This window comes from Lepidochelys kempii, chromosome 9, assembly GCF_965140285.1.
Source record: "Lepidochelys kempii isolate rLepKem1 chromosome 9, rLepKem1.hap1, whole genome shotgun sequence".
NCBI classification, from domain to species: domain Eukaryota; kingdom Metazoa; phylum Chordata; order Testudines; family Cheloniidae; genus Lepidochelys; species Lepidochelys kempii.
This window is the reverse complement of record NC_136388.1, coordinates 13,176,390-13,248,478: the sequence shown is the minus strand read 5'-3', so window position 1 is coordinate 13,248,478 and position 72,089 is coordinate 13,176,390. Positions and strand designations below refer to the sequence as shown.

Genomic DNA, 72,089 nt, shown 5'->3' with positions numbered 1-72,089 from the left:
TGACCAGGACCATCCCCCCCCCCCGATTTTAGTTTGGTGAACATTTTCAAGATTGACTTTTTGTTCCAACTCCAGATAGGATGATTTTTCAAAATTTCAAAAATTTTCACAGGATGGGAGAACCAGTTTCTGACTAGCTCTAATTATGATCCCATATTACAGAGGAGGAAACTTAGGCACAGATAGATCAAGTGACTTGCCCAGGCCCTGTATGGAAAATCTGCGGCAGAGTAGAAAATAGAATTTAGGTCTTCTAGTACCCAGCCCTGTCCCCGAAGGCCATTCTCCACAAGAAGAAAGAGGGAAAATGGAGGTGTAGAAAAAGAGGATCTAAATGTCTATAGTCATGCACTTTATGCATTTATGTACACCAGTGTAAAGTGCTACCACTGATTTTAGCATGTGGAAAATTCAGATATGGCAGCATTTTACACCCACTTTGCGCAAGTGTAAATGACTGAACAGGGTACAAGGAAGCGGAGAATCAGGCTCAGACTGAACATGGGAGGAAACAGTCTGGGGCCAAGTTTTACCTTTATAAGAATGCATGCAGTTCTGCAAGCAGACAGTGGGATTTTCATAAGTGTGCCGTCCTGGCCAAACTCTGGCCCCCTGATGTCAGAGGGTGCTTTACCTTTGACTTCAATGGGAGCAATAAGACCGATGCAGGGTGCTTTTGAAAATGCCAGCAAAAATGTCTACCTGAATCATTATGCATTATATGTATTGCTTGTGGAAACATGGTATTGAAGGATTCATTTACTATGGTCCCAAACCATTACATCATTTAATCTTAAACACCGTAGTAGTTCCCCTGGAGTCAGTGGGACTATACAGATGCTTAAAGTTAAACACATGTTGAAGTGCTGGACCAGAGCCTATGCATCTAAATCAATACAAAAATTCTCCATTAGGTTCCTGACCACATTAGGCTAAGATTATTTTGTGGGTTTTATGCTGCAAAGAAGACAAGCAGAATTTTACCTAAATTCTGTTCTACTTAATTTGCTAACATTTAGAAAGTATCCACACCTATAAGAGTAGCCTGAAAGTGAAGAATACAAAAAAGGAATTCAACAGGTGGTCAGGTTAGATCAGTGTATTGTTAAAATATCCTGCTGCCGTTTGAAAAGAACTGTTATTGCTTGCTGGCTTATCACGGCTGTAGATCCCATTGAAATCAGATCATGCTAAAGGGAGTTTCTTTTCTAGTATGAGGTCACAGACAATACTAAAATAATGCTTTCTTAATAAATACCAAATGGGGAAGGAACACCAAATATTAATGAAAAATATCATTTTCATCAAAATTTTCTATAGAAGTTTCTTTTTTTTGGCGAAAATCTTGGAAACCAAAAATTTCACTTCAGAAATGCTGTTGTGGGATTTCCTCAGGGGAAATGCTCATGGGAGTTGTAATTCAAATGCCTTATGCTCCTATTTTCCTCAATGGACTGGTCTTCCTAGCTGGACTACATCTCCCATGAGGCACCCCTCTTGCTGAGCCACGGCAGTGCATCATAGGAATCCCAATCTATATTAAAAAGAAAAGGAGGACTTGTGGCACCTTAGAGAGTAACACCCATTGTTTCATGTTCTCTGTGTATATAAATCTCCCCACTGTATTTTCCATCCGATGAGGTGAGCTGTAGCTCACGAAAGCTTATGCTCAAATAAATTTGTTAGTCTCGAAGGTGCCACAAGTCCTCCTTTTCTTTTTGCGGATCCAGACTAACACGGCTGCCACTCTGAAACCAATCTATATTGTGGGAGATACAGTCCCACTGGGGAATCTGGTCCATAGAGAAGAATTGAGGCATGAGGCACCCATACTACATGTCTCATGAGGTGTTGCAGCCAGCATTTCAAAATAAATTTTGTTTGTTTCAGTGTCCAAAACTTTTTTGGTTTTAGGGAGTTTGATTTTTAAGTAAACATTGGATTTCTCCCCTGGAAGTAGATAACTTTAATGAAAAATCTGTTTACTCAAAAGCCCAATTGTTCATCAATACACAATATCAACAGAATATTCTCAACCAAGCCTAATTTTTACTTTACAGACTCACCAGTGTTCCTCCAACCTGACTGGGATGGAAACCCCTCTATAGATAAGAGATAATTTATCCAGCCTCTAGATTTCTATGGGCTTGGGATCCATTCACCAAGAGGTGAAAAAGTCTGTATCCTATTATCTATCCAGGTCCACCATTCTCCCTATCTTTGTTTATGCTAAAGTAATTTCAAAGATACATCTATTTTAAGACCAAAAAATATTATAATGTTTTAGGTTGCTAATTAAAGTATGTTGATCATTTTGGTAGAGCAGTAGACAAAAAAGAACCAGCAACCACCCTTCCAGCTGCAGTAAGGGGGCAGTTTAAAAAGATACACTGCCAAACTGCCACTTCTGCATAGTACCTGGAAGAGAAACATCAGCAGAAGTGGCAAGTACATCACTGATTTTATCCCTTTCATTTCAGCCTCTTATTGTTTTCAGAAGAGTATTAAATTACTGTAGTGTAATGTATCACATCAGGACATAGTTTCATGCATTCTTAATTGAAAGCTAATATCCATTTCAGTATCTGCATTTAAGCCAATGCACTAGCCATAATATCAGCCTTTGAAAACTCATAATCGCTCTTTTACTGATGCCATCTGTCAGTTTATTCTCCCCCTCCCAGAATTCAAGGAAGGGGGTCCCCTAAGGGAAAGAGGCAGAAAGAAATAGTGCTGTCATGAAGGTTCAGTAAATTGAGATAAGGATGTTGAGTTGAAATTTCAGCTTGATTAGAGAAGACATATTACTTATTAATTATTTAAGTCAAAGGGAAATAGTTGAGAATTATTATTATTAGGCTACTGCCATTCCCTTAGAGTATTCATTCTGCAAGATTTACTGACACACGAGGGAGAAGGAAAGTAAAAATATGTATTAAGCAGACAGGCACAATGAGCACCTTTTTGAAGTTAGGCTAATTATTTCACTAACAAAGTAAGACCATATACCCTCCAATTTACAGTGAAGAACAACAGAACAAGTCACAACAGCGGATGGACTGGGGCTTGATTCGCCTTTCCCTTATGGTAGTTTCACACCGTTGTAACTTCATTGATTTCTGTGAAATCTTACTCCTTATTTACACCAGCATAGGTGAGAAGAGACTCAGCTTCCCCATTTAATCCAATTTAGTTACACTATTAAAAAGCTATCAGTTAATGCAAACAGAACATGCCATAATTTACTCTCACCTCATGGCTGAAAAGAGCATTTTACCTAAAAACAACATGGAGTTGCCCACTTTTCTTCAAACATATAGATGGGCTTTTATTGCCTCAGTATGGTCCAGAACCTTGTACTGATTTCCAATTTTCCATCTGGGACTGATGAACTTCTCATAAAGTTTTCCTTAAGTGATATTGCAGATAATGTCAGGATCAGAGTCTACTTCTATAACCTAAACCCTTGCATAGTGACTGACATTTCTCTTTGGAATGTATGTTTTAATCTCCCATACCCTGTTTTTTATCTGCCTCCAGCTGTCCATGTTATGTGAAGAATCCGGTCCAATATTTTTTCTTCCTTGGAACAATCTGCCATTCCTCTAATACCTTATATTTTCAGATTCTTAGAAAAACTCATACAATAAAAATCTTCAAAGAACCTGTAAGGCAGACAAATAATCTGAAAGGAGGAAGAAGAAGAAAAAGAAAAAGGCAGCCTGTAAGGTGTGTTTTGTGCTGAAGTCAGAGAAAATGCCAAAAGAGAGCATACTTGTCTTTGACTATTTAAAATTCCTGCAAGGCTGAAGTGCCTGCATTCCAATTTCTATCTTAACAAAAAAGAGAGAGTCTGAACTTCAGAAAATTACCACATACTACCAAATTCTTTAATACGCTCCATTTTCTACATCACCCTAAAGAAATTGAAAAGCGATTGTTCTCTCGGAATGCTGCTATTGCTCTAGTTTCAAGATTATATAAAAGTGCATCCAATTGTTAATATTATTAGTACTACAGTCGTGCTTAGAGGTTTCAGCTGAGATTGTACAGTGGGGCCACAAACACATAGTAGAAAACAAACCCTGCCCCAAAGAGGCAAGAGAGAAAAGACAGACAAATAAAAGGAAAAGAAAGGAATAGAAAGTCACACAGCTGGTCAGCGGCAGAGTGGGAAATAGACTTGCCAAGGAATAGTCAGGCCTCCTGACTCCTAGTCCAATGACCTGTCAGCTACTTCACGCTGCCTCTCTACTGTAAATATAGACAAAATTATGCATTAAAACATATAAAATCATGTAACCCCCGAAAAGCATATTCATTATCAACTCAGACGTTTTTAGATAATATTTTATCTCCAATTTGACCCACAGCTGACCTCCAGCTTGATATAATTTCATTTGGAAGCATGTTATATTTGTTTATTAGAGTGAATATAGCCTTTTAAAAATGTATACATAATTCACCAGTTGACTATAAGCAATAACTATAAGTTACTTGATTCATCATTTTTGAGGTGTTTGTTAAATTGTTTAAAAAACAAACAAACACCACCTTATTTTCAAAAAAGACAGACATATTTAAGACAGCAAGGTCATGAGGGGATGTGAAAGGAAATGCCATACCGTTTCTGGGGAGACACAAGCCATCCCTCATAGAGATATATGCAGGTCACTGTCGGTATGTCAACACTGCAATATAAAACCCATGGCACCAAGTCTCAGAATCTGATTTGGGTTTGTGGGGCTCAGGCACTGGGGATAAAAATAGCAATCTAGATGTTCAGGCTTAGGCAGATTTGGGCTCGTGGGGTCTCAGATCCCAGGCTCCAGCCTGAGCCCAAACATCTACACTATAATTTTATAGCCCCTTAACCTGAAACCTGTGAGCCCAAATTAGCTGACCCTGTTTCTGAGACTTGGTGCTGTGGGTTTTTTAAGGGCAGTTTAGATGTACCTTGTAGGTGTATAGACAGGAGCCTCAAGCAGCCTTCATTGGCTGGGTTTCCTTTACAGCTGCTAACTTGGCAGCAGATAAGTCTAGAAAAAGGTACATCGGAGCCCAGGTCTCTCTGTGTACATAGATCAGCATGAAACAACCCTATGCTTATTCTCTCAACTGCCTAAAGTTAAAATGTGCTTAAGTGTTTTGCAGAATAAGGATGGGCTGTTGAATTGGGGGCCTATGTAACTATATGCTATTGCATTGTGTGGACCTTTTTGTCAGCAGGGAGCTGCACTGAACTCAGTGGGGTGCTACACAGACCCAAAATCTGTTTCCACAGAGCCACTTACAGGATTAGGGCCTATAACATAGTTTTACACCAATATATTGCAAGTCCTTTCTTCTTCGTATGTTATTTAAACTCTTCCCCCCTCCCGCTTTTCTGTTTTAATTTCCTGATTTTACTTCTCTCATGTATGATCAGGAGAATTGTGTTTCTGACTGTAAATGAGCTTTGCTCATGCAAGTGGTCCAGTTGAGCTTGTATGAGTAACGGCTCCCAGACTTGGGGCCTCAGGTTTCTGTTTTATTAGTTATGTGGGACTAGAAAAAATGGCTGAATTTCTGTTGCTGGGCTTTGAAAGATACTAAGAAATTGGCAAGTACTCTTATCTGTAGTCTTACTTTCTCCTTTCCGCATCTATTCAATCATAAAGTGCTTTCCTGATTAAGAAAAAAATATACTGCTCCACATCTTCCCTAATAAGTAGTTTTGGAGCTCAACTAGTTTCCCCAAGTTCTGTTTCTTAAAATATGGCACAGCCTGAAGTACACACAGAGACAAAACTTCTTGTTAACTTGTCACTGCTAAATGAATTACTTTCTACACAAAGAATACAAAATATTGTTCAATCAATGTCATCCTCCTCCCCCTCCTTTTTGGTTAGCCCATTACATATTGTCTGAATGAGGAATTAAACTCCTGCACCACATTACAGTCAAGAGTCATTCTGATGGGAAAGAAATTCCATAATTTATCCTCCAAAGGTGAAATTCAGCCCTGTATACATTCCATGTCAGCCTACTGAAGGCTTAAATTATGCATAGGCTTTATGCTGGTCCTTTGCACAAGAGTGAATTTCACTCCAAGACTTCACATCACCACCTTTCCAGGAAAGTTAATTGTGTTTATACCAAAAGCCAAAGTAATTTCACTATCAGTTTGCAAATCAAAGTTGGGTCAATGAGGACCATCATACCACTTCATTGTAGTAAAATCCCTTATAAGCTTAGGAATAATTTCCCCATCCTAATAAGATATTGTTCTGGGGAAATGAAAAGTTATTAGAGAAGGGCAGCTCCATGTATTTCAATGCAATCCCCATGTCAGCCACACACACAAGCATTGGTGCTGGATCCCTATGGCTTCTTCTGCTTCCAAAATTCTGGCACGAAAATAGTACCCTTATTTTTGTGTGGCATTGACATTTCTACCAGGAAGACCTTCTAACCTGAACTTTAAGGATACAGGAAATCATTTAGCACTTACTTATTGAAACATGCATAAACCTTAAAAACATCAGACAGTTTCAGCATAAACATCTGTCACTTCAACAGATATCACCACGTTAAAATGCCCCTGAGCAGAATCTCTGCTTCTAGTTCAAAGCAGCAGCAAACCTATGATAGTTAGACAGCAAGTACTTTTGGAAAGATGACAGCTGGATTGTCAGATATTAATGCTGAATTAGACTATGTTTGTATGTTACAGCAATAATGTAAAAGCAATTACTCCTTTGTAACTGTACATAGGGCCACAGAATTACAGTCTGAAGATAGCAGAGGAAATAAAATGGTTCTGTGCCACTTCCATTCATGCTACTATGTTTTCATTGAATGTTAATTTGATGTGGTCTCTATTTGTGCTCTTATCATGCAAAGTATCAGTGCAAACATCTGTTACTGGAGGACATATCACCCAGAAATATTCCCTGGGCAGAATTATCCCCAGCAAGTAAAAAGCAGGAGAGGTAGTTACAGTAAGTGTTGCTGATGAGATGTTAGCTTGACTATAAGAAGATTTACCAGCTGAAGTAAAATTGCATTTACTTAATTTCCACTATTGGTATCCTTCATCAACAAACCTGGATATTCTACTCAGATTTCATTTTCATACAATGCTTGACCAAAAAAAAACACTAGTCACCAAAGCAAGCCACAAGTGTCTGTCCAGGTGTATTTAGACTTTTTCTCTCATATTGTCAGTGCATCACAAGTTTTTTTTTTAAAAAATACAGGGCCAGAACCTGGTTTAAATTGGCATGGAACTATTGGATTCAACTGAGGTATGCCAATTTGTCCTGGCCGAGGATCTGACCCAATAAATTTCAACAAATAGATTAAATTTATCTTTAAAAAAATCCTTCAGGAAACCTTCCCACCACTCTAGCATATCATCCATTACAATCTCCATCCAGAATATTTTCTTGGTCTCCTCTCAATCATCATTCAATCCCACCTCAGTCCTATCCATATAACAGCTGAGGCTAGTACAGAGGTAGGCAAACTACAGCCCATGGGCCACGTCCAGCCCGTGGGACCATACTGCCTGGCCCCTGAGCTCCTGGCCCAGGGGGCTAGCCCCTAGCCCCTCCCCTGCTGTCCCCCCACCGCCGCAGCCACGCCGCCACGTGGGCAGCACTTTGGGCAGCATGGCAGGCTCCGGCCGTGCGGCCCGGTGGCCAGACATGCTGCTCTGAGCGGAATGGTAAGGGGGATGGGACCGGGGGGTTGGATAATGGGCAGCGGGTCCTGGGGGGCAGTCAGGGGACAGGAGGCAGTTGGATGGGGCAGAGGTTTGGGTGGGGGGGCAGTCAGGGGACAGGGAGGTTAGATGGGGTGTGGGGTCTGGGGAGGGAGCAGTCAGGGGACAAGGAGCGGGGGGGTGGGGTTGGATGGGTTGGGGGTTTTGAGGGGGGCAGGTAGGGGGCAGGAAGTGGGAGGGAGCTGATGGAGGCAGGGGCCAGACTGTTTGGGGAGGCACAGCCTTCCCTACCCAGCCCTCCATACAGTTTTGCATCCCGATGTGGCCCTTGGGACAAAAAGTTTGCCCACCCCTGGCTAGTAGGAACAGGTCATCAGACAAGGTTCTGGTTAACCAAGGCAGGAAGTGAGTTTCGTAGCCAAGGACCCATTACCAAAACCACACTGCCGATAGCCCCCTTTCATTTATAGTTCTAGCACCTTGAATATCTATTAGGATATCACAGGAAGAGATTAGGCAGTCACTCAGGTAGACAGGATGAAAAAAAATGGACAGATTTGTAGGTTTAAAAAAAAATGTATCTAGAGCAGTGTTTCTCAATGACCAGTCCGTGGACTGGTGCTGGTCCCTGAGATCTCCCTGACATAGTTTAGGAAGGCAGCAAACCAGTCCCTGGTTTCAAAAAGGTTGAGATACACTGATGGAAAGTATCTGCAAAGCAAGTTGGTAAGTTTACTTCTCACTTCTTCAAACCCATTCTCAAACTTACTGCTCATCAACATAAATGTTCATACAGTCACAATTTAAGTTGCCGTCAAAAGTCCACAGAAGTCAATGGGAGTCTGAAAGAACAAGGCTTTGAGTCTCATCTACAATAAAGGACACAACTCAAGAGGGGGCTTTAAAGCCACCTTTGTGCTCCCTAATCATGAGCCATATTTGCCATAGTTGCACTCACCTGGATTAAATTAGAATAACCTGATGGGAACTCTAAATTACCCTAAAAAGAACCAGTATAGCAGTGAGGCATCGATAGGGTGCACTAATCCTCTGACCGTGCCTCTTTTTCACAGCCACACCTCACAAGCTATCAGCGGGAAGGAAGGTGGTACAGGAGCAGTTACACTAGTTGTGTGCCTCTGGCGGATCCACCTACATGGAGATTTCATTTTTTTCATAGATTCCTAGATTACAAGGCCATAAGGGTCCACTGTGATCGTATACAGTCTGACCTGATGTACAAGACTGGCCATAAAACTTCCCCAAAGTAATTCCTAGAGCATAATTTTTAGGAAAACATCCGATCTTGATTTTAAAATTGTCAGTGAGGCAGAATCTACCACGACCTTTGGTAAATTGTTCCAGTGGTTAATTCTCTCACTGTTAAAACATTTATGCCTTATTTCCAGTATGAATTTGTCTCATATCAACTTCAAGTCATCACATCGTGTTATTCCTTTCTTTGCAAGACTTAAGAGCTCATTATCAAATATTTGCGCCCCATCTAGGTACTTACAGACTATAATTAAATCACCCCTTAATCTTCTCTTTGTTAAGATAAATAGCTTGAGATCCTTGAGTCTATCACTGTAAAACATGTTTTCTTATCCTATAATCATTCTTGTGGCTCTTCTCTGTACCGTCTCTAATTCATCAACTTCCTTCTTGAATTGTGGACACCAGAACTGGACACAACCTTCCAGATGATCCTCCCATGGCTGGCTATGTGGGCACTTTACTTCAGAGAAGGTAGTATAAATGTGCCCCAATGCAGCCAAGAACCAGAGTCTAAAATCAACTTTCAATAATCCATATACTTTGATGCTCACCATTTGCATGTACATAAATCCCCATTTATGACTATAGCATTGGTAACCACATGCAAATGCCCATTTACAAGCACAAATGTAGATTCCTTTGCGTGCAAAGGAAGTGCATGGAAACACAGTACCGTGTGTCTAATGTACAAGGTTTCTGGTGACAATTGGCTACTGAAAATTTGCTCTTGGAGCATTAGAATAATTCCTCTGATAGCAGTTAATAGAAAATTCATGCCTTGACAAACATGTGGAGAAAATGTCTTACTCTGATGGCACAAAATGTAACATTAAGAGTTTATGGGTCAAACTCACCTTTGGTGTAACTCCAGTGAAGGCAGTCACCTTTTTTAAAAAAAAATCAGCATCTGCAAATGTTGTCTTTGGCAACAGACAAATAAAAATTTATAAAGACAAATTAATCCCTAATGTAAGCCAGAAAAGCAATTAAAAAAGTTGTGTATGAGATTGTGGCAGGATTGGAGGTCCCCGGTCATATTTTATGAATACTGCATGTTGACTTGGCTTTTGGAAAGTTTACTGTATGATTATATGTTTTAATTTAATAGGTTCTGTAAGGAAAAATGAGCGGGAAGAAAAGGAATGGCTCAAGATAATCTGCTTCTCAGCAAACACTTGAGAGTTAAGAAACAAAGGCAGGACAAGAAAAGCCCATGCACATGGGAGATCAAGACTGTGGCAGGTTTCAAAAAGAACACTCTCTCAACCAGGTTTCAGAGTAACAGCCGTGTTAGTCTGTATTCGCAAAAAGAAAAGGAGTACTCGTGGCACCTTAGAGACTAACCAATTTATTTGAGCATGAGCTTTCGTGAGCTACAGCTCACTTCAACGGTATGCATCCGATGAAGTGAGCTGTAGCTCACGAAAGCTCATGCTCAAATAAATTGGTTAGTCTCTAAGGTGCCACAAGTACCCCTTTTCTTTTCTCTCAACCAGGACCACATTGGGCATGGCTGAAGAAGTTAGAACTGCCTACGTTATTATCAGAGGATGGTAAGCCTTTAGATAAAATAGATATGGGTGTAGATTGTTGTTTTAAAATTCTTTTTCTCTAAGGTCTAGATTTTAAAAAGGATTTAGGCATTTCTGTGCACACTGCTCCAATGCCTAACTGATGTAGGAGCCTAAGTCATTTCAAAAGGGGTTTAGGCACCTAGGAGCCTATATTATCAACTGTTGATGGAATTTAGATACCAAAATGCCTACATCTGTTTTGAAAATGAGATTTCAGGTCCTAAATCAAATAGGCAATGCAAATCTGAGCGCCGGAACACCTTAATGCCTTTAAAAATCTAGGCCTAAATGCTTGTTCCAACTGCAAAATAAACAATACTTTGGTTTAAGAAGGCTGTCTAGTCATTGCATTCACCAGTGGTCACGGATGCCTGAAGGGAAGAACCACGGGTGTCCAAAATCCATCAGACCATCAAGGTCAGAACTGTTGCTGCTGTGTGCCATGCTCAGAAAATCTGTTTCACTTATTTTCCTCACCCTAGTGCTATCTTGCTATTTGTGGCATAATCACCTGAGTGTAATAAATCTATAAGTGAGGAATTATACAACGTTTCCCCCCGAGATTGGCAGCAGCAATTTCTGTAATTCTTACATAGTCCACTGTGCCCTTTTCAGTCTTGTAGACTTGGAGCAAAATGAGTCGGATTGTGGTGGGGCAGAAATACAATTTAAAACAAAGGCTATATGTGAGATCTGTTTTTCAGAACTAGACCAGCTATGGCAACTTTCCCCTACAGAAAAAGTAATCAGCCAGGTGGTCAGATTTGGGCTTATATCCTTCCACCTTCTGTTGACAGAGGGAGACTTAAAACTTGACGCTGAAACTTCTGTCCTAATTGTCAGTTATTCTTGTGAAAGTCTCTTCTAGAGATTTATGCTTCAATCTCATACTCCAAGTCTCAGACTTATTAAGAGACAGTGATTTTGAGATATTACAATGTCAATTATGTGTTTCTTTTACTGTTCCCATCCCTTTCAAGATAGGTAGAGAACACCACAAATCATCATTTTGTTATTATCTTCCATAATGAAAACCTGTTCCTGTATGTTAATAATTAGACAGACGTTTGTCATTTTGAAGACTCCTAAAAAGACATTTAGCATAATCATTACCAGCATGAACTAAGTAATCTCCTATCTACAAAGTTAAAGGGAACCTTCCTGTTCAGTTATGAAACCTGAACATAAAAAAGGAAAACATAATCATAGCTTCACTTCTGAAGAGCAGATGGTGTTTTCTTACCCATTGGTAGCACAGCTAATTTCTGACTACCTACAGCAGGACCAGAGGATGCGGCCACTTTACTTTTGACTAGCAGTGCTTCAGGACTTGAATTACAGTATTCAACAGCACTGATAGACTAATGTGGTGATAGCCTACTTAAAAGTTCTGCATAACTGGGAATTATGACAATATTTGGTGTCCCATCAATCTCACATAAGTTTGGAGAAAGAGGAATCACAGTGAACCATCAGGATGAGAACCAAAGAATGTAAAGATGGAAAAGATCTAGCACACTGGCTCCATCTCCCTGCTAGTGCATATTACTCACAGAACATTCTATAGTGTTTTGTCCAGTCTAGTTTTAAATGTCCCGTGATATGCAGATTCCCCCAATTCATCTTGATGTACGTCTACACTGCAGAAAACAGCAGCAAGTCTCAGAACTCAGGTCAACTGACTCAGGCTCGCAGTACAGGGCTAAAAATAGCCATGTAGACCTTCCCTCTCAGGCTAGAGCCTGGGCACTGAAATCCACACCCTTACTGGGTTTCAGAGCCTGGGCTTCAGTCTGAGTGGGAATGTCTACATTCATATTTTTAGCCCATAGCACAAGCCTGAGAGCCCGAGTAAGCTGACTTGGGCTCTGAGAATCGTTGCCATGGAGAGTTTTGTTGGGTTATTTTGCTGCCTAGATGTACCCTTCAAGACTATCCTACGAGAGGATTTTTTCTTTTATTTATTTCAACCAATTATTCTTACTTACACAATGAAACATCACCCTAAATAATTCTTCCTCATCCTTGTTGTTTATGCTTGTCAAATATCTTAGGCTGCTATGTCTACCCTAAGCAATCTCTCAGTCAAACCAAGCCAATATAGTTTTCTTTTTTATTTCCTCTCATAAGTCAAGTTCTTCCAGGCCCTGGTCATTTTTGTTGAAATGTAGGGAGTCGAAAGGAGTGCAACAATATATCTCTAAGAATGCAGTATCCAAACTCAAATATTTCAGAAGGGACTTTTACTGCACTCTCCTAATCTTCAATGAAACCTCTGTTGGGTATGCAGCCTATGATGGCATTTGCCTTTTAGTTGACCTGCCACATGGCAAATTCATGTCTTATTTATGCTAATTATAATGGGCTTACCATTACATTGTACTTCCTCACTGGCTAATATATCCATCTGTCACCTCTCATTATAGACCATCACCTCTTCAGGGAAATGGTTGGCTTTTTGTTACATGTGGCTATAATGCCTAGCACAATGGGGCCTGATCCCTGATTGTGGCCCCTAGTCACCAGTGCAATGCAAATAAGAATACTCATGTTCTGTGCACTGGGCTCTGTCAGTGTTATTTTTTACAGGTTTCTTCTTCCCATTGAATTTCAGATTATTTCTGTAGTTCAGATTATTTCCCACCTGATTGCAGGACCACGATTGTTTTTAATATTACAGTGACGTGAAACACTTTATCGTTAATAATTAGGGGAACCCTTTGACCTAGAGTCTTCCCTACTTAATTTATTTAGCTTTATATCTGGACTATTTATGTCCTGTAGGTACAGTTCCAAAGGAGAATAATGATGATGATTTAGGATTTGTAATAGAAGATGGGTTAAATGTGGCACAGACTTCTTCCTTTATTCCCTTTTCAGCCTTAAGAAAGCATTTTCCTCTCTGAACGATATTGCCATCCTCTTTTCAGTGTTTTTAATTGTTCTGCAATTTCTTTGCTTAGTAACTATCTCAGGCTGTCTGTACATTTATGAGAAATTACTGTGCATGAAATCCATCCAGGAGAGTTATAAATATTACGGATGGATAGAGTTTTCTGATTTTCAAATTGTTAACAAAATATCATTGCAAATTCAATTTTTGATGGAAAATACCTAATTTCTGTGATGAAAATGTGCAGGTTTTGACTCACCTTTCCAGCTGGTTGGAAGTTTCTGATGATCAAAACATGTTGTTCAAATTTAAAAATTTCAACATTTTTTAAAATTAAAAAAAAAGTAAAAATAATTCCTGCAATTTTTCCCACCTTTTTTGTTTGACCAATGCTAATAAATGATGACTCAATGATGTCCCCTCTGGGTATGTTTTCAGTAAATGCATCCAAATCGATATCAACGATTTTTCCACCTAAGCGGATGTATAAGGGATACTGGTAAATCGTGATATAAGCCTGCTTAATTTCTACACAGTTAAGGGTACAGATCTCTGGGTACTACCACAACTCCAGTCAGATAAAGGTGTGCAAAGATGATAAAATGTTCTGCCCTTACCCTGGTGATTCTCAGTATGTGCCTTCTACCAGCCATTGTGTTAAAACCATCTGAGGACTGTTGTAAATTACAATGGCCTTCAGTGACTGCGAAGAGGCCAAAAACCTAGAGCTGGCTTGTGACATTGAGATCACTCTTCTCCCTTCACTGCTACACCAACAGCAAGTAAGGGCTGTGGCATATGAGTTTCTGTGTTGCCTGTATGCCATATCAGAATCACTCTTATGCAGGGGCTATCGTCTCCAGACCCCTAGCTCAGCTTTGGCAGAGCGTAGGGCGACACAGGCAAAGCTCTGAACCAATGTTTGTAAAGTATCTTCTGAGTTTTATGGTCAGAGGAAGCTGTCATGGTTTTTAGCTCTAAATGGCTGTCTACCTTGACAGTTGTCCAGTACTGATGGTTTCATACTAATCCAGTCTTTGTAAATGTGTTTTATACATAGACAGGAAGTATGGGCCAGTGATAGGTTTTAGCCTAGGACTTGGGACACCTGGGTTCAAGTCTTTGCTCTACTACAGACTTCCTGTGTGACCTTGGGCAATTCACTTAGCCTCTCTGTGCTTCAATTCCTGATGTGTAAAACAGAGATAATGGCACTTCCCTACCTCATAGAGGTGCTGTTAGAAAAAATACATTAAAGATTATGAGGAACACAGATACTACAGAAATGGGGGCCATGGAACTTTAGATAGATATTTACAAGCAGCTTGTTGGTGACATAAGCTGTTCTGTGTTCTTACATAGCACCCATGTACCAAGTCATCTAGAACTAAAGTTCACACGCCCGCCTTTCCTACAACATACATCTTGAGCAGTAGCAATTGTTAATTTGAGATATATAGACAAGCACAAATGCATGAAATCTTGAAGGTCTTTCTTTATGTGGACAACTGCAAGGGAAGGTACATTTACTGATTTTATAAGCTTGACAATATCTCTTCAGATAGCACCTGCTCTTGATGGAAAGTCCCTTGTCCGCCTAGGGTTTGTCTGAACTGTGAAGACTGTGGTCCCCCTTGCCCTGAATGCTAATAGCATCAGATCAGTTCAGACTCAAAGAACTTCTTTGAGAGTAACCTGAGCCAACCTTAACACCAGTAATGGTGAATGATGGCTATGATTGGTGGGGGAGGAAGGAGGGCGGGCATCATGCTCCTAGATTGGTATGTGTCCTCCTGGGCACGGGGCAAAGGGTAGTCAAAATGAGAATAATATAGGTGGTGGCAATGCACATATCTCCATATTGGCCTGCCAACGTGTCTCAACCCTAACCTGAAGAGATCACATCCAACAGTGACAGATAATCCAATCTCCATGCCAGTGCAGAGGCCAGTCCAATCTCAATGCATATTCAGACTCTGGCTTCTTTACTGACACCGTCAACCGACATGGCCAATTGTGGGGTTACTTCATGTGATATGGAAAATTCCACAGTGAGACAAACCATTTCAGAGACACTACCCCACAGCTGGTCAGACACGGTGTTAAGCTTTAGATAACAAAATATATAGGCCCAAATTCATCCCAGGTATGGCACTATGTTCAAAAGTCATCCAAAATTCAACATGTTCAAAGAGCCAGTGTACCAAAGCAAAAGCACCATTAACAAAAACATGTATTAGGAAATCATCATTTTCCTTGCAGTAGAAGAGCCATTAAGCTGTAGGATCAATGTAATAGGATGACAGGGAAATGTGTGCTTGTTGACAAAGACCTCAGGTTTCCAGAGTGAGTTCACTGAGAATCTTTGCAAACACTGTAGTTACCTACTGCTAAATATTTGAGACAGATCCTCCATTGATGATAATCAGCATAGTTTCACTGAATTTAATGAATTCAGTATACCTGGTATGAATCAGCAGAGATCTGACCCTTCCAGTGAAACGCATTCCATAGCTCAGGGGATCTATACAAGTGTCTATTCACATTTGTCTTAAGTGATGCACAGCGCCACATGGATAATGCTGCAAAGGTCTCTGAATTTCACCCCTGAAAAAGGGATGAATATACTTCCATTTTAAATAGACTTGTAGATCATTTAAGATTAAATCTAATGAATTAAAAATTCTTCATTTTCTTTAAAAAAAACACCCATCACCTATGAAACCACATCAGTAATAATTTAGCAATTCTTTAAAATGAAAAGTAACTGACAGACTCTGCATTATATTTAATTATTTCAAGCTTTTACAATAGTGTGTGGATGTTGAGGACAATTAATTCTTAGAATACAATCAATTCTTAGCTCATGCATGATGTGCTGGAAAATTGTTGTTATAATTCCTATCCTTTCAGATTAATTGTAAAATCAGAAGAGAATGCAGGCTTGGTGCTGTCTTCATAAGGATACATATAAATACAGTAACAGTATTATATATATATACACACACACACACTGGATGTACTAAATACAATCATCCCAAGATTGCTCCTGGGAGATAATCAGCATCTATGTGATATAGAAATGTATATGTTTATAATGAATGCTAATGGTGTTCAGAACTAACCTACAAACGCTTCTATCAATATTTTATGTTATGGAGTAGTACGTTATGGTATAGTGCTCTGTACTTCAGATATCAAACCAGTCATGTGGAAGAATATTCTCAAAGTAAAATCAAATATGAAAGGCTTCGTTGAAACAAGGATTTTTTTTTTGTTTTTTACATATTCAGTCATAACAAGTAGTGCCATAAAAGAATCAGATAACATTAAATACTAGCATAATCAGTGAAGGAGGAAAGCAACATATAGGTAGCGTTTCTATATCTGTAACTAAAAACCAAGGGTTTAGACCAGGGATGGATGAAATTGTCAGGCAAAAACTTATCTTAGTTATTTCAGTTAGGTATAGCATGTACCTGTCAGCAGTATGTATGTATGAGGATTTCAGCATTGCCAACAAGTGTTCAAAAATCATGAGCAAGGTACCAAAACATCATAAAATTTTAAAAAATATATTTGGTGGTTTTTTGTTTCTTTGTTTTTGCTGTTCCCACCTTTCTGGGTTTTGGACCTTTAGGGCATATTCAGATCACACTCACAAGCTTGTCTCTGTAACCATAAGGTTTATCTTTTTAAAAAATGAAAATAGATTCTCACAGCCACATGAATCCAGGAGGTAGGGCTTTAAGTAGAACACCAAATGTCACAAGACTCATGATAAAAATTGAGAGTTCATCACACTGGAAATGATCGAAACTTTGATCAAAGCTCAAACCAATTTGTCATTTTGAAGTTTAAAACAAACAAAAAAATTGACTGAATTCTTTTGAATTATTGCTTGATGTTGTTACTCACTTCCTGTTACCTTTATATTCAAGATGCAGAAGCGGCAAAATTGTGTAATTTAACCATGGCTATCTTTGTAGTATTCCTGGCCTCATTGACAGCCAGAGGTACCTGAATGCACACTTCAGTTCTATACTTGTGAGATTTAATTCCCAGTTTTGCACCCTCATAGTTCAGATGAAGTCTGAGTGTGTATCCAAACTAAACTTGAAATTTTCTATATCAAACAAAATGTAAAGCTACTTTAAAAAAATTGCTCTGTCTTTTTCAGTTGTGAACCTGAAAATAGGCATCTGTGAAAAAATGTCATTGAGATGTGAATTTTAACTCTAAACTTGTAGACATTGAAATGTCTTTGCAATCCCTTCCCTAAGCCCAAAACATCTGCTAAGTCTATGAAATGTTTTTGCTGCATTCATCTAGGAGGCTGGAAAGCATCCATCCTCTGAAGTCTCTGGGTAATTCCACCTAATATATCAGACCACGAATACTCCAGGCAGGGGCGCTGGAACAAATTTTTATAGTGTGGGTGCTGAGAGCCATTGAACCAAACTGGAAAAAAGAAAAGGAGTACTTGTGGCACCTTAGAGACTAACCAATTTATTTGAGCATGAGCTTTCGTGAGCTACAGCTCACTTCATCGGATGCATACTGTTGAAGTGAGCTGTAGCTCACGAAAGCTCATGCTCAAATAAATTGGTTAGTCTCTAAGGTGCCACAAGTACTCCTTTTCTTTTTGCGAATAAAAGACTAACACGGCTGTTACTCTGAAACCTGAACCAAACTGGAAACCTGGTATATGGTGGAAACCACTTCATTCCAGGGGCTACGGCAGCACCCATAGTTCCAGCACCCATGACTCCAGTATCTAGCCCTGTCCAGTAAAAAGCATGCTGTTGCAATGTCAAACTGTATAATGAGTTAAAAACACTATTGCTTGTAAAACAAATGAATATCAGAGATACTTTTAGAACTACTTAAATACATAAATAATGTAGGAAGGAAAATAGGTGCTTACCGTACATCCATATTCAAGCTTTGCCTTTTCTAGACGGCTTTTTCATAAGTGAATCTGAAATAAAAAGATTGTAGTGTTGCAAAGAAGTCAAGGAGAGAAAGGACAATTGAAAGCATTAAAAGTAGGCAAGCGTTTTTATTTTCATCTAGTTTCTGCTCCCCTTCCAAGTGAGACATGACCTCACACTGTGTTCTTTCCTTCAACAATGAATTTCCATTCATATTGGGAACATCTAGTATTTCTATTAAGCCTAAAAAAAATGCTAATGTAATTCTGTAAGCAGTACATTAAAAAAATCATTATCTTGTGATGGCCAATAAGTTTGAGTGCCAACAGAAAAATGCACAGGATCTCACTTATGGTTGTCATCATTGCTGACTAGTTTGGGTTGTGCACAGATGGTATTTATTGACAACAAAATAGAAGAAGTGACCGGATGGTGTTTTGTGTTATTAAACTGCGCCCTGGGGTAGTGAGGCAGCCATCTCTGATCTGGAGGTAGAAGAACATCATTGGATTTATTAATTTAAGGAAGATATTAATTAAAACAAAGGGCCACCTTATAAAGAGTGCTCACTTGCACCAAATTAAGAGTCAATTTACCAAACAATGAGCTGGAATCTCAGCTGGAGTAAATCCACATAGCTTCTGTTAAGGCAAAGGAGCTATGCTAATTTACACCAGCTGAGGATCTGGCCCATTATTTGAAGATATTTATAGCTCTGTATTAAAAATCTGATCGCTAGGGATGAAATTGGTCCATAGAGCAGGGGGCTACTGAAAAGACCTCTAAACCTTGCACAGGGACTGCATGAGGGGTTCTGCTGGTGGAATGGACACAGAGAGCTACCAGAGCACTCCCTACAAACTGTGGGAAAAGTCTCCTTGGCAGTCCCACTTAGGTCATATGGGACACCACAATGGGGGCCTGACCAAGGTAGGCCAAAGGAAGGTCTGTAAATCCATGTATATATAGATCTGGTGTCCATGGAGCCATTGTAGCCTTTCTCCCAGCCCACGTACTGAAGCAGCATTTGCAGAAGGGAAGAGGAAACAGGAGTGTGTGCAACACTCCTGCATTGTGGTCCAGGGCTAGGTGCTGAAACTGACCTCTCCGACTACTCTGTAGTCTGACCAGAAAACATGATTTTGTGGGTAAAGGGGGTGTAGCAAAGCGAAGACTCACTGGTGCGGTGTCTCCTGCTGGTCATCTGGGAATTAGCTCTTTTCCAGTGTATGGAGTGCCCTCTGCAGGCCGGTGTCTCACCTGGCGCTGGTCCCATGTCCCTCCCAGACCCTGGTGCCCTTTACCTTGGGGTTCTGCCCCAGCAGTACTCCCACGCTCTGGGTCTCTCCCCCCAACCCTCTAAACCCACCTTGCCTCAGTGGCTACTGCCAGGCATCATCTAGCCCCCACTGACTGGGCAGACTGCAGTCTGTAATATCCACTCATCATTAGCAAGGGGTTAGGACCTGCTGCCTTTGCCTATCCTTGGGCTGCACCTCTGCAACCCAAGTACCTGCTTTGTCTTTACCCAAGGCCTGCAGCCTTGGGGTTTGCCAGGCTGGAGCTCCTTTGCCCTTCCCCAGCACTGCTCCACTTCAAGTACCTTACTCCCAGACAGCTAGCCCTTCCCACTCCAAGGCTAGAGTGAGACTCTTCCAGCTCCTGGCCCCTAGCCCTTTTGTAAGGGCCAGCTGGGCCCTGATTGAGCTGGCCACACCTGTGGTCAGCTACTCACTCAGCTGCTCTCACTCTCCAGGGCTGCTTTTAACCCTTGATTTCTAGGAGTGGGGCAGCTGCCCCGCGACAGGGGGAAATTAACTCTAGGAGAAATCTGACACAAGGCCTAAGACAGTGGTGGGAAACCTGCGGCCCATCAGTGTAATCCGCTGGTGGGCCGCAAGACAGTTCGTGTACATCGACCGTCCGCAACTCCCAGTGGCCACAGTTCGCTGTTCCCAGCCAATGGGAGCTGCAGAAAGCAGGATAAGTGGAAATCCTGTAAGATTTTTGTATTATTTAACTTAAGAAAATGTAACTTTTATTGTTTCACGAGAGTTTAAAAGGCTGGGTGCATAGTTCTAGAGCAGAACTTGTCCTAGAAAAGCCTCTGAGCACTCCTTTTGTATTTTTGTATTAGTGCAATTTATTTACCGTGAAGTAGCCATATTATTGGATCCTATTTTTCCCCTAGCTGTTCATACAGTACAAAGCAAAACATCCAACTTAAATAAATAAAAAAACATTGGCTTGGTAAGTCAGAATGTAAACTATTCCGTATAATGGAAATGAAAATATGAACGCAATTGTTATTTCATGGATAGGTGGAATTTATGGAACTGTTGTGCAATTTTTTTCCCTTCTTTTGTTCATATAATGGTTAGGTCACACAATAGTCCAGCCTCAGATTGCCATATACCACACATTTTATAGCACTGTTTTTATGGGAAGATGGACTTTAAAGAGTAGTTATGCACATTTCTTTTCTGATCTAGCAGTTCGGTAGGCAGAGGTGAAGGTGTTAAATTCCCAAAGGTCTTTCAAAGTTATTTCATGGACATATCAATTTAGTAGAACATTATTTAGGCATAATAGCTGTTTTCCTGTGATTCTCCTGTTCATGCCTCACGGTGAACAAAATGCAGCATACTTCTGTGGTCAGCTCTTTGCACTAAACATGTGGGAAAGTGTTTTGCTGAAGAACGTACTGGTCACAGTGTGCTCCCTCCAGTCTCTTTTTGGATTCCTTTGAAGGTTCAGATATGAAAGCAATTTCAGATGAAGGATGGATGAGATAGCTTGAAGAACACAAGACAAAATCTTGTCCTGCTCCACTAAGCAAGTCTTTTTGTTGTTGAGAAAAGATTGATGATTCTTTTAAAAAGCTTCTCTTTCCCATTTTCACATGCCTCATTTTTCAGTGGTTCCACTCAGGATCAGAAGCAGAAATGCTAAAATAAGGATAATTATTTATTAGGGTAGGATCTAGGAACCCTAAACAAGGATCAGAACCCCATTGTGCTAGATGCTGTACACACACGTACCAAAAACGACAAGAAGTTGCTCTGGGGGTGTGGCCAGCCTATCCAGAAACAGTAAGTACAAGGAACAAACCTATTTTTGTGACATCTTCCGCCCAGTTTTAAATAACAGAAAAGCTTTGAACAGGCCTCCAATCTTCTTTGTGCCTGTCTAGAACCAGCTGACATTATAAACTTTTGAGACTCACTCTCTTCTACAAAAGATCTCTTTCTTCAGGAACCAAAAATTCTCATTTCATTTTCACTTGTGAGATAAGCATTGAGATGAAGACATTTCACTGATTGAGAGGACACACAGAGAGATTGCCCCAGGCTAATACAGTGCTTACACAGACTCAAAAAAGAAAACCGTAAGACATTTTATGGAGCATATGTCATATTCACATAGAGAGAACCAATTTTCAAACAAGGGACATTAGTAGAACACCCAGCATACCTATATCATCTCTTAAAAATGTAAATTTTTATTAAGCTTGCCCACATGCCTCTATCAGCATCCAAAGACGGGGTTAGGTTGTTCTATTAAGGCCACAGTATTTGAGAACTTGGTTCATGAAATTCCTTTAAAAACAACAACATCAAGGATATTGGCTAAAATGAAAAAAGATAGGTGATTCCAAATGAATGTTAAAACTAAAGAGGAGATTCAAAAATAATCCTTAACCCTGGCATTTTATGCTTTTGTTCTGAGTGGGTTTGCTTCTTAATTTCACTTTGATCTGAAATGAGGACCTGATGTAAATCCTACTGAAATCTGTGTATGCAACTCCTGCTGATAACTAATGGGAGCTCTATATATGGTCCAAGAGCAGCACTTTAGTCCAGAGAAGATCACAGCTGTGGTTGTGGTAGGTTGATTCATGTCTTTATGTTTAATTGTTTTCTTTGAATGAGATTTTCTATTCAGATGCATAGGTGTTTTTCTAATAACGAGTCATAGATCAGACCACTGACAAATGACCTGTGAATCTTTTTCCTCTCTAGAGGCTATGAATCATTCTATGATTCCTCCTAGTCTCTTGATACACATTCTGTAGTTATTAAACTAGAAGAAGAAACTTCACCTTTGTTCTTGAAAAGTACTTTATTTCTGGGTAGACTGTGCATCACATTTCATTTTTCTCCCTCCCTCCCGAGCTATGATAAAACTAAAGGTCAAGGTACTTTAGCACATATCTAATTGTAGGCAGATGAGCAGTCAGTGAACTTCTCACCACCTTCAAAGTAGGCATATGCCTGCGCATATGTTGAATCAGGGCCAAGTCACACACTCTAAACATTAAGTCAAAGGGGAAAGGTGTGTGTGAAAGTTCTATGCTTCTTATTTGCATTTCTTTTTCCACTGTTTCACATCAAGCAAACCTGACAACATTAACTACCACAAGGAGAAGTTATCAACACAAATATGGTGCTATAAAATCTTATTTCTCGCCCTGTAAGAGAGCTATATGTGTGTCAGTGAATTTTAATCTCTTCAGATCCCTGGGACACGCTCCTGGCTCACAGCACCAAGTGAGTCTTCATTGCCAATACAATGAAAAAGTTACAAAACTCAGACTCACCAACAAAATGAAAGAAAGACGGTGAATGGCCATGGCCACCATTTCAATTAAGAGCCCACTATTTCATTTGGGGAAACTCTCTGCATTCATATTGAGGTCTGAGCAGTAATTACGCAGGGCTGCATCCCCAGGTGGTGTAAACCAGCAGAAGTAAATGGAGTCATGTCAATTTACACCAGCTCAGGCTCTTGTCTATAATCTGTGCTTTTGCTAACTATTTAGATAAATACTTACAGCCCTTCACACTGTCGTATCTGAGCATGACAATCTTTAATGCGAGGATAAATACAACCCCTTGTGAGGTAGGGAAGTATGTTTTACTGATAGGGAACAGAGACACAGAGAGATTAAATGACTTACCCAAGGTAATGCAGAATATCTGAGGCAGAGCAGGAAATTGAATTTAGGTCTCCTAAACCCAAGGCTGGCACCCTTCCGCTAGAGCATCCTTCTTGTATATACTGGACAAGTCGGTTTGGCCAATTACTCTAGCCTTCCACAGACCGAGTTAACAGTAAAATAGGAATGATAGCAGCACAGCGACTGGGGGCAAAAAACTGATTACTTCATTTTGCCTCTCCTTTTGCCTGTGCAGGAGAATTAGCTAGAGAAAACATTTTCTAGTGCTTTGTCCAATGTACTGAAGTTTTAACCATCTCAAGCGATAGGACATATTTTCTCACTACTTACTGGGAAGCTAAAGTGTGTCAGTTTAAACTAATAAATATCTGGTTTGAGTGTGACATTTACAAGTTAAAAGAAAAGGAGTACTTGTGGCACCTTAGAGACTAACCAATTTATTTGAGCATAAGCTTTCGTGAGCTACAGCTCACTTCATCGGATGCATACTGTGGAATATACAGAAGATGGTTTTTATACACACAAGCCATTTTTCATGGTTGCATTCCATAGTATGCATCCGATGAAGTGAGCTGTAGCTCACGAAAGCTTATGCTCAAATAAATTGGTTTGTCTCTAAGGTGCCACAAGTACTCCTTTTCTTTTTGCGAATACAGACTAACACAGCTGTTACTCTGAAACCATTTACAAGTTACATGCTCTTCTGTGCTCAAGTTAACACCTCACAATCTAAAGTCAGTTTCTCAATTGTCTTGTTTCCCCAAAAAAAGATTTGTCAGGAAGCTTTCTGATGATTGCCCAGGCAGACGTGCCAGGGCAGCAGAGCTACTGTTTTGACTTTGACAAGCTTTCTGGGTTATTGAAGGCTCCCGAAAAGAGCAATGACTCAGCAGTTGTTTTGATATTTTTCCCCCCAAAAGGTCTTTCTGACATTTGTTTCCATAAGGTGGTATTCAGTTTCTCATCACATGTTTAGGAGAAAAAGAGAGGAAAACTTCCCTTAATACCTTTTTGTATTATTGAAGGCAGCTTTGGAAAGTAATTGGTATCAAGAAAAGCTAGAAAATGAATTAACATACAAAGGGTTAAAGAGGGGAAATAGTGCCTTTTCTCCTTATGACACAACCAAAACATCCTCACTTATTTAAATCTCTTGGGAAACTGTTTTATTTGCTAATTGAGTGTGACATTTAAAAGTGGACAAAAACACTAGAAAATATAGTGTTTTCCTGTATCAAAACCACTAGAAAATGTACAAGCTTGCATTAGCAGGGAGATCCACTAAATGAATGTAATAAATAAGTGCAGGACTTTTCTAATGTTGCCAAATTTGGGACAGAGAATTTTTGTTGTTGTTCTTCTGTGTTTCCCAGCACAGTGGGGTTCTGCTCCATGGCAGGGGCCGTTATGCACTACTGCAATACAAACATAATAAAGAACGCACACAATATTTGGTGTGCTTTTCTGAAGACCCAGTTCCTGGAGTCATGTAAATATAGGAGAATCCTAGCTTTAATTAAATAATTAAAAAGTAGAGTTCTATCCCCCATGGTTTGGAGAAAAACTCATACCCACAAACCAGTGCTTAATTTGTAATGAAAGAGGTACTGGGGCTCAAGCAATTTTTTCACTTTCATAATTGAAAGAGGTGCTGAGGCTATGAACTGCCATGCCTGGCAAGCCCTAGCACAAATTAAGCACAACAATCAAAAGGCAAAGAACTCAATTTTAAGAATACGGTTTTAAAAGCAATATCATAATTTTGGGGGCCTGACTCCTGACATTTGAATGCTTGGGATTGCCGATACTGCTTTTCCATCTCTAAGTCCTATGATGCTTCACTATTGTGACAGAAGCAGCTCTGTTCCTTAGATAAGGATGGTTCATTATTGGAGATCTAATACTGTAGTGCAGGGATCAGCAACCTTTGGCATGTGGTCCGGCAGGGTAAGCCCCCTGGCGGACCTGGCTGGTTCGTTTACCTGCCGCGTCCACAGGTTCAGCCAATCATGGCTCCCACTGGCTACAGTTCGCTGTCCCAGGCCAATGGGAGCTGCTGGAAGTGGCGGCCAGCACATCCCTTGGTCCACGCCAACAGGGTGATGAGATGTTGATTGTACTGGCCTCTATTTTAAGACTCGAATTTTCAAAGAGGTTTAGACACCTTTGAGGAGATTTTCAAAGATGCTTAGAGCAAAATTTTCACATTTTTCATTTTCCAAAGTCCACGTTGTGGCACCAAAATGTGGGATTTTCAAAAGTGCTTAAGTGACTTAGAAGCACAAGCCCCTTTGTCACCTAAAAATGATTTAGGAGCCTAACACGAGACTAGTATTTTTCAAAATTTTGGCCATGGTCAACAAGAGTTAAGGGGGAAGAATTTCAAAGGCACCTCTGGCATTTAGGTGCCTAACTCTCAATGAAAGTTAATGAGAGTTCAGTGCCTAAGTGTCATTTGTGCCTTTGAAAATCTTCTCCCCAGTGCCTACCTCCCTTAAGCACTTTTTAAAGTCCTACCTTGGGTGGTTTTGATTCCTTATGCCCCTTGGAAAACCTCAGCCTTAAAATATATAATCACACTCTCATCTCGATCAACAAACAGATTTTCAATTAGATCACCCTGATTTTTAACGTAGAAAATTCAGCAGTCATGTAAAGAGCCACATATGGCAATGTCATTGGAATTGATGTACAATGCCTTTTTCATTTAGGAAAAAAAAGTAGCTAAATCATTTCCCAGATTTTCTGGGTGGCACATTAACCGCCAAAATTAAACAAAACAGAGTCAACTTCACCACCTCCTTTAAATTCACCAAGGATTATTAAAGGCCTTTTTCTGTTTTGTACTATACTGAAGATGTGATGCAGCCACATGAATAGGGGGTTAAAAAAAAACCAGATGTTGACTTTATAAGTGCTTTTCCATTCAGAAAATATTGATAAAATATAAGCATTGTAATCTGACTATTTAAACCCTTGGCAACTGGAGCTGGGGTTATCCCATCACAAAGTGCCTTGCAAGTAGAGTGGGTAGGAGTTCAAGATTCGATGCCTTTCTCAAAGACATATTGTAGCACAGCTACAGGCTGAGGTCAGGAGTCACTGGGTGAAGTTCTGTGGCCTGTGTTATGTGGGGGCAGATAAAATGGCCACCAAGGACCCTTCTGGCATTAAATACTGCCAAATAGCTTTTGTGATCATTTGTCCAGGTTCAGAAATGCTGGTTGGTTCAGACAAGTTCATCATGCCCCTTGATAATTGCCCTTCACAAGAATTTGGGGGCATCACACAAACACACAGCTTTGTTTTTGAATGTCAGCCAAATCTGCAGTATTACTTGCAACAAAGAATTTGTCCAGCTCTAGCTGCAAGAACCTGGCCTGTTGTTGTTTATAAAACAAAAAAAGAAGACAGACTAGAGAAGCCTTCCCACAGGGAAAGGAAAAATGATAAGGGAAGAGAGAAGGCTAAGGAATAGCTCTGGCTATGATCAGAGGTTTTAGTCTGGGGAAATAAAACAGTAAGATGCTATGGGGAAAGGTCAGAGAATGAATCACTAAATAGCAAGAGAGAGCACCAGCACGGTATGCATTTGTCATCTGAAATATACCCGCTCTCTTTTTCTGCTCAGGAAAAGGCTATAGCTTTACCAGAAACTAAACTATCATCATTCATATCCTGCTTGTATCAAGAGAGGTCCAAGTGGTATTTATGTAGTACATGTCGGTGTTTTACGCTCGGTGCGTTATATCAGTGTTACAAGCTCACAACTGGACACTTCCAGAGACAGTAAAATATGAGCTATTTAGTATATTACCTGGGAACCTGTGGTCCCTTCTCAGATGAATGGTTCATTTGATAGTCAAGAGTCTGATGCCTGTATTTGGTGAGGACTAAAAAAGTGGGATGGGTGCCAAGTGGTTAGGCGTCAGAGTTGGCAAATCACAAAAGGAGTCCCTGTACAGTTTGGACATGTATGGGAATCTTCTCCAGAGTTCTTGGGGATGCAAACTGTGGTGGTAATCCTTAAAGAACAGGCTTTGCTGGATGTTTCCTACCTACTGTGTGTGTGTTCTCCTTTCTCCCCTTCCCTCCTGCTCCCAAAGCTCTTTCCAATCCTTTTGCCTCACTGGTCCCCTCCTGGGATAACAGAACTCTAAGAGAGAGACTTCAGTTACACATTGTTTCAAGTGTAATTATTTACCTTTTACAGCTGACAAAAACATCCATCACCAACAAGAGACTTGTCAGTAAAAGTGGTAGGTTATTTAGATAGTAAGCAACCACCTTGAAAGGGCTTGATCTGGCAAACTGTTGCTTTCTGGAGTAGCCCTGATGGAGTAAGGAAGGGATAAATATCTATTTCCAAAGGAAAAAATTACTGGGGTCACGAGAAAACCTTATATCAATAAGAATTATTCATCATATAGGCGCACAATCAGAACCTTGGGTCTTAAGCTCCTTTGAGGTAGAATTGTTTCTTCCTATATGGTTTGTATAACGCAGAGTGCACAGTTGTCAGATAACAAGTAATAAAAAAGGAATACTGTGTATGTTGTTTCCATACATCTATTTGGGTACTTATATGGCCACCAACATTCCAAAATACAATCAAAACTTTTTTGGTGGTAATGTATGGCCCCCCAATCCCATAATATCTGAGCACCTACAGATTATTAAAATATTAAAAATTAAAACAATCATTTTTCCTGTCTTCCCAGAGACAACATTTTATAGTACAGCTCGTTGGAACACAGGGTGTCTTTCCCACCCGCTACCCCTGAAAATGTTGACAAAACATTTTAAAAAAATAGTAGTGATTTTTGGCAACAATTAATTTAAAAACCCAATTTTCCATCAAATATAGTTTAAGCAGAAAATTTTGAACTAGACCTATGGTTTGCTTGCTGTATGAGTGAAAGGGAGTGTTGTATCTCTGTATGTATGCAAAGAAATCATTGGAGGAAAGCTAAGAAACAGGTTTTGCATTTAATTCTGAATACAGGGAGGCCTAAGGACATTCTAACCTCGTGAGCTCAATAGGCTCAGCATATATGAAAGTTCTTGCATCCTACAGTCTTAATTCTCCCCATTTGGTCCCCAGTTTCATCTCTTGGTGGAATGTAGATGTTAAGAGAGATCAATAAATAGAAATGCATTCTCCTGCTGTAGCTTTTCCCATGGAAAATATGTGGCTCAGTTCTGCTCAATGATTCTCATTAAAGTCAGAACCATGTGAAAGGAAAATGAAGCCAAAGAATCGAAAACTATGAGGTTTCCACCCTATCAAGTGCAAAATACAGTTAAATCAAGGAAAGCAACTATGCAACCACGGTTGCATAGCTATTTACCATTATACAACCCCCATAGCCGTACAACTTCACTGTGTATGTACAAAAAAAAAACCACTGCACAATATGGAAGGCAAGGAAATTAGGCTATTTATTGATCACACTTCACCCTTAGTACAGGCAATGAAATTGTATTTATACCTGAAGCATAAGGAATTATATTTGCTTAATGCATGCTCACTTGGCGGTGAATGAAGAATTCTCAAAATCCACCTCTTGAAACTGCTGCCCCACTGTTTCCACTACTGCAAAGGGTAGTGTGGAAGGATGGAATAAAGACTGTGTTGGGATTACAGCACTAGACAGGGACACGGGAGATTTGGGTTCAGTTTTCAACTCTACCACAGACTCTCTTTCGGGACCTTGGATAAGTCTTGTCCGCCCTGAGCAAGGTACTTCAGCACATGCTTAACTTTAAGCACATGAGCTCTGATGACTGCAAATGTATTAAGTATTCCATGGGCCCCTGTTCCCAATCATCTGCTTGTATGTACCATCCCGTTCTCCTACCCTTTGTCTATCTTGTCTATTTAGACTGTAAACTCTTCAGGGAAGCTACTGTCACTGTGTGAACTGTATTGATCCCAAGACTAATCAAATGATGTGTGGAAGGTAGGAAGCGATGTGTGGAAGGTAACTTTTAACGAACTGAAATATCCTTTGTTCCTTGCACTGAGATTCCATTTACATTTAACCCTGTGTTCCAAGCCACCTTCGGAAAAAGAGAGAGAAATGTCCAGATCCATCTTGTTTGTGAGATGGCACTACATTCAGTTTATCAATAATATATTCAGATTAATACAGAGAAAATCAACACATTCACCATGAAAATATTGCTCCTCCTTATGCAAGTTAAAAAAATCTGCATAATTAAAAAAAAAGTGACATTACAGCTAAAATTTAAGGCATTAAATTACATGATTTTCTCTCTACCCAAGACAGAACCTGAAGATAAATATATAAAAAGCTCAACAGAAAACCTGATACAGGTTTGCTGCTTTTCGCCACATTAACTCAACTGAATCACTCCTTATGCTTCAATCAGCTTTGGAAACAGACTCAGGAGGATTTGTCTCTAACTTAAAGATCTAAAGAGGATCATCTACAGAGCTGAAAACATTAGGAAACAAATTTCCCCTCCTCTTTGGGTTGCACTAAAAGAAGACTAGAGCAATAAGCACTGAACGCAGTGCATTCATGGCTACAAGCATAGCATAGCTATGGTGTCCTCCACTTACATTTTTAACCTGAGCCCCATGGGGTTCCTGTTTAATTAAAACCCCTAAGTCTCTATATGGACGCCCAGTATGGTATGAGCAAAGTTTAATCAGAATAGGAAGAACCAAATCACAACCTCAGAGGCCATCAGTTCCTGGCAATCTCCCCCGCCCATGTCTCAGGCTGGCAAAGCAGAGCATAGCCTCCTAAGCGTGACACCAGCCCCAGTCATAGGTAAAGATTTCCTAACTGATGGGAGCAGCAACAGTATTGTAGAGTGAGGCAAATCTAGGAACCCCAGGCCCCATAGATCTAGACTCAAGAAGGGAAACTGACCTTCTCCGTGTGGCAGAAAAGAGACTTCACAGACTCTATCTCCCCAGGCACATGGAAACAGAGCAGGATCTCTCAGGGGTGGATACAGGCCCCAGGAGTAGTAGGGACTTTCCACAGCAGAAGTTGGAAGCAGCAGTAGCAAGGCTGGGAGCGGCCCAGTTGGGATGTTCTCATACCTTCACAGTGGTAGCAGAATGCTAGTCACAATTTGAAGATGGGACACTCTTCTGTCTGGTTGTTCATACCAACTTCCCCCCCTCTGCTACCAGCCTCAGTCTTTCCCCTTGACCCATCCTTATGACCCCTCTCCATCCTTACTCCTCTCCCTCTTCGCTCCTATTTCCATTCCCTTTCTGTCCCTCTCTCTCTCTCAGTGTCCCCCTTCCCCTGGGCTCCTATTCACTCACCCTCTCTTGCCATTCCCTCACCCTTCTCTCCATAATTAATAAAAAGAAGTGGTGCTGATGAGATGTGCGCCCACCATTGCCCAGTCCCTTTACTTGTATTTTGTACCCTCTTTGCTAATTGCCCTGTTAGATCATAAACTTCTTGGGGAATGGACCATATCTCCCTATGTGCTTGTACAACAGCTCGCACCATGGGGACCAGATTCAGATTGTGGTCTTTGAGAGCTACCGCTAGTCAACTAATCAAGAGGCATCATGGTCCACTGAAGCACCGGACTGGGACTAAGGAGAATTGGGTTCTATTCCCAGCTCTGTCACTGCCTTATTAGGTGACCTTGCGCAAGTCTCTTCACCTCCATATTTCCTCTCTCACTTTCCCCGTCTTGTCCATTTTTCCTGTAAGCTCTTTGGTGGCAGGGATTGTCCTTTACTATTTGTTTGTACAGTGCATGGCACAATGTGGCACTGGTCTTACTTGTGGCGTCTACGTGCTACTGTAGTAAAAATAATAAATAAGAAGAGAGTCAGTCAGGTAGAGGGGCAGAAAATGAACGCTGAAATCAAATCTCTGAAGCTCAATTGCCCAATACTCATTACTCTCGATTTATCCCTAACAATTTCTTTCATTAAACTACAGCCAAAAATTACCTTTTATTGTACAGAAATCTGAGCAACTATCCATTTGGCCCAGGAAAGTGGCTGGTAGAAACAAAGAAAAGATGTATATTAAAGACCATGAACCAAATTCAATGTATTTGTCATTTATAATGACATTTGCAACATGCTTTGGGCTTCAGGGATTATTTACTCTCTGAAATACTTTTTTTAGCGAGTGTGTTAGTGGTCTATTCACAGACGACCTCAGATAAGGACATAGACTTGGAACTTGTTCAAAATAATTTAATCAATCTTCTACAACAAACAAACAACAACAACAAAATGCAACAGCCAACCATTCTGAACTAAGTCAATACTAACCTGATTTCCCAAAACTCATTTCAGACAGTGACTTCCAGGAAACTACTGGTAGATCAAAAAAACTCCAAAGCTTAACTCTAAATTTAATTTTCTTTAAGGATTGTAATTGAGCTTGCTTTTGTCTTTTTCTTTTTAACTGCTATTTCCCTTAAATAATATACTGTGTCTTGGGTGACACTTTGTTGGGTTTCTGCTAAATCCTCATTTTTAAAAATGTGAATAAATATATTTTACAAGGTTGTTACTACCTCATAGTAACTAGAAATATAAACAAAACTCATATTGTTACAAGGAAAATAAACATATGGCATAAATTTAGTCTGATTGCTTGCTTGTCAGATGGAGAAGAGAACAGGGCCAAGTTATTGGGAGACTAACTGTTTAATCACATCAGCTTGTTTTTGTTGTATATATATAAATTCAAGCACACTCTTGCACTTATTTATTTAGAAACTAGCCTGGCTCCTTGTAAAAACAACAAGGAGTCCTTGTAGCACCTTAGACCTTGGTCCTTGGCCACTTTAGTCCTTGGCCACAAGGACTTCTTGTTGTTTTTGCTAATACAGACTAACATGGCTACCACTCTGAAACCTATCTCATTGTGTAGTACTTTTATTCCACAAGTACTCCCATTTAAATCAATGGAACTATTTGCAGAGGAAGGTACTATTCAAAATAGAGGGTGAAAGAATTTGGCCCTTAGTCTGGGCTAGGTTTTGACTGCAGGCATGGCCATGAGTAAGGGGTAGTACATAAAGAGTCGCCTCAGAAGGCAACGTACGTCTACACTGCAATAAAAATCCTGTGGCACCGAGACTCAGAAGCTCTGAGACCCGCTCCCTTTGTGGGATTTCAGAGCCTGGGCTGCAGCCTGAGCCTGAACATTGACTCTGCCATTTTAGCCCTGCAGCCTCCACAAACCCTTGACTTGGGCCAGCTGCAGTTGTGCCATGCATCTTTTATTGCAGTGTAGACATACCCTAAGAGACATGCCACTCCCTTGTTGCTTCTGTATAGGTTCTCCTTATCCACATAGTGGCCCCTTAAAGCCCCCAAAACTCAGATTCAGGCTCAGGATGAATACTGGAAGGCCAGAGAAGAAAGGGAAAGAGATAGTGTTATATAACAAAGGGGAAAAAATTCTATAGCTCTTTTGTCTCATCAGAGGTGGCTGCATTATTTTTGGGCAGGTTTGCAAAACAGTATTTTTCTACCTTCCTCACCCCAAATATAACAAATTCCTAGCCACTATCACTCTGAAAAGGCATAGAGATTTACAATGACCTGGCTTTCCAGTGCTTTTTGAGAGGATGATGAAGGTGGGGAGAAATGGAGGGCAAAACTTCAATGATCTTTGAGGGTTTTACCACTTATGTTAAAAATATGTATTTATTAACTCCAGAATAGTTAAGTTTGTGCCTGGATGTTTTTAGTTTTTTTCATAAAGCTGCCAATGAAAAATGTCTCATGGAAGTACTCATATAAACATAATAAATAGAAATAAGGTGCACATTTTTAAGCATCAGGGTAATTAACTACTGAAACAACTTACCTGGGGATGAGGTGGATTCTCCATACCTTGATATCTTTCTAAAAGCTAAGCTATAGCTCACACAGAAGTTTGGGGCTTGATGTAGTAATTACTGGTTGAAGTTATTGGGTCTGTATTATGCAGGAGGTCTGACTAGATAGTTGTCCCTTCTGGATTTTAAAATCTATGAACCTACAAATCATGATAATTATATCTCTGCCAATTAGATTATTTAAAATATATCCCGCATGACAATTTGTTATTCGGCATTGACTTGCTAGCTGTAGAAATGTACCAAATTTTCTTCAAACCTATGTTGAAATCTTAAAGTCTATAACTCAAACAAATTAAATTCTGGACTTTACCTTCACTACATCTATGGAGACAAAACTGATGGCTACCTTAAATTCTTTAATCTGACCAGTTCTTCCAATAACAGAGGGCAATCAGGTTAAGAACTACAAGGCTGGAAAATGTTAGTGTGTGTAAAGGAGGAGGGGGAAAATCAAATACACATGGGTTGGTAGAAACATGAGTCTTTGTTCTACTCCACCTTACTGGAGTCTACATAGGTCTTAGACTGTCCAGATAACCCCACAAGGAGTGTAGAAGGTACTCTAAAACAGTTGCACGGATTATGAGCACCTCAGAAGCCTGTATGGTAATTAAAATCTGTGCAAAAGGGAATGCATTAGCACAGATTTGTATTCACATGTGTTGTGCGCGTGTGGGAAGGGTGGACTGTTGATGGGTTCTGCATTTGTGTGAGTTGGCAGTTGTGTGTCTGCAGATGCCTGCATGAGGGTTTAGGAAGAGTCATTATGTTGGCTGGAGAGAGTCCAGCACAATGCAAATGTCCTCCACACCATTTCAGACTTTTCCAAACTCTGTCCAAAAGGTACACTTTGTAACTCAGTCTAATTTCTCAGATACAGCTCTGGGCTCTAAATCTTTCAACCGATTATTGATTGATCCAACTCTGAGCTCTCTTCACTAAGCCAATTTGGAGCTATAAGAAGAAAAAAGAATTTGCCAATCATGATATACATGTAGTTTTTCTAGATCCCATCTCTCAGAAATGCCATGTCCAATTCATGATAAATTTTGGCACTAAAAAGGTCTCCACAGGTACATGTATACTAAAAAACGGTATGTACATGTAATACTAAAGCAAAATGGGAAGCAGAAAGTTTTGTTTTGCTTTTAGGATATTAGAGGGGAACAAAACAAAACAAAAAACCCCCAACCATAACAAGAAAAAGTCAGATTTATAACGGAAAGCTGGTTACAACCTTAATTATGAAAGGGTGCCTCCTCTCCATAACACATTGCCTTTCCAATACTTGTGAGGGGGTGCACTGACCCTTTGTGTGTCAGCTGTTGAAGTCTATTGGACCAACACCACCTTGCCTCATGCTGACCCCTACTATGAAAACGCACTTTGCACTTGTATCTACTATGGATCTTTATCCAGGACAAGCAAAGGTTAATCAACTGTTTGCGTGGCATGTAGCCCTTGTTACTCTGCCAGTTAATCCAGCAGAAAGTACATAGACTCCTGATCTTCTCTGGGGAGGAGCCCCTAAAAGATCACAGCGATAACCAGAAAGCCTGTAGTAAGGACTTTGATCCAGATAGATAGGAAGAGGAAAATGCATGTGGTTTGGATTCTGTGTGCTGGTGTCAATCAGCTTGGTTCTACTGAAGTCAGTGGAACGCTGCCGATTCACACCAGCTAAGGATCTGGAATGGTTTCCTCTTGTTCACTTAATACAGTTTAGTGATGTGGGGTGTGGAGGAGGCACCTGAGCTGGGACTTTAGGTAGCAAGGTCTTGTGTTTTGTTCAGGTAAATAAATTCCAGCATCCCAGGAAGAGGGGAAGACTTTGTAATTAATCACAGGCTCTCTGTTATGGCAGGAAGCACAGGCTCCTGTACACTGAATGCTAATATGCTGCTTGTCATCTTCAAAGTGCTTTACAAACATTCACTAATTAATTAATCCTAGCAACAACACTCAGTTATTTTCTGTTACTGGAGTGTATGTTTCCTAAGTTAGCTCCACTTGCACACAGCCCGTTGATGCTGTTGAAATACATGGAAAGATTAATGAGGTTGCCACCACAAAAAGTTTTGACACTGTTATAGCCAGGGCTGGTAGCACCACTCTTAATGTTGTCAAACACTTCCCATTATAAGCCCCTGTTTTCAGTTGTTGGTTGAATTTTTTTTTCCAGTGAAACAGTTTTCTGATGGGAAATGCCGATTCAATGGATTTGACACATCCCACTGGAAAGTGGTGTGTCAAAACTTTTTGCAGGTAAACAGGATGACAAGCCACCCTGTTTGTTTTGTTAAGAGCATTGGTTCCAAGAGAGGTGGAAAATCTGGCAGGAAATCAGGCAGAGTCAGGTTCAATGAATTTCCCAACTTGAAAAAAAATGTCTAGAAAAAAAGTTTTGAAATGGTGAATATGTTTTGTTATTATACTTTTTAAATGAAAAATTCTGGTTTTCTGGTCAAAACAACTTTTTGTTTCAAAATTTAAGCTATTAGACAGAAAAAAGACCTAAATCCAAATGAAACATTTCAATTGACCTAGAATGAAAAAAATAGTCAATTTTTCAATTCATGAAAAAGGAACCCAATGAGAGATGGGGGAAAAAAGTGTTGCTCTTGAAAATATTAATGGAATGGGAAAACAGTTTCCCTGTCTAGCTTTCTCTCAATGACATCCTGTGTCAGTGACTTAAGATGATAAGAATGGCTACACTGGCTCAGACCTATGGTCCATCTAGCCCAGTATCCCGTCTTCCAACAATGGCCAATGACAGATGCTTCAAAGGGAATTAACAGAACAGAACAATTATGAAGCCATCCATCCCCTGTCATCCAGTCCCAGCTTCTGGCACACAGAGGCTTAGGGACACCCAGAGTATTGGATTGTATCCCTGATCATCTTGACTAATAGCCATTGATGGATGTATCCTTCATGAACTTATTTAATTCTTTTTGAACCCAGTTATAGTTTTGGCCTTCACAACATCCCTTGGCAATAAGTTCCACAAGCTGACAGTGCAAGGTGTAAAGAAGTATTTCCTTTTGTTTGATTTAAGCCTGCTGCCTATTAATTTCATTGGGCGACCCCAAGTTCTTGTGTTATGAGACGGAGTAAATAACACTTCCTTTTTCACCTTCTCCACACCATTAACGGTTTTATTGACCTCTATCACATCCCTCCTTATCCATCTTTTTTCCAAGTGGAACAGTCCATGTCTCTTTAAACTCTCCTCATGTGGAAGCTGTTCTATACGCTTAAACATTTTTGTTGTCCTTCTCTGTATTTTTTTTCCAACTCTAACATATATTTTTGGGGTGGGCTGATTAGAATTGCACACAGTATTCAAGATGTGGACATACTATGGGTTCACATAAATGACATTATGATATTCACTGGTTTATTATCTATTCCCTTGAAGTGAGCTGTAGCTCACGAAAGCTTATGGTCAAATAAACTGGTTAGTCTCTAAGGTGCCCCAAGTACTCCTTTCTCCTTTTCTTTTCGCGGATACAGACTAACATGGCTGCTACTCTGAAACCTGATCCCTTCTTAATGGTTCCTAACATTCTATCAGCTCTTTCTTTTTTTTTTTACTTCTGCTGCACATTGAGCAGATGTTTTCAGAGAACTCACCACAATGACACCAAGAACTTTTTCTTGAGTGGTAACAGCTAGTTTAGAAAAGGAGGACTTGTGGCACCTTAGAGACTAACCAATTTATTTGAGCATAAGCTTTCATGAGCTACAGCTTATGCTCAAATAAATTGGTTAGTCTCTAAGGTGCTACAAGTCCTCCTTTTCTATTTGCAAATACAGACTAACATGTCTGTTACTCTGAAGCTAGTTTAGACTTCATCATTTTCTACGTATAGTTGGGATTATGTTTTCCAACACGCCTTACTTTGCATTTATCAACACTGAATTTCATCTGCCACTTTCTTGCCCAGACACCCAGTTTTGTGAGATCCCTTTATTACTTTTTGTAGTCTACTTTTGGACTTAACTACCTTGAGTAATTATGGGTCATCTGCAAACTTGATCAACTCACTGTTTACCCCTTTTTCCAGATTATTTACGAAGATGATGAACAGCACTAGTCCCAGTACTGATCCCTGAGGGACTCTACTATTTACCTCTCTCCAGTCTGAAAACTGAGTATTTATTCCTACCCTTTGTCTCCTGTCTTTTAACTAGTTACTGATCCATAAGATGACCTCCTTTCTTATCCAGTGACTGCTTAAAGCCTGTTCCACAGTTTAATGAGGCATATGTGAGAAAGGCATTTCCTTCCATTAGTTTTTACCTTGCCACCTTTCAAATTCATTGAATCTCACCTTGTTCTTGCAGTATGAAAAAGGACAAATATAAACAGCCAATTTACCCCCTCTTTAGCCTTTTCATTAATTTGTGCATCACTGTCATGTCTCATCTTACTAAGGCACCCAAAATTAGTGGAGACTTTTTTTAAAAAATTTAGGCCTGTGATTTGTCCATACCAGAACAAAAAGAATGGGCATGTTTTCTTTATTTTTAAGAAATACATTGTAGGAACCAAGAGAGAATTAGTACTTGCCTCATATGAGTTCACAGGAGAATAGAGCAGGAAAGTGGAAAATATCAAACATGTTCTCTCTTGCATCTCACAATGAGGGCATCCGATGTGTTTGCAACATAGCTGATCGAAGCTGATTGGCACCAAGCCCTGACAAGCTCCCTTCTTTATTAAAGTGTGCTTCCCTCAATACCAAAAATCTTGTCAGTGTAACTTGCTCGAATCATTTAAATTGTGAAACATGTTAAACACACCAAACACTAATATTTGAACAGGATCATGTCACTGCCTCCTAATCAAAGCCCCATTCAGTGTCATTATTTGTGCGGTTTTACATATCTTCAGCTTGCGCAAATGAAAATATCTGGTATCCAAAATTGTCACAACGCTCTTGAAGAAGCTCAGCAAGTGGTTGTGCTGCATTTGGCAATTCCCAAGCATAATGGGGGTTTTGTGCAAGTGTTTGCTACGTTGTAAATTATTGATTTATTTCAGTGATTTAGGTTGTAGCAAATTGAAGCTATCATCAAACTAAATACAGCTTCACTTAAGCTAATTATGTTGATAGGGCCATAAATACTGAGAGAGAGAGAGAGAGAGAGAGAGAATTATATTTCTTTGACAAGTACAACAAACCCAAACCGCCCCTAAATCATCAGGGACTGATATAATTTAAATCCATATTAGTTCATGAATAGTTTTTATGCTATTGGCTATGACAAGGTCTTTCAGCTATATTTGCCTGAAGCACTAACCACAGTGATTGATAGTTGATTAAGTCTGGATCATCCCCCTGGAATTCATGTATGGAGAGGGCACCCACCATTCAAGGAGCTCCCTGTACCTAGGCTGGAACTTGATGCGGTCTGGGACTTAAAAATAGGGATCAGGAGCCATTTCTGGCAGCAAAAGCCAGTTGACTCCCTGGATTTTCTCATCTCCATGTTAAACTTCCCTGATAGATAGTAGGTAGGTAGGTAGAAGTGGCCAAGCAGAGCAGCACGAAGACAAGTACAAGCCAAAGACATTGCTCCAGTCTACATAGAACTTGGATTCACAGTGCTTAGAGATGTCACTCACTATAGGCAAGGTTCACCTCATGGAATTTTCTGGCTTCCTTATCATGGGGGTTCACGGAGATAAGAATCTGTCCTTTGGTATTTATTTTCTATATGCATATCTATGAGAGAGATGGTCTCATAGTTAAGTCATGGATGCAGAAGATTTGAGTTTAGTTCCCACCGTTACCACATCCTTCTTAAGTGACCTTGGGCAAGTTGCTTAAGGCCAGATTTTCAAGGGTATTTAGGCACTGAGGATGGGAATAGACACCTGGTGGTATTTTCAAAAGCACCTACACATATTAGCAGCCTCCTTCCCATTGAAATCAATAGGAGTTTAGGCACCTAACAAGCTTTTTTACATCTTTAGGTGCCTAAATACCTTTAAAAATCTGGCCCTTAATCTCTCTCTGCCTCAGTTCCCATCTATAAAAATGGGGGTTATACTACTGCCATACACACATCTACATTATAGCAGGTAAGGATAATTTCATCATTCTTTGTGAGGAACTCAGACACTATGGTGATGCTGACTGTTATTAATAGATGGATCTCTTACCTTTGAAGTTTAGAGGAGTCATCTTGAATTTGGCCAAAAGCTAACATATTCTACATACAAACATGTATATACTTTACATGGAAGATGCAGGAGGTCCAAATCAATCTTTACACACAAAGTTAAATTGCTCTTTTGCAATTTCTGTTACAAGAGGCAGCTAAAGAAAATATAAATTCATTTACAATACATCTAAGGCAATTATCTTTCCTGATGCCTTAGGATGGATCCATGAGAGAGAGATAAAATGGATATATTTTTTGTTTTGCCAGGTACATTTCCTTCCTAAACATTATGCATCACTTTTAGAATATATAGGGGTCAGGATGAAATCCATTAAGAATGCTTCAGGACAACTCCCAAAAATAAAAATAAGACCCAACTAAATAACTCAAACCAGTAAAAATGATCTGGCTTCTCACTGACTTCCATGGGCACTGGATTGGCCCCTTAAATATAGGCCCAAACTCATCTCTTCTGTAACTCCATTGTCTCTAAAGTGTGTTGCTACATATGAAAACGAGGCTAAATCAACATAACAAATTATGAGCCATGAATTGATTGCTTATTTATGGTGGGGAGGAGGTGATCTTTAAGTATGAATTAACATCCAGCCATAAAACGCAAATATTAGTCTTGATCTAATGCACATTGAACTCAGATGGTGAAGTCCTGGCTCGACTGAAGACAATGACAAAACTCCCAGGATTTCACACAGAATCTTAGTTTCAACAGGCCAATTCTGAGCTTCTCATCAACAACACGAATTTAGGGATGAATGGATTTATCTCCCATATTATATTTTGTACCCTCCAAGCCCAGTTTATTTTCAGTTAGAAAATAAATACTATGCATAGTACTGAGTCAGAAGATCACTTGCTTCCTGTTCCATTGTGGCAGATTACAGTAAAGCAGAATCAATACATATTTACTGCCTTTGGTGAATTCCTTTTGTGTAGTATATTCAAAGCACTAAGCAAGATGGACCTAAATTTTTCCACAAAGTCTCTGGATTCCACAGCACTTCATTAAATTTAGACTCTTGCATTTGTTTAGTTAACTAAAAATGAAAATGAATAAAACAATCAAAAATAAAAGATATTTATACTTCTGTTTGTTTTACTGAAAATGCATCATTTCATTGTAGAAGCTTTCAAAGGGAAGAGTGGTCTTGGCAGCTGGGTTGAGGACATGTGGGACTTTTGTCATCTAGGGAGAATTGTTGAGATTGTGGGATATGCAGAGAAACTGCATGTATCTACTAAAATGATTGTTAGTAAGTTAAGAATCTGAATCTTCAACATGATATATTTAAATTTCAGCATTTACATTCCACTGAAATGAAAGACAGTACGCTCCAGTAAGAGGGCTGTTTCAGATAGACAACACTGCATCAGTTTGCATTTGAGACACATTTTCAATGGTTATGTACACATCCATGAGGGGGAGGGGCAGGAGAGAGAGATGTTTAAAGCATAAAACAGACTCTGGAGCACAATTCTGCATCAAAGGATGGGGAAGGTCTGGATTCCACTCTAATTTTGTGAGACTATTTGAGGTCATCAGTATATTGCACAGTGCAAATTGAATGAGTGTCTCATGCTGTCTCAAATTATTTTTCTTTCACTATTAGGCGAATGGATTTGCTTAAGGGATTTAGATATCCAGCTCCCGTTAATTTTTTTCATTTGGCATCCAAATCCTTTAGGTATCAATGAAAAACCTTAACCTTAATGTATGCAGTAACTATTGTGAGCAATTTTTACAATTAAGAAATGGTTTCTTGGCACTAAACAAAACAATGAATATGTAAGACAAATTGTATCTGGTACAAAAAATAGGAGAAAGTATAAACACATTAAAAGATATACAATGTAAGCCATATACTCTTAAATAGCTCAAGGGACTTACAGTCAATAAATTTAACAGGCTGCAACCAAAAAATTAAAGCTGATGTACAGTATGTAAATAGAAGCTACAGTGCAGTCTTCTTTCCAACTTAGGACAGAGTTAATAGAGGGGAAATGACAAAATACATAAAAAGGCATATATAGGATTTGACAGAGTTTGTTTTTTCTTTTAACTTCAAGGCAAACTACCAGACTATTTTCGCTTAGAGAGATAAATCAAACTAAGAACTTTAATCAGTTTGTATAAAAATCTTATTTGCAACATTGGGAAGCTTAAAAATTGGAGCCTTGTTGGTGCATGGTGGGGTGGAGAGGGGATGCTATGGGTTCAGTGTAAATAATAACCCTCTCAAAAAGAGATTAGCTTAAATGAATTCATGACAAGACAGAGTTATGCTTTCCACACTGTTGGTTTAAAATATTCATTGCCAATTTCTGTAAACTGGCAAGTTTCAAATACATCCAGGGTATCAGTAGCAGCAACAGGTGGATGGACTCTTTGCTGCCTACTGACATTATTCATTTAACATGAAGCTTAGAGTCTAGGGAGCCAGATCCTCAGACCTGCTAGATTTGTTTTCACTGATCCAGTGTTTGAGAAAAAATGTTTCTACACTTCCTAGATCTGAAGAAGAACTCTGTGTAAGCTTGTCTCCCACACCAATAGAAATTGGTCCAATAAAAGATATTACCTCACCCACCTTGTTGCTTATGGTGAGTGGAAGAAAGCCTCAGGTTTTCTACTGCCCAAATCTTTTCCACAACCTTTCTTCAATATTTTTGGGTTTGTTGGATCAGATTCCCTGATTTTATTGAAAATTTGCTGAGTCATTTGAAATTGTGGTAGGAATCTGGAAATATAAGCATAAAACTACAGACTCGGCCAATACTAAGCACTTTTGAAAATCCCATTCAGAAAGAGTAGGAACTTTTGAAGAACTGTAATTTTTATTATTTAATTCTACTTGCTTTAAGAACCAAAAGTGTTTATCTTTAAAAGGGGGGTGATACTTATCTCCTCTGTAAAATGCTTTGATGTCTATAGATGAAGAGTGATATTATATAAAAACTACGTATTAGTGGTAATATTACTAGGATAGTTGCTTGGAAAAAAACTTCCACTGAACCATTTTCCCGGTCAGAAAATGCAGTTCTGTTGACATCAAAGAACTTTGCCAAATTACATCAATTTCACAGCTGGAAAAACTGGAATTGGAAAAAAAGATTCAACAATGCTGAAACATTTTTCAGAAGTTTGGTTTTGAAGCAGTGGGTTTTTTCCCCCAAGGCTTTCTGAATTAGGCTTGAATAAAGTCCGGGAGTGGATGGGTCATTACACAAAAAAAAACCCTGATTTTTCCCCCCTACTGTTACTCACACCTTCTTGTCAACTGTTTGAAATGGGACATCCTGATTATCACTACTAAAGGTTTTTCTTCTCATGCTGATAATAGCCCACCTTAATTAATTGGTCTTGTTACAGTTGGTATGGCAACGCTCATTTTTTCATGTTCTCTGAGTATATATATCTTCCTACTGTATTTTCCACTGCATGCATCCGATGAAGTGGGTTTTAGCCCACGAAAACTTATGCCCAAATACATTTGTTAGTCTCTAAGGCACCACAAGTACTCCTCATTCTTGTTGCTGGTACAGACTAATACAGGTACCACTCTGAAACCTTTAAATTTTATGTTAATATAAAATGTCAATGTCTACATGAAACATTTTAGTTATACCAAAACAAAAGTTTTTCTGGATTTTTTTTCCTGGATAATTCTTTTTTTGGCTAATTTTTAAGATTTGGGGTTTTGATTCCAATTTGGAATAAAGACAAATTTCACCATCTTGCAGTCCTTTATGAAATGGAATTGTCGTCCTCCAGTCAGCTCTAGAAACTATTACTACTGTAATGAAATTATCTGGCAACCTCTGGACCCAATGGAGTTCTCTTTGCATTTGTCTCATTTTCAAATACCTGAACTAAGTATGAATTATTGAACTGAATTACTAAAATGGTTAACATTCAGTTTGCCAGCAAACTACACTTCCGTCGCAATGTTATCATGAAGAATGAACAAGGTCACATGGAAATTAAACAAAACATTAAAAATGAAAGGAAGAAACATTTCTGTCTAGCAGTACAGCTAGGTGAAGTAATCCTAGCAAATGATTTGTTCAATGAGTTTAGCCTCTTTTCTGTTTCTGAATTATCAGCAAAAAGGTGGAGTTTTCAAAAGCCCTCATTGAGGTCAATGGTACAACTCCCAATATCTTCAGCAGCAGCACAGTTTGGTCAATAAAGAGCTTTCAGAAATTCCATCCAATTTTTTAAAATTATTCAAAGTTGTACAAACATTTCATTTGTGCACATTTCAGCCTATGGACTGTGACCCATTCACTTTGGTTATGACCACGATTATTTACTATTCTTCATGTATTATTTTTGTTGCGTCACCCAGCCACATAAGTTACAAACTGTATTGTTTCAGTTTCCTAGTTGGATTGGATGTCTGATTTATTTTTTTTAAATAAACACAGAGAATAAGAGACTTTAAGACATTTACAAGCCGTATTCAACATACTTTCACTTTCCATGAACATTCTTGTGAATTCGATAAATCACTTGTACAAATGCTCATAGGAAAGACATATAATAAAAACAGTAATAAAAACAGCTGTGAATATTATCAAAGCATATTTATGGCTTTTATTGAATTTCTATTTGTGAACACCTGCTTTGTGATAGTTGCCAGAGTAACAAGAAACTACCAACATCCTAATTATAAAACTTGGGGTTGGAAACAACCATCTCAGCCACTCATCCTTATGTTCATTACACTATATGGGAGGTGTAGGATTCATACAAGGTTTATGCGCTTGGCAACATTCAGGGCACACCCGGAGTGTTGTGCTGGACCTGTGCACACACAGCTCCTTTCAAGGGCATCAACCTTGGAATCTCGCCCAGTTGACATGAACCGTGGGAAGCCTCCCAGGACTGGGCTCGGGGCCCGAGAGCAAGGAATGCGGTAGATAGAAACTGGTAAATAAGAATGTTAAACAAAGCCAGTGTATTCCTTTTATCTGTTGGAGAATGTAATGCGCGTGGGGAGAGAAAGAATAAAGGGGAAGGTGGAAAGCTGACAGGCAGAAGCCTGTTAGCAGACCAGCCGCTTGCTTGCTAAAAGCTCTGTGCTGTCTTGTCATTGAACCGCCACAACTGGCGCCCAAACGTGGGGCCCTCAGCACTCACCTCGCCCGGCAAGGGTTTCAGACGCGTCACTCATCCGCTTTGTGGATCCTGGTGAGTATTTTTCATTGTGGTAAGTATGGGAAGCTCCCTCTCTGCTTTGCAAGTGCAACACCGCAGTGAGCTACAGTATTTGCTGTGTAAGGCTCAGCATGACTGCCCCACTCGAGAACTCACTCTCCTGCTACAGGAGGTGAGTGCCCAATGCCCATGGTACCCTGAAGCTGGAATCCTTAAGCTAGCGGACTGGGAGCGGTTGGGCCAGACATTGCACAAAGAGCCTCGGGCGCCCGTGCAGGCTCTACATGCCTGGCACCTCTGCCGTGACGCGATACAGCGTGTCGCCTCGGACAGGCCCTCCCTCGCGAGGCTGGTGATCTCACCATGCCCGTCCGCTCCTGCAGCCATCTCCCCTCCTGGCGATGTGACACAGCGTGTCGCCTTGGAAAGGCCCTCTCCCGCGCCAACAGAGGGGCTGCCAATCCCGCCACCCCCGACTGCTCCTGCAACCATCCCTCCCCCTGCTTCGCCCCCAGTGCCTCTATTACCACCACCTCCCTGGCCTTCCCCACCAGAGCCCATGTGTGATCACCATCCCACCGTGGTACCCCATGTTCCGGGGCCCCCTGGAGGGTCGTCCGCGTCTGCTCAGAGGCTTTCGCTGGTGCAACAAATGGTTCACGCAGCGAAGACTCGCTCAGATCTTACAGCAGAGGAGCTGGCTGAGCTGGTCTCAGTTTGTCCGGTGACCTGGCAGGATGATGGCCAGGGCAACCAGGTTGCAAACTGGGTCAGTTTGCCCTACTCGGTGATCAGAGACGTAAAGAAAGCGATTCGTGAGTTCGGCCTCACTAGCACGTATGTACGTGGTCTCATTGAAGGGCTAGGTACTGGGTACACCCTGATCCCTGAAGATTGGAAGGCGCTGTTACGCATGATGCTGACGCCCAGTCAGTATGTTATTTGGCTTAGTGAGTATCGGCAGATGGCGGAACGCCAAGCCCAGGTATATAGAAAGCAAGGTGTCATTTATGAGCAGTTGGCAGGGGAGGGCCAGTTTCCTACTGTTCAGATGCAGTCTCAACTCCCTCAGGCCGTCTTCCCCATTATTTCCACCTGCGCCCAGCATGCTTTCCAGAAGGTCCTGGATTCTGGCAAGCCTACCAAAAGCTTTGCCAGTATCCGTCAGGGTGCATCAGAGTCCTTTATAGATGTTACAAACAGATTGCAGGAGGCTATCCTCCGGCAGGTGGATAACCCTGCGGCAGCTCAGGAGATTCTGTTAAAAATGGCGGTTGAAAATGCGAATGAGGATTGCCGCCGTGCTCTCCAGGCTGCACAAGCCTCTGGAATTCTAGAGCTGTCGAGACATGCTGCGGGCGTGCCAAAACATCGGCACACAAGCACATAAAGCTGGGGTTATGGCTGCAGCCCTGTGGAAAAGCGGGAAGGAGGGGAAGCGTTGTTACCGCTGTGGTAAGGAGGGTCACTTTCACAGGGAGTGCCGCTCCTCGACGGCGCCCGCCCGCCCCTCAAAGAAGTGCCCCAAGTGTCAGAAGGGCTATCACTGGGCTAATCGGTGTCGTAGCGGGTCGGGAAACCGCATGACGGGTCCCCCCCGAACCCAGGGCCAAACGGGGGTGTTGCCCACTCAGACAACTGTTCCTCTGCTTTAAAACCCGTAGACTCCATGAAGGAGGCGACTGCCGGAAGTGCAGGGCTTGATTTGATTATGCAGGAGGACGCTGATTTTCAGTTGCCGGGGGAGGTTTGCGCCATACCTACCCAGGTGATGGGACCTCTCCCTGCTGGATTTGTGGGTCTGGTTCTCCCTCGCTCACGCGCTGGGAAACAGGGTTTTTTTGTCATCCCAGGGGTCATTGACGCCAATTACAACGGCGTTATTAAGGTCCAGGTGTGACCCATCTTCCGCAGTCGCTCCCGCGTGGACGATCAATTGCGTAATTGATTTTAGTCCCCTATCAGGTGCCAGCTGCAGAGGATCGAGCCCGGGGCGGAGGCGGCTTTGGATCGACTCTGGCTCAGTCGCCATCTCACAACACGTCCTCTCCACTTGTTGCTCTAACAATGTCGGTCCGCCCCTTGAAACCTCAGTTAACACTTCTCTTAAATAATGTTCCTTTTACAGGGCTGGTGGACACTGGAGCTGACGTTACGGTGATTCGTGATCTGGAGTGGCCGGTCGGTTGGCCAACAGTTCCTTCTAAAGAGTTGTGGGGGATCGGGGGTAGCAAACCCGGGCGCCAAAGTTTGTCTTGGGTCACGGTCTCTAAACCAGGAGGCCGTGCCCTTGCTACAATCTGCCCTTTTGTACTCCCTGTCCACCTCAATATTTGGGGCCGTGACTTACTTACAAAGCTGGACACCACCCTCGATATTAATATATAATGGCCCGAAATCCTCCCTCACCCACCTTGCCATCCGCATTACCATTGGTATGGCGATCCTTAGAGCCCATATGGATTGACCAGTGGCCCCTCCCCCTAGAAAAGCTGAAAGCGCTTCATTCACTTGTACAACAATATTTGCATGCACAGCGCTTGGAGAGCTTTACTAGTCCTTGAAACTAGCTGCTGTTATTTTGGCCTTTCAATTTTTTGCTGATTGTCCCTTTAATTTGATCGTGGACACGCATTATGTTTATCAGGTAATTGATCATTTACCCCTTGCCCTTATTACCCCTCAGGTCGATGCGGACCTTCTTCGCCTGTTTTTGTCCTTACAGTATCTCATCACCACTCGTAATTTCCCTTATTTTGTTGCTCATATTCGCAGTCATACACTTCTGCCTGGGCTACTTACTGAAGGCAATGCGTGCGCCAATCGCGCGTTACGTGGTCAGGTAAATTCCCTTTTTTCTGACCCCATTGAAAGCCATTCCTTTTTTCATCAGTCTGCCTCTGTTTTGGCCCGACAGTTTCATATTCCTGCTGATCATGCACGTTCTATTGTTCGTTCCTGCCCCCACTGTGCCGCTGCTGCCCCTAACCTTTTTTTATGCCGTTAACCCCAGAGGTATCGCGGCGAATCAGCTGTGGCAAATGGATGTCACTCATGTGCCACAATTCCGCCCCTATTCGTTTTTACATGTTTCCATTGATACCTATTCGGGATTCCTTTGGGCAACCCCACAGCGTGGGGAAGCCACTCCTAAAGTTATTCACCATTTGCTAGCCTGTTTTGCTGTTATGGGTCGCCCGAGCCAGATAAAAACAGATAATGCCCCAGCCTACTGCTCCACAGCCCTTTCCACCTTTTGTGTCCAATGGGACGTCCGTCTCACACACAGGATCCCTTATAATTCCACGGGCCAAGCCATTGTTGAACGTGCAAATCGCACGCTAAAAACCTTGCTCGACAAACAATTAAAACAAGGGGAGCTGCGTCTCTGAACCTTAGGAGACATTCAGCAACAATTGCATATCCTTTTGTTCACTTTAAATAATTTAACGCTGAACGCAGATCAGCAGACCCCCACGGATCGGCATTTTCACAAATCCGAGGTACTGGAAAGACCGTGTGTCTATTACCATCAGCTGCCCGATCCGCAATGGTTGGGCCCAGTGCCTCTAATTACTTGGGGTCGGGGATATGCTGCTGTGTCTCTCCCTGCAGGACCGTTGTGGGTTCCGGCCCGGTGTGTGCGACCGGCACTGAAACAGCATGGCGTGGCACCAGGGGCTGTCAAACCCCATACCGGAGTTTCAGCTGACCTTGGAGGAGAACGCGGTGCCTCCCAGGTCGACAACGGCAGGATGGAAACGGAGGAGGCGTAGCATCCCAAGCCAGCCCGTGACATGGGGAGCAGTAAAAGCATTGGTCACCGTGGCTCAACGAAGACTGGCAGCAAACCAACAGCCAGAGACTTCTGAGACTTTGTTTGTGGCAATTCTTGCCCAAATTACTGCTAATTCTGTATTGATTGTATGCCTTTTGTGCCTGCTATTTCCTGTAGGGGTTGGCTCGGGAGCGCTTTCTCCGTTACGAGCCCGAATGACATATAACCTATGGGAAAGATTGGCTTCAATAGCAAATGTTACCCACTTTTGTTTATTTGATTTTGTAGCAGCTGAAGAATTGTTAGGTACGTGTCTTATTCCAGTATGTCATCACCCTGAAGAAATTGGAAATGAGATGATGCTCGCTGCTTACGCTAACCTCTCTTCCCAGTACTCTAGCATGGCTAATTGGGGCCTGGCCAATTACACTTTACCTTCTTGAGCTTATTTTTTGCTGTTGCTGTGTGCAATGTATTTCCTTTTTGTTAAGGCTTTGTCGAGAACCGCCCTGGCAGGCTCCACAAGTTATGACCTTGTCTGTCCGGGAGTTAATTGGCTTGCAAAAGCAAATTGATGGCTACCATGAGATGGCCGAGCACAAATAAACAAAAAAGGAGGGGATGTAGGATTCATACAAGGTTTATGCGCTTGGCAACATTCAGGGCACACCCGGAGTGTTGTGCTGGACCTGTGCACACACAGCTCCTTTCAAGGGCATCAACCTTGGAATCTCGCCCAGATGACATGAACCATGGGAAGCCTCCCAGGACTGGGCTCAAGGCCCGAGAGCAAGGAATGCGGTAGATAGAAACTGGTAAATAAGAATGTTAAACAAAGCCAGTGTATTCCTTTTATCTGTTGGAGAATGTAATGCGCGGGGGGAGAGAAAGAATAAAGGGGAAGGTGGAAAGTTGACAGGCAGAAGCCTGTTAGCAGACCAGCCGCTTGCTTGCTAAAAGCTCTGTGCTGTCTTGTCATTGAACCGCCACAGGGAGGCAGTCTTTTCTAGTGGCGAGAGTACTGGACTGGGACTCAAGAGGGCTGGGTTATAATCTAAAAAGGGCCTGCTGGGTGACCTAGAGCAAATCACGTCAACACTCTGTGCCTGAGTTTTCCCATCTGTTACATGATGACAATGGTACCCTTTTTGTAAAGCACTTGGAGATCTACTGATGAAACAGAACTATACAAGAGCTAGGTACTATTATTATTATAATTATTTTAAAGTAGATGGCAAGTGTTTGCATTGCTCTAGGGTTGAGTTATCATCTCTTCCATCATAAGCTCTTATACTGAATGGGCTGTAAGACAGTGTCCATAAAAATATATTCATATGTAGAAGGCTCTTTCCATCAAGTTACATTATGTAAGGTGTTGCAGATCAACTTTTGATTGTAAATTACTTCAGAGTCCCTTTTGGATTATAATACATCTCAATACCATCAAATTCACTCTCTCGAACGCTCTCTCTCTAGCTCAAAAAAAAGGGGACTGTCTTGTTTTCTGGCACAGGAAGTTAACATTACAGGGAAAATGAAATTATGCAGCCGTTTATATCATTTAATATATATATTTAGCCAGACTGTGGTAATGCTAGTTAGGATTCCGTTGATTTCATAATTACTGGGAAAACCATAAAATAAAATAATGTTTGGGAGGAACAGGAAATTTGATGTGGTTATAATCAAAAACATTGTTCACCATGGCGTATTTGAATTTTTAAAAATTTCTCAAATGCTTTACATTACCATTGCAAAGTAGTTTTCATAGAGCTTATTTTAGTTGTGAGAGGAACTAATGAATTTTTCAGACTTGTGTCTGTTTTTTATGCTAGTCCTACAAAATCTATTTATGTATTTACTACCAAAGAGTGGGCTGAGGATGCCCTTTGGTTCCCTTTGAATCTTTTTTACAACTTTATCATTCCAAATTTTTACTTCCCTTTGTCCTATATGAATTGCTTAATTCTGTGTCTAGCCCTGGTTCTCTCTCTATAAGTCACTGGGATTGTTATATAAGGTACAGTGGCATGGAGAATTCCACCAGTTTGGGGTTCCATTGTGTTAGGCACTGTAAAAATACAGGAAGAGACAATCCCTGTCCCAAAGAGCGTACAGACAAGATGGATAAGTTTGGAAAGGGAAACAGGTGACAGGTGGGAAAAACCTGATTTCTGCATGAATGCCTCCTGCTGGTTAATCCACAAAATAGCATTGATCAGCCTTATCTTTATCTCTCATGATTCCTCCTTACACCTGAGATGAGTGCTGCAATCAGAGCATCAAATTCAACAGCCTGGATTAGGAAATTGTTTCCCTCTTCCTCCTGATTTTTGAGATATGTAAACAGTTTGCACACAAAAAATTGAGATTCCAAACAGGAAAAAAATTGGTTCAGCTCAATCAAAACATTTTGGGTTTGATCTTCCTCTCCCTCCCACTTTTTTTTTTTTATACAGTAAGTTGAACTTCAAAACAAAAAGTCATTTCCAACTGAAAATCCACAACTCTTCATTCTGAAAATGTCAAATGGGATGTGCTGAAAATTAAAAGAAAGCTACTTCATTGGGAAATTTGTCAAAACTGACCCTTTCCCTCAAACAGTTTCAGTTTTGATGAATCTGTATTTTTTTTGGGGTGGGAGACAAAAAAAAATCTTTTAACCAAAAAATTCCTGTCCAGCTCTAGCAGAGAGGGAAGACACTTTGGGAGTGAAACTGCTAGTACGAGCACCTCTTTGCCTTTCCCTGGAGAAATGCTTTGATGAGGATAGATCAGCGTCAAAGATATTCACAAACTTTTCAGGTGTTGAAACTGTGGGTGAAGCCTCCCTACAAGGGGAAACCCATGGCTGTAGGTGCCTGGAGGTAGGGAAGCATGGTGTACTGACTTGCATTACATTGGATTCTGGTGGAATATGACAGGTTTCTTTATGTCATGGAGTGTTGTGTCCAGTGTTTATAAAAAGGGACAGGGACTCCTGAGACTTAGATTCTATTCTCTGCCACTGACTTGGTATGTTATATTCGGCAAGTCACTTCACATCCCATGCCTCAATTTCCCCATCTACAAAATAGGGCCAACAACAATTACCCACCTAAGCAACATGATCTGAGATTTCTGAGTAGAAGGTGTTCTAGAAGTGAGAGGCACGATTGTGACTCTGGCAAACCAGGTACCAATTCTTCGCAAGGCGTTAGACCTCAGCCGAGCACTGACAAATTCATTGCTGGAAACCAGTCTGTTTCTCCCTATGTGTTAGTATGTTAAGATGGGTATTGAACTTACAACAATGTGTTTCGACTATGAAATGCTTATAAATAGCTGTATGAACTAATCTCACTTATCTTTATCATATGCTACAAGGTAAATATTTAAGTTTTTACATTACAACTGTAAAAAAGGCTGCGCTAGAACCTTGAACCTGTCTGGAGGGATTGTCTCCTCTCAGCAAGAAACTCATGCTATCAAAACTAAACGGGCCACTATGGGACATCACAATTCAAAGACTTTGTTGTGTGTCCCTTCACACCCATGAAAAGGCTAGGTGCAAAGGGGCTTATCCCATCATCTTGAATTCTGGAAGGAAGGAAGGAAGAAAGAAAGAAAGACAGAAAGAAAGACAGCTGACAAGAAAATTTTTCATCTGTTTTGCTGTTTGGGCTCTCACAGAGCTGGAGCTACAAAACAGAAGCAGAGCTCCCCAGGGTCAACCTGGGTTAGCCCTAAAATACATTCAGTGCTAACAGATTGCAACAACTCTGTTACTTTTTGGAACCACTGACTAACTCATTTGTGTTTATATGTTTGACTGCTCTAACCTGTACATAAAATTTCTTTTTCTAGTTAATAAATCCTTAGTTACTATAGGATTGGCTACAAGCATTGTGTTTGGTTTGAGATCTGAAGTATAAGTGACAGGTCTCTTAGGACTGGAAGCAACCTGAATCTTTGGTGTACAGCAACCAACTATCACTAAGTCCAGCTTCCCTGGGTGGCAAGATTGTAGTGTTCACAGGAACTGTCTGTGATTCCATGGTAAGACTGTTAAAGTGCTTCAGAAGTTCACATTTGTTACTAGGTTGGTAAAATCTAATTCTAGAACATACAACCAGTTTGGGGTGTCTGCCCCGCTTTTTGATAGTCTGCCCTGAGGCTGGCACTCATGGTCATGAGCCACTCCAGACAGCATGACAGTTGGGGGAATCTTGGCAGGATTCACACGCCACAGGTCAACTGGGCTTATAGATCATAACCCCAGTGCTGTTACAAGTTTAAATTTGATAGAGAGTTAGGGTTAAAGATTAATCACAATGAGTGAATCAGTCAGAGGAGGGTCTTAACACACAAGACCTTGAAATGTTATGTAAAGATACGAGAATATCCCCTAAAAAGAAAGCATCAGATCAGGCACTGAGAGCTTTGCTCATAAGCTTTGTCCAGGCAGCAATGGCCTTGCTGTCCCAGACACTGCAATGCAGCTGACTCGATTGGAGTACCTGAGAGCCCGAGACGAATGTGAGTGACACAGAATGAGGCATCCCACACAGCAGTCAAAGCCAATGAGGAAGCTGAGGAGAGCGCTCACCAAAGACGCATGGAACCTATGGCAGCGGTCAAAGCTAATGCTGAAACTGATGAAGAAGCCTACCAGAGAGGCATCAAACAACTAGAAGTGGAGGAGAGAGCTCACACATTGCGGCTGAAAGACCTGGAGTATCCTTAGTCAGTGAGTACACTCCACCAAGAAGTGGGAGAAAGTCTGCCCAATTTATAAAAGAGACTGACTGTGTAGAAGACTTCCTGTCAGCCTTTGAGAGACTGTGTGGGATCCCAAAGATCCCAGAGGATAAGTGGATGCCTATACTCTTGACCAGATTAACTAGCAATGCAAGACAAGTTTTTAGTGATACGGAAACGTATTGAAAAGGTTAAGAGTGCACCTGAGTCCTATTGATTGAAGTATAGAAATCTTAAATGTTTGACAATATCACTTATGTTGAATATGTGAATAAAATGTGTAATTTGATGAGAAAACGGATAATGGGAGCAGGGCCTGAAGGTGATGATGAAAAGCTGATCTGACAGCCCAGGAGCAATTGTTCTGGGTAGTTACAGATACAGTGAAGGCCGCCATCTGTGACAAAACAACTACCACAGTTTTGGAAGCTGCAGAATTTGCTGATGAATATGTTGAATCAAGGGCTCATGGGGGAGGGGGCCAATCTCCCTGTTCCCAAGACTAAGAGGGAGGAGAGGTCTGGAAATAAACCTAACCCCAATTTTGATTTAAAAAAAAAAAAAAAAAAAACCAAGGAAGGCCAGGTTTTAAATCCCTCTACACTAAGGTAGTTCTGTGATCACTGTGGGGTTCCTGGCGACATAAAAGCAAATTGTCCAGAATGGAAGGTCAGCGCACGATCTGCACCCACAAGCCCCAATGTAAGTGCCACTATCGTTGCCCCAGCAGCAGCAGTAGAGGAGGTGAAAGTCCGAGTGAACTATGTTAGGGCTGAGTCTTGGGAAGGCAGTGAAGAGTTTATTAAGGATCCTAATGTAAATGGCACAGATTTTAAGGGCTAGAGGGACACAACGTCCCAAGTCACTTTGGTTAAGGAACTTTTGGTAAGGGAAATTCCGTGGTCAGGAGTTTAAATATATTAGCTTTGGCTGAGTTCTCTGTAATTGTGCCTCTGGCTAAGGTCCACCTAGAGGCCTGAGGTCATTGTAGACATTAGAAATTTGCTTCCTGATGATATTTTAACAGGTAACAACATTTTAGCCATGCCTGAGCAGTATAATGTTATAACCCCTAGCCAGAGAGAGTATGGTTCTAAGGCCAGGTCTACAATAAGTCTCTTATCGTTATAACTACATCGCTCAGGGGTGTGAAAAATCCACACCCCCGAGCAACACAGTTATAGCTCTGTCTACACCGGGGGTGAGATCGGTATGTTGGTGGGAGAGCTTCTCCCATTGACCTAGCTACTGTCTTGTGGAGATGGATTAATTACACTGACAGGAGAAGCTCTCCCACTGGTGTCGGAGCATTTGCACTTCAGTGCTACAGCAGTGGAGCGTTTTAAGTGAGATCTCCCCTCATGTACCTGCGCTGTCTGTGGACAGTGGGAAGGGCTGCAAGGAAGACTGCCCTGAGTCCTTCATCTGTTGAGAGTAGCAGTTTGTCTTCAGAGGAGGGATTTGAGAATCCCATTGCTTTGCCAGAGTCTACTCTGAATTTAAGCGAGACTCAAAAGGAGTTTATTTAAGCTCAACTGGCTGACCATTCCCTGTACCAGGAGAGGGTTCTGGCTCAGAATAATGCCCTGGCTGGGGAAGGGAAAGGTAGATTTTTTGTAGAAGTAGGTTTGTTGTATACAGAGGTTCCCATAGGGGAAAAAAGAGAAGTCTGCAAGCAAGCAGTTGTGCCTGATAATTAAAGAATGAAGTTGCTGCAGTTAACTCATGATTGCCCGTTTGCTGGACACTCAGGAGTGTAGAACCTGTGACAGGCTTAAAACAGAATTTCTATTGGCCTCACATGTTCTGAGACAATAAAATATTACTGTAAGTGTTGAGACTTATATCAGACACTTAAGAGCTTGAAGGGACCCTGCAAAAATCCTTTGTCTGTTGCCCATAATCAAGGAGGTGTTTGCCAAAGTGGATGTAGACATTGGAGGTCCCCAAACTAAATCTTCCAAAAATGGAAAGAAATATATACTTGTTGTGGTGGACTCTGCCACCAGATGCCCTGAAGCAATAGCTCTATGTGATGTAGATGCAGTAACAGTTGCTACTGCCCTATTTTAGCAGGGTAGGTTTTTCCCAGTGAAATCTTGTCAGACCATGTTGCAAATTTCACATGAGTAGTTTTCAAAACATTATGGGAATTGCTTGGTGTGAGGCACAAAGGTCATCCCCTATCATCCAGAAACTAATGGTCTGGTGAAAAGATGTAATGGGACTTTGAAAGCTATGTTGAAGATGTATGTTACCAGGCAAGATAGACCAGAATGCCTAAGAGGACTGCCTGTGACTCCATGTTAGAGTGCTTCAGGAGTTGACATTTGTAGTGAGTTGGTGAAATTTAATTATAGAACATACAACCAGTTGGGGCCCTGAGACTTCTCGACAATCTTGTCCTGAGATTGGCACTCATGGTCATGAACCACTCCAGACAGCGTGACAAAGATTAATATAGAGCAACTCTCCCTGCTGTCTGACAAGGTGGAGCTGTTCCTTTAGGCAGTGGGTCCTACCATGAGCTCCTAACCAGATTCCTGCACCAAAGTTCTCCAGTGTGGAGTTCATTGTAGGATCAAGGTCTCAGTTGCAATCAGGGTTATGGATATGAGCTTCAATTTTGTATTTTCTTCCTGCTACTGGAGGTGGTGGAGTGAGGGCAGACACAGAACATGAGAGTGGAAGGATAGTTCAGTGGTTAGGGCATGGAAGAAGAGACTTGCCTTCAGTTCCCTGCTCTGCCCACAGACTCTAAAGGTGCCACAAGTACTCCTTTTCTTTTTGTGAATACAGACTAACACGGCTGTTACTCTGAAACATTGTTGTCATTCAAGTTAGCAGTCCTTGAAATGAATGGGGCAGTTAATACCTTAGAGCTATTGTTTCAGGCTTTCTGAAAAGGCAGGCAGGTATATCTGCTTTTGTTACACTCCCTTCAGACTTTGAAGATTTTCTTTGCAACCATGAGAGTTTAGAGACCTTTCTTTATATATAAAAAAAATACTGTTATTGTAGTAAGTATTCCTCAGAATGTCTGTTTGCCTTTATATATATATATATAGCTTTAAAGACCTAGTTTTCTATATAATAGAAAAGTTTTTTTAAAGGTAGTGTGGTTGTATGTCACATTGCTTCATTTGCTACACAGTAAACTAATGGGGGGGGGGATTTTTCTCAGATCATGGGTTTTTTTTAGTGACCAATCAGAACCCACTCTGAACTCTTTTTACAGCTGGTGACAAAGAGACTGCCATCTGTTTTTTAAAAGAAGCAGGTAAAATAAATGCATTTATCCTGTATCTCTTCTTTATAGGAGATGTAGAACCACAGTCTTGCATGCTTGTGGTTAACAAACCCAGGGCTTATCTATGCTTAAAATGCTACAGTGGCACAGCCCTGCAGCAGCCCTGTTTCAAGTGTAGACACTACCTACGCCAATGGGAGGGATTCTCCTGTTGGCATAGGTTACCCACCTACCTGAGAGGCGGTAGCTAGGTCAGTGGAAGAATTCTTCCATTGACCTAGCACTGTCTACAGCAGGACTTAAGTTGGATTAATTACGCTGCTCAGGGGGTGTGGATTTTTCACATCCCTGACTTACACAACCTAATTTTCTAGCATACATCAGGCCTAAAGGCTTGGCACTGCTCCCAGCAGTGAAGTTAACAGTGGACTTGCTTTGGTCTTCAGTAGGTTCAGGGTGGGAGCCTGTGGCCCGGTCTTCACTAGGAAATAAGGTCACTGTAACTGTATCACTCAGGGGTGTAGAAAAATCCAGTTAAATGCAGTTAAACAGATGTAGACTGCACTAGGTTGATGGGAGAATTCTCCCACCAACCTAGCTACCACCTCCTGGGGAGATGGAGTATTTATGCCAATGAGAATCCCCCAGCCCCGTTGGCATAGGTAGTATATTCACTGTAGAGCTATACCAGCACCACGGGAACGTTCTAAGGGCAGACAAGTCCTGAGGTAGGTAGACCTAATGTTTGGGCCAGATGCCAGGTTGGGTAACTGTATTTGCCTTCCCTACAATTCTCCCTGCAATTTCCATTGGATGATTATCTCATTCACTTCCATTTCTGCCGTGTTGCTGTACACCATTAAATAGATGTCATATCCTAACCCAGAAGATGCTACATTTTAATAGTGGTGCATATCAGCACGAAGGTTGAATAAATGACCAATAGAAAATAGTAATTGCATGGATTTAGTCTCTCGCTCCTTGTGGAGAAACCACAAGCACCTGATGACTTTTTGACATGTATTTATAATTTGAAATTATTCAAATTCTGTCACAACTTTTAGAGAAACTCTGAATGGATGAAAAACATCTATGAATACTCATTATTGACTATTTGAGCAACATTAGTTAGCTGGAATGGACTGGAAAAGTAACATGGCATAGTTCCACTCAAACACTTCCAAGTACAAATAGCCACATGTGAAACTTTTTAAAGCCCTACTCCTACAAAGATTTACACACAGGCTTAATTTTACATACTGTGACTTCAGTGCTCCATGCATGGCATATAACCAGCCTAAGTGACACTACCCACATTGCATAATGTTAAGCACATGCTTAAGTCTTTATAGGATATGGGTCCTAATTTGGTTGTTCAAGGGTTCATGAAAGCTTGAAATGCTCTCACTCTCTCTGAATATATGGAGAGAGAGCCACCTGATTGCTCTGATTGCTGAGAAAGCAAGAAGTGTTTGAACATGGCTGCAGTAAATTAATTTAGGACCAGATTGTGAATTCCTGAATCCCCATGGTGAGCAGTGAGTTGCAGGACTCATCCCAACAAAGCCAATAGTACTATTCAGACAAGTCTGTGGTCACCCATAGAATCGTAGAGTATCAGGGTTGGAAGGGACCTCAGGAGGTCATCTAGTCCAACCCCCTGCTCAAAGCAGGACCAATCCCCAACTAAATCATCCCAGCCAGGGCTAAAAAGCAAACTGGAGTTGTGCATTGAAACCCAGCAATGTGCTTGTTCTCTCAAGAAACCGGATCCAAACCAGGCAGCACTATCCTACAGAAGGACCGGAGAATCCAGTGGTTTAGGTATGATTGGCAACCTCCACTGGGCAAATTCTAACCAACCAATCAATCAACGCTGAAGTACAGTTGCAGTTCTTTATTCCGTCTTAGAATAAGACGACCTGCCAATCACAATGATCATTGGATTTAAACAGTTGATGGAAAAGGGAATACAGCAAGACAGCACTAGAGAGAGGGAACATGAGAGTCACCTTTTTGTGGTGTGAAAAGAAAAAGATAAGGGGATAACAATTCGGCCTTTCAGAGTAACAGCCGTGTTAATCTGTATTCGCAAAAAGAAAAGGAGTACTTGTGGCACCTTAGAGACTAACCAATTTATTTGCGCAAGCTCATGCTCAAATAAATTGGTTAGTCTCTAAGGTGCCACAAGTACTCCTTTTCTTTTTGCGAATTCGGCCTTTAAACATTACAGAGGATATTCACAGACGTTTTTTCTTCCCCTACTGAAGTGCTCTATACCCATTAGAGCACACAGCACTACTCTATGTACATTTCATAGGGCTCGCTGCTGCAGCCCTTACTAAGCCAAAAATCCTGCTGATTTAGGAGTTTGAAAAGTTAGTTAACATGACAGTTCAGATGGTATTGCAGGCCATGTTCCATTTCAGATGCTATAATATGGTTACTGTGTATACACTTTGGGGCTATATTTCAAACCGTTTTACTGACAAAGATAACATGACTTTTAATAGTTTACCCCAAATATACTCTCCATGCATTAACTGCTGAAGTTCAGGTTCAATACTAGCAAACTAAACATGTTCTTTTATCATTCCGCATCCACAGATCATTAGATTTTTCTGACACTTAGCATGCTTAATTCAACAGTATTACTCCTGTTTTTTTAAACACCCTGGCTTCCAGAATGCTGGGAATGATTGTTTAGATACAGAAAGCTGTAGTTCCAATCAAAACAAGTAAGTCTTATGATTAGCAACAACTCAAACAATTCAGAAACAAGGAATGGAATGGAAAACAGTTCTGGAACTCTCCAGTTCATTCATACTGGGGTCTGGTGTATTTTGCACCAGAATCACGTGGATACAGGTGAATACTGTAGTAGATCACCATTGCCATCTTCTGGTAAATAAACCACATAACTGCATTCTGAAGCCTTTTCTAAACAGCCATATATTGCACAAATGTAGAAAGATTATCCCATAAATAGGCAATAAAGGATTTAGGGATTTATTGTGAGATCATCATTGCCTTTTAATTCTTTGCTCACATAAGACCTTTATAAAAATACATTACAGTTGATACATAGTGGTAAGTGTTCCAATGTGCCCTTTATGCTGAACAGAAATACTGTTTATTATGATTTCTTAAATTAAGGTGATATGATGGACACTCTTGTGATTGAAAAAAATACCAGGGCTGTTTCATAAAAGGGAAACCCAGGGAGATGGTATTAGTTTGCAATGTATTATGATGAGACAGACAGACAGGGATGGGCTACTGTAGTCAGCGAAGATAATGACAGGTGGCTTTGAGCCACATAATGAAGCTGATGGCATGGATAACAGCAACAATAATCCATCTTTGAAGTATCTGGTATTTTTGAGAAGGAGGAATATTATTCAACAAAGCCCTTTGTGCTTTCTTAGCATATTGCCATCTTTCCCCACGCCATTTTCTAAATCTCTCTTTTTTTCCTCCTCCCCTTTCCTCTCACCATCTTTACTCCCATTGTCTTTCTGCAGCTTTCTGAGAGCTCCTAATTAATGCAGTCCACGTCTTCCTAGGAGGGTCAAATGATCTAGCTGATTCTGAAGCCGTTATGAAGGGTCCCTCTTTGAGCAGCCAGGGGAGTTGTCTCTGCGTGAGATGTCAAAGGCTGCAAAGGCTCACCTTATCTTATGATCTTTCATGGTCACATGAGAAAGGAGAGTGAGATGTGGGTACAACTCATTACCCTCCAGACCAGAGTGCAGCATTCAATGTGGTGCTGAGCCTTGATAAATTACCCTTTCAATCAAATCAGTATACAGAGAAGAATGCTATCTAACTTGCAATAATTCCCACGGAAGTTCAGCCAGGAGTGACAGATTAGACTAAAACTATGCAGCTAACATTTTACTTTGTGTATTACTTTGCATTGCTTCTTTCTGTTAAGAAAAAAAAAAAAGACTTACAACTTGCAGTTACTCATCTATATCATCAGTGCAGATGTCAGGTTAGTACTGTAAGGAAGTTTTTCTTGTTTTGCATTGGGGCAGAAGGAAAGAATTCTGGAAGGAATGTGGGCTTAAGGTTTTCAAACAACACTGTACCTTTGGAAGTTAGAATTCCATTAAGGAAGCCATCTCCCAAAGAGTGGTGTCGGTGACAGTGATAATTCAGTTCCTTTCCTCCATTTCCCCACCCAGCTAGCCCAATTGTAGTAGATAGGTTCAATCATGGCCTTGGAAGAGGAGGGGAAGGATAAGTATGGGTAAGTGTCAGTGGAACTGAGAGTTATCATAGTGAGCTGGTAGTGTCAGAATTGGTAGAGACAGAAGAGCTAATGCTGAGTGAAGCGCATAGGGTCCTGGGAGGAAAGGAATGGCATGTCATGAAATGTGAGAACAAGGTCTTGAAGGGTTGCCAACAATAATGAAAAATGTCACAAGAGGCTCTACTGAGACTATGTGGCTCTTTCACAGCAATGCGGCACCCCAAAGACTAGGAATTTCAAATACAAGAAGCTATACAAACTCAGACTGGAAATAAAGGGCACATTTTAATAGCTGGGGTAACCACTGAACAGTTTGCCAGGGCATGTGCGGGATTCACCATCGCTATACAAAGCCTTTTAGACACACTTTGAATCTGTATTGAAAGACGCCTCATAACTCAACAAGAAGTTATGGGCCTGATGCAGAAGTTACTTAGTAAATTTCGATGGCCTGTAGTATGCAGCAAGTCAGATATTATTATTACAATAGTCCTTCTGGCCTCAAAAAGCTAGGAAAAGCAGCAGATGTAACTATCAGGGCTTGTCTACACTACAAAATTAGGTCAACTTAATTTAGGTCGACCTACAGCCAACAAAATACTTCAATCGGCTGTTGGTGTCCACGCTTACCCTCCTTCTGCTGGTGGAGCACGTTCTCACCAGGACCGCTTGCACTGACAGCGGAGGATAGGGCACTGATAGCCACGCAGGGATCACAGTTGGAGTCCTCCATCTGCAGGCCCTACTGTCCCACAGAGCCTCTGGCCCACAAATCAGAACGCCATAGTTAGAAAGGAATTTACAACAGCCAACAAGATAGCAGCATTGTACATGCTGGGGGAAGAAGTGCTAGCACAGGGGAGCAAATTGCACTGGAAGTTCCCAAGCTTTCGGAAAAGCAGTACAAAGACAACAGTAAAGCAGAACCTCCATCTGGACACGTGATAAGGAAAATTTTAGGACACAGGGACTAAAGGGGCGACCTCTGAAGCTTAAACATCCAGCAGCAGGAGCATGCTGGACAGTAGCAGTGAGCACTAAGGTTAATCACCGCTGCACAGCAAATGCTGAACATTGCTGCTCACACAACTGCTAACCCCCAGGTTAACAGGCAGCACAGCCCTCGGTGAGTACACCTGTGGCTGCATGAGGAACACATGTGGTCGTTGGCGTACTTTGCTGAGCTATGCCCATGATCTTGCCAGTGGATGTTGATGCCATCACAAAAGGGCCAAACTGGAGCAGATTACTGCTTCTTTAATTGGCACTTTGCCCATTGCTAAGTCGTATTCAAAGAAAAAACGTAAAGCAGAGACATTTGTCTTGTCAGTGCCCCTACAGAAAGCAGGTTGCTTTGGAGTTGCTGGAGCCATTAGCAGCAACATGCTGTCACCAAATCCTGCAAGGTGTCTTGGTATCACACTACAAAAATGAGAGAACAATGACTGTAGGTTTCACCAACCCCAAAGACCAGCCATCGGATTGGAATGGGGCAATCAGGGGTGGGGATGCAGCAGGAGAAATATGGAAAACCTGAGATTTTTAATGGGGCGGGGGGAGACATAGAAAAATCCTTCAACACTAGCAACCAGCTTATATTTTCAAGGCTATCTATTCATTACAAAGAGATGGAAACTTTTAAAAAGGACATTCATAAGCATTAAAATACCAAGGATGGGTAACACCCAAAGCCAGCTCTGAGCACAATTCAGGCAAGTTCTGTAGGAGCTGAGTCCTCATATTGCATTAGTGTCTGTGTTTAAACATTATAGCTGAGGTGGAAATCAAATGTTCTGTTTTGCAGGAAATTTCATGATTTTTAAACTTTTTATTCCATTCCAAAATTGTTTACTCAATCCATCTGTAAGCACCAGACAATAGAGTTTTAAGGAATAGTCAGCATGGATTTGTCAAAAACAAATAATGCCAAGCCATTTTTTGATAGGATTACTGACCTCATGGATGAGTGGGGGAGGGGAAGTAGACGTGCTATACCTTGTTTTTAGTAAGGGTTTTGACACAGTTCTGCAAGACATTCTCATAAGAAAACTAGGGAGATGTCTAGGTCTAGATGAAATTACTAGAAGGTGGGTGGACAACTGCTTGAAAGACCATACTCAAAGAGTAGTTATCAATGGTTTGATGTAAAATTGGAAAGCTGTATCTAATGTAGACATGCGGGGGGTCAGTCCTAGGTCTGGTAATAGTCACTATTTTCATGAATGACTTGGATAATGGAGTAGAGGACATGCTTATAAAATTTGCAGATGACTCCAAACCGGGAGGGGTTGCACGCACTTTAGAGGACAGATTTAAAATTCAAAATGACCTTGACAAATTGGAGAATTGTTCTGAATTCAGTAAGATTAAATTAAATAAACACAAGTCACACAGGAAGGGGGAAAAATCAAATGCACACCTACAAAATGGGGAACAACTGTCTAGTTGAAAATGATCTGGAGTTATAGTGGACCACCAACTGAACATGAGTCATCAGTGTGATGGAGCTGCAAAAAAGGCCAATATGATTCTCGGGTGTATTGACAGGAGTGTTGTATGTAAGATACTGGAGATAATTGTCATGCTCTACTCAAGACTGGTGAGACCCCCATCTGGAGTACTGTTTCCGATTCTGGGAACCACAATTTAGGAAAGATGTGGACAAATTGGAAGAATCCAGATGAGAGCAACAAAAATGATAGAAGGTTTAGAAAACTTGACCTATGAGGAAAAAAACCTGGGCATGTTTCGTTCTGAGGAAAAAAAAGATGGTGGTGGGACCTGATAACAGTAGTTTTGTAACTGGCTCTTATAAAGAGAATGGTGATCAATTGTTCTCCATGTCCACTGACAGTAGGACAAGAAGTAAAGTGCTTAAATTCCAGGAAGGGAGATTTAGGTTAGACCAGGGGTCGGCAATCTTCGGCACACGGTCCATCAGAGTAATCTGCTGGCGGGCCGTGAGACATTTTGTTTACATTGACCCTCCGCAGGCACAGCCTCCCGCAGCTCCCAGTGGCTGCGGTTCACCATTCCCAGCCAATGGGAGTGGAAGGAAGTGGTGCGGGCCACAGGGACGTGCTGGCTGCCGCTTCCTGCGGCTCCCATTGGCCAGGAACAGTGAACCGCAGCCACTAGGAGCTGCAGGGGTCCGTGCCTGCAGACAGTCAATGCAAACAAAATGTCTTGCGGCCTGCCAGCAGATTACCCTGATGGGCTGCGTGCCGAAGGTTGCTGACCCCTGGGTTAGAGATAAGGAAAAACTTTCCAACTTGTAGGGGTAGTTAAGCTCTGGAATAGGTTTCCAAGGAAGGTCATAGAGTAGCCATGACTGAAAGCTTTTAAAAAACAAAAGTTGGACAAACACCTATAGGGATGGTCTAGTTTTCTTGGTCCTGCCATGGTGCAGGGGGCTGGGACTTGATGACTTTTCAAGGTCCCTTCCAGCCCTTCATGTCTATGAAACCCAAACATTTCCCACAAAATGACCCCCCACAAACACACACACACTCCCCCACCCCCCGAAGTCAACCAAAATGAAACATTTTGATGGATTATAAACTAATTTTCATTTGGATTTTTCATTTTGTTGACATTTCAACATCAAAATGCTCAGTCTCCTCCCCCCGCCCCCAAAAGGAAATTTTGTCAAAGATTAAACATTTTCCTAAACATTTCACTTTCAGTTAAAATGGTATCTTTCATCAAAACTATGTTTCAACAAAAAAATTTCCTGCCAGTTCTATTGAAGATGTGTTTCTACAAACAAACAAGAAAGGAAGGTAACATTTCCAAAGTCTTAATGAAACTCCATCCTCCCATTCTATATGCCTGAGGACTGAGAATTTACCATTACAGACTGCATATTTTGCGATGCATACCTCATCTTATAGATGGGCAGACAGAGCTCTGAACCTTTAAATTCCAAAAGGAGGACATTTTAATACAGCCTCTGGGACAAATAAGTCAAGGGCGCATTCGGCAAATTGTAGAAAAATGTGTCTTAGTAGAATTGACTGTACTATCTAACAAGACCTATACAGCAGGATTATATGCTATGGCTTACAAGAGTATTGATCTGTGTGTACTCCTCGGTGGTGCTACATTCGTTTTAACATTGATCTCGGTTTCATTACGCCATTGTATCATGCACTCCTGGTGTCATCTCTGTGTCCCTCTGTGAAACCTAAGCACCTTCTGTTACTGTTGAGATACACAAAGCATCTGTATATCTTGCAATTCAAAACAAAACCATTCCCAAAGTATATTTAGTCACACATGTACAAACACACTTTTAAAATAATGCTAAGGGTCTACATTGTCTGAAACCCTGAAAAGCAAGCTAAATTTAGAGTGAAAAGGACACTGGCAAGTGCTTTTTAAAATTTAAGATTTTTTCCCCCTCTGCATTGTTTGTGTTACCTTTCAAAGACGCTTGAAAATACCATTTCTTTCCCTAATGGCTTTGCTCTTTTCCATTTGGAAAACATTGATTTTAGTTTCTCCTGTGATTCTTATGCAGCAGAAGTAAACAGGACTCTGTTTACTATATATCCAGGTTGGTGTAATGCCATCAAACTCACTATAGCTCTGAAGAGTTAGTTTCTGTTAGCTCCTAGCACTGCTGCAGCACAATACACAATATTTGGGTCCTTCATACCAGATTGGCTATTGGTTTTGGGTTCTAATCTCAGCTGTAACATTAACTTCTTGTTTTTTTATTGGTTGTATTATGATAGTGCCTTGGAACCCCCAAAATGGATCAGTAGGACCCCGTTGTACTAGGGCTGTTCAAACAAAACAAAAACATGGTCTCTGCCCTCAAAGGGCTTGCAAACTTAGTTGTGTGGTCTTGAGCATGTCCCATAGATGTTAAGGTCAGAAGGGATCATCATGATCATCTTGTCTGATCTCCTGCACATTGCAGGCCACACAACCTCACACCCCTACTACTATAATAGACCCCTAGCCTCTAGCTGAGTTACTAAAGTCCTCAAATCATGGCTTAAAGATTTCAAGTTACAGAGAATCCACCATTTACACTAGTTTAAACCTGCAAGTGACCCATTCCCCATGTTTCAGAGGAAGGCAAATAACCTCCAGGGTCTCTGCCAATCTGACCTGGGGAAAAATTCCTTCCCAAAACCCCAAATATGGCAATCAGTTAGACCCTCAAGCAGGTGGGCAAGACCCACCAGCCGGACACCTGGGAAAGAATTCTCAGTGGTAACTCAGAGCCCTCCCTATCTAGTGCCCCATATCTTCCTTGGTCTAAATTTTGTTCATAATTACATTGGTACAATTTGGAGAGTGTCACATTATGAAGGTCTCACCTTTCCAATGTTTGAGAGGAGGATACTCCTATCTTGCAGGAGTACTAATGTGTATGCAGTGCTTTGAAAATGCTACATATTAGTGCTACGTATTATTACATGGATATTTTGAGCAGAGGTGTGTTGAATTAACATGCAGGGCATGTTTCTTTATCCTTTTCCACCACTCCACCTTTTAGCCTTATGAGTTGCCTTCCATAGATCTCTTGCCTTTCCCATCAGTCTCTCCCATTTTCCACCACCTTCTTCCTTTTAAAAGTAGCAAAGTCATACATAATTGTTGCCATTCCAAGCCTCAGAACTTCAGCTACTGAAGGGTGTATCATGGGACTTACCCAATGTCCTCTGATGTAAATGGGAATCTTTCCATTAACTTCAGTAAGCAGTGAGTCAGACACTATATGCAGCTAGATGTTTCACATGTCCCTATGACAGACTCTAGCTCTTTAATTGTTTCCCCAGCCTGAGCATTGCATACCAAGCTTATGATGTATGTCTTATGACTAAACACCAGAGTGCCACAAGGCAATTTGATGAGTCATGGCAGTCAGTTATTCCATACAGTGCTTTAGCTAATCAACAACATGTTATTTTGCTTAAGAGGACTATTTGACTGAAGGAACTAATTAGGCCAATCAGTAAATGTGGCCTAATAATTAGTAAATCTCCCATGAAAATTTTTACCAAGAAGTATCCCAGAGTGCTTACAGTTTTTTGTCCTTCCATTTATTTGGTTTTGTTTTTCTATATGCAGTTGATAGTCTGTCAGCTTCAATTGTATGCAGTCAGCAAGACCTGATTGTTACATGAGTTACAACTATATTTGTGTGTGTGTGTCTGTGTGTATGTATGTAGATGGCTTTCTTTGTATAAACTATCTATGAGAATGCAGGTATATCTAACAATGCTCATGAGTTCTGGAACCACTAACATTTGCAAAAATTTCCTGATTACATACTTTTATGACAACGTAACCATCCCTAGCTCCACGCATTCAGAAAAACTACAGCCATCAGCTAACCACACACCGTACATGCCACGTGTGGAACAGAATGCCTAGTCTCTTGCTCCAAAAACACAGGTCACTAAACACAAAAGCAAAGGAGATTGCGCAAAGATTTTCCTACTTATTTTAAAAATAATTTAAGTAGATGTGTGCATCTTTATTCCACCACATTTGGATTTGGGAACTCTCATATTAGGGCTATTTAGCATATTCAGGTAGGGAGCTACCTCATGCCAATGCCATTTCTGGATCCTTGAGTCCCTATTGGCTGGTGGGCCATTCTTTCTTTTTCCTTAACCCTACAATAATAGTGTGATAGAGGAGGAGGTGGGAAGTCTTCTTCCACAGGGAATCAGTTGTAACATAATACCCACAATTTTACCTCCAAAATGGGAAACACCAGAAAATATCTCGTTGACATTACCATTCACTGCATAGATGCCTTGTTGAATGACCGGGGGGGGGGGGGGCGTGTTTTTCCCTAGACAAAAAGCAAACACAGAATGTCAAGGCTTGATTCAATGTATCACTCCTGTTTCATGACAAGGTAACCCCCCTGAAGTCTTAATCTCCTTCGAGTCCAAATGCAAAACTTGCATGGAGGGAAGAGGTATATTGTATGATCTTCAATCTTTCTCAGGCACAACTCAGTGACTTCATTTTCTCTCTTTACAAAACAAAAATATGAAGCACCACATGGGCAAAACAGGGTTCCAAATAACTATGTTTACTAAATACACACAACCATGCAAGGCCTAGCTATATTTGTACTGCTGATCTGGCTAGTTTTTGGTGGCTCCTACAATATGGAACACAGTGAGCACCACGAGAGGGCTCACAGACTATTTATAGGACTATTACTTGTTTCTAATATGCTACAACTTCAGTGCGAGTTTTACCTAGTAAAGAGCATAAGATTTGGCAATAAACATTAAATATGACTGCTGCAATAATTTGGAAGTCAATATGGAACAGGGCAAAACTATTCTACTAAATTCCAACTTAAACATTCCTTACTATTGAGACATTCTAAGCACAATTCAGAAAATACACAACATAAATGACCAGTTAGTTGCCTATATCAACAAAACTGGTCTACTTACACAAGTATAACCAATGTATGATTATATGATATACAAGAGTGATGTAGTGGTGGGAGTCTGCTATTGATCACTGGACCAGGGGGATGAGGCTTTCTTCTGGCAGCTCGCAGAAGCTACTAGATCGCACGCCCTGGTTCTCATGGGTGACTTTAATTTTCCTGATATCTGCTGGGAGAGCTATACAGCGGTGCATAGACAATCCAGGAAGTTTTTGGAAAGCGTAGGTAACAATTTCCTGGTGCAAGTGCTAGAGGAGCCAACTAGGGTGGGGAGCTTTTCTTGACCTGCTGCTCACAAACCAGGAAGAATTAGTGGGGGAAGCAAAAGTGGATGGGAATCTGGGAGGCAGTGACCATGAGTTGGTTGAGTTCAGGGAAGAAAGGTAAGCAGCAGGATACGGACTCTGGACTTCAGGAAAGGAGACTTCGACTCCCCCAGGGAACAGATGGGTAGGATCCCCTGGGGGACTAACATGAAGGGGAAAGGAGTCCAGGAGAGCTGGCTGTATTTCAAGGAATCCCTGTTGAGGTTACAGGGACAAACCATCCCGCTGTGTCGAAAGAATAGTAAATATGGCAGGCGACCTGCTTGGCTTAACGGTGAAATCCTAGCGGATCTTAAACATAAAAAAGAAGCTTACAAGAAGTGGAAGATTGGACATATGACCAGGGAAGAGTATAAAAATATTGCTCGGAATGTAGGAATGAAATCAGGAGGGCCAAATCGCACCTGGAGCTGTACCTAGCGAGAGATGTCAAGAGTAACAAGAAGGGTTTCTTCAGGTATGTTGGCAACAAGAAGAAAGCCAAGGACAGTGTGGGCCCCTTACTGAATGAGGGAGGCAACCTAGTGACAGAGGATGTGGAAAAAGCTAATGTACTCAATGCCTTTTTTGCCTCTGTCGTCACGAATAAGGTCAGCTCCCAGACTGCTGCACTGGGCATCACAATATGGGGAATAGATGGCCAGCCCTCTGTGGAGAAAGAGGTGGTTAGGGACTATTTAGAAAAGCTGGACGTGCACAAGTCCATGGGGCCAGTTGAGTTGCATCCAAGAATGCTAAAGGAATTGGTGGCTGTGATTGCAGAGCCATTGGCCATTATCTTTGAAAACTCGTGGCGAACGGGGGAAGTCCCGGATGACTGGAAAAAGGCTAATGTAGTGCCAATCTTTAAAAAAGGGAAGAAGGAGGATCCTGGGAACTACAGGCCAGTCAGCCTCACCTCAGTCCCCAGAAAAATCATGGAGCAGGTCCTCAAAGAATCAATCCTGAAGCACTTACATGAGAGGAAAGTGATCAGGAACAGTCAGCATGGATTCACCAAGGGAAGGTCATGCCTGACTAATCTAATTGCCTTCTATGATGAGATTACTGGTTCTGTGGATGAAGGGAAAGCAGTGGATGTATTGTTTCTTGACTTTAGTAAAGCTTTTGACATGGTCTCCCACAGTATTCTTGTCAGCAAGTTAAAGTATGGGCTGGATGAATGCACTATAAGGTGGGTAGAAAGTTGGCTAGATTGTCGGGCTCAACAGGTAGTGATCAATGGCTCCATGTCTAGTTGGCAGCCGGTGTCAAGTGGAGTGCCCCAGGGGTTGGTTCTGGAGCCGGTTTTGTTCAATATCTTCATAAATGATCTGGAGGATGGTGTGGATTGCACTCTCAGCAAATTTGCAGATGATACTAAACTGGGAGGAGTGGTAGATACGCTGGAGGGCAGGGATAGGATACAGAGGGACCTAGACAAATTGGAGGATTGGGCCAAAAGAAATCTGATGAGATTCAATAAGGATAAGTGCAGGGTCCTGCACTTAGGACGGAAGAATCCAATGCACAGCTACAGACTAGGGACCGAATGTCTAGGCAGCAGTTCTGCGGAAAAGGACCTAGGGGTGACAGTGGACGAGAAGCTGGATATGAGTCAGCAGTGTGCCCTTGTTGCCAAGAAGGCCAATGGCATTTTGGGATGTATAAGTAGGGGCATAGCGAGCAGATCGAGGGACGTGATCGTCCCCCTCTATTCGACATTGGTGAGGCCTCCTCTGGAGTACTGTGTCCAGTTTTGGGCCCCACACTACAAGAAGGATGTGGATAAATTGGAGAGAGTCCAGCGAAGGGCAACAAAAATGATTAGGGGTCTAGAACACATGACTTATGAGGAGAGGCTGAGGGAGCTGGGATTGTTTAGTCTGCAGAAGAGAAGAATGAGGGGGATTTGATAGCTGCTTTCAACTACCTGAAAGGGGGTTCCAAAGAGGATGGCTCTAGACTGTTCTCAATGGTAGCAGATGACAGAACGAGGAGTAATGGTCTCAAGTTGCAGTGGGGGAGGTTTAGATTGGATATTAGGAAAAACTTTTTCACTATGGGTGTGGTGAAACACTGGAATGCATTACCTAGGGAGGTGGTAGAATCTCCTTTCTTAGAGGTTTTTAAGTTCAGGCTTGACAAAGCCCTGGCTGGGATGATTTAACTGGGAATTGGTCCTGCTTCGAGCAGGGGGTTGGACTAGATGACCTTCTGGGGTCCCTTCCAACCCTGATATTCTATGATTCTAAAATAATTCATATTTTTGCTCCTCATGTATTCAGGGGCTGACGGCTGGTAAGTTTATTATTCTGTATGTTTCACTTTGTCACCTTTCTTTTCTCTGCTTCTAAAGGATTTGTCACTTTAAAACATTTTGGTGTCCATCAAAATCGCCAACAGAGAAATTTCACTGACCAAACTATTGATATCACTGCTACCTATTCTGTCATTATTGGAGTGTGTTCAACCTCAAATTTAGGATTTCTCAGTGGGAGAAGAAGATGGGTCTTTGGTGAAAAGAGTCACTTTGTCACACAGCTTGATGGTAATCTTATGTCTTTGACTTTGATGTTGCATTTATTTAGCTTAAAATTCAAAAACTAGTTACAATCAGTACTGCAAGGTCAGCTTTGATATGGAACCTCTCTGCTTTTTGCATCCTCATTGCTAACTAAACATTTATTTTAAAGAGGAAGAAGTCAAATGCACAGAGTTAAGGAGTGATTTAGCTTCTGTAAGGTGGTGGCAGATTGGAAGCTGCAGCTGCTTAGCTAACAGCACTTGAAAAATACATATCCAGAGAGTCAACGAGAATCGTGAAATGAGGCCTGAACTGCACACTGTACATGACAAGTTGCTAGAGTAATGTATCACTTATACAGTGATCCTATACATTGCACCTCTACTGAAAGATTTTCAAAATTCTTTCTTTGGTGAAGAATTGCTTGTCTGAAAATGTGCACAAATAAATTGTGTATAAGAGGCAAGGGTTGGCAGTTAAAGTCAGTTGTGCAGATGCAAGGGCAATCCTTACCCTTCCCTTGTGCCCCTGCACAGAGACTGGAAACCACCAGATGTCTTGTGCTCAGGGGGTGACACCCAGTGTCCATTGCAGTCAATGGCAAAGCACCCATCAGCCTCAAATGGGATCAGGATTTCACCCTGAGAGTCTTAAGGCGAGTGTCAAAAGTAGTGTTAGACTTCTGACAGGTGATGGAGGGTTATGACCTATCCCATCTCCACAATGGCCAGCAGAGCTCGGTCATAGGTTTGAGAGCACAACTGGAACCCTGGGATGATGCTGGGCTCTTGATCCCTGAAGCTCTAGAAGGAAAAGCGCCCACACACACATACCCCTCCTCTATCTCCCACTAAAGTGATGCACTTCTGTGATGCCCCTCAATATAGGGCTGTGTCCAAACAGCCCCAACTGAGCTCAGATTAAGTGCTGTTTGCAGGCTACTGCAGCTAGCAGTTTTTTGTAGATGTGATGGCCAGGGACAAACAGATTTTTTGTTTTGACCAGGGATCTCAAACTCAGATCACCACAAGAGCCACATGAGGACTAGTACATTGGCCCAAGGGCTGCATCACTGACACCTTTTCATAAAGGTACAAAAGCCCCTCCCCACTCCCCTGCCCCTGGCCCACTCCATCCCTTTCATGGGACCCCGCCCCTTCCCACCCTTCCCTGCACCCATTCTAACCCCTTCCCCAAAGTCCCCACCC

General features: G+C 41.4%; 1 long non-coding RNA gene across 1 annotated transcript; it reads left to right on the top strand.

Annotated features, from left to right (window-relative positions):
• Positions 1-44,167: 44,167 nt before the first annotated feature.
• On the top strand, positions 44,168-49,319 carry LOC140917158 (uncharacterized). Its single transcript, XR_012160728.2, has 2 exons — positions 44,168-44,615; positions 48,198-49,319. It is a non-coding gene; the product is annotated as an uncharacterized LOC140917158 (long non-coding RNA).
• The last annotated feature ends 22,770 nt before the right edge of the window (positions 49,320-72,089 follow it).